Raw genomic sequence first — 62,564 nt, 5'->3', positions numbered from 1 at the left:
TTAATGGTGTTATTTCTAGTACTAGACAGCATTGATCTTGTCTCTTGGTGCATCAGATTTCCTAAAGTGGGAATATATCTCTTTCAACAGCTGCCTGTTACTCTGGAAATTTATAAGATAGAGACATTTGATTAGAAGTACATGGGATACGCTGAACTAATTAAACTGGAGTGGTTTTTACTAGGAAAGGGTACTAGAACAAAGCCTTGAAAACAGTTCCCATGGTAGACAATGAGAGATAAGGCCCAAGAAAGATTAAGATTCAGATTGTTGTGGAGACAGAGATGGCCCCCCATATTCTCTCTTCAAGGTAAGGACCTTCTGTTCAGCTGCAGGGAGTACAAGGTAAGGACCCTCTGTTCAGCTGCAGGAAGTACAAGGTAAGGACCCTCTGTTCAGCTGCAGGGAGTACACGTAGCAGGCAGCCTCTGGCAGATACCCCTTGCTGCGTGATCTAGTAAATCAAGTGGATAAATGACAGGAGTACAAAGATGGGATCATTTCAGCCTAATGTGGGGCATTGACAGGCATTCCTCACTCCAGAGCTCCCCAAGCTTTGTAGAGCCTGCACTGTTGTTAGACTTTACCCTTTGCCTAATCCTGCTTTCCCCCACTTCCTTTCATAAGTGATGATCCCTTGAACCCCAAACTCTTCATCTTCTTCTAGAAGACTCAGTGATCCAGACACACAAAACAGGGCCACGATTTCTGCTTGTCACTCCATGGCTCCTTTTACCTTTGTTGCTTTTGTGTTGCTGAAAGCCATGTTTTAATTCTGTCCACTTTTTCATATTCTGCCTATATTAGTGTTCTAACGGGAAACAGATGAGTGTTCCATCTTGAGGGATGGCACTACTCTATGACTGAGGAAAGTTTCAGGAAGGACCATTTACAACAGTGTGGCCAGGGTTCAAAGAAACCAACAAGGGATGTAACATCCCTGGGCATGAAGGAACAATGACCACTACCTGGAGAGAACAATAAGAGCGACCTGCCCAACAGGAACTTGAAGCCTTCAGTAAAGGAAATCGGTCAGGAAAACCTCATTCTTCTACCTCCTGAACTCCAAATGGTAACTTCCATCGATCAAACCCAGCCAAATGCCAGAGAATAAGAGAACCCTTTGAAGCAGTCTTAAAGGTCTGTGTTCCAGGGACACAGAGCACAGTGGCCAAGAGTGAAGAGTGTATTGGGAGGAGCAAAAAGAGAATATCCCACACACATGGTCATTATTCCTTTACTACGTGTTTTTATATAATAGTATACAACATCCTCGACAAAAGATGATACATGTAAAATATTTGCTGATCAAAGGATTGAATTGATTAGTCTCATCTATGGATAGGAAAGGAATTTAATGTTTCTTGAGCACCAACTTTGTACTAGTGAGCTTAATATTTCATGTACAAATCTCATCCTTCAAGGTAGATATTATTTACTGAATGCCCATAATGTGTCAGACATTCTTCTAGGGATTGGAGATATAGGAGTGAACAGGACAAAGTCCTTGCTTTCATGGACCTTGCATGCTAATGAAGGAAGACAGACAAGAGCAAGTGAACAAATAATGAATAAGATAACTGCAGGTAGTGATAAGTTATTATGAAGAAAAGTGTCTACTTAGATAAAGCTGTCAGGAAAGCCATCTCTGGAGAGTGACATTTGACTTAGGGGAATAGGAAAGCAGAACATTCTGTACAGAGGGAAGAATTAAGGAGGAGGTCATACTTCATTATCTGAAGCTTGATTACCAAAGGTTTAAAGAAAAAAATGAAGGAGCCATATTGGATGCTTTCCAGTATGTAAGAAACAAGGCTTTAAAGTAGAAAATAAGTTGGCATATGCAATCAAGAAACAGAAAGGCAAGTGGGTGGCACAAGGGTTCAGCGTCTGCCTTCAGCTCAGGTCGTGATCCTAGGGTCCTGGGACACTTCAGGGCTCCCCACAGGGAGCCTGTTCTCCCTCTGCCTATGTCTCTGCCTCTCTCTCTCTCTCTCTCTCATGAATAAATAAATAAATCTTTAAAAAAAAAAAGGCAAATGGAGAGTGGTAGGACATGAGGTAGGAGACATAGAGGTGCAGTCATGCAGGGACTTTTGGCTGTGGAAATAAGTGTTTTATTCTAAGTACAATGGGAAGCCACAGAAAGTTTTAAGGAAGAGAATAACATGACTTGTAATTTTATCATCTAACTTCACTTTTTTGCTTTGCTAACTTCTACTTATTCTTCTAGTATCTTAGGTTAAATCACTAATAGGTAACTCAATAAATTTTGTTGAATGAACGAAAGAATACATGCATGAATAAATAAATTAATTGATTTCCTTTTAAGAGCAAGATTCTTTATGCCTCATGACTAAATGAAATTCTACCTTCAGCTCTGCTGCTCAATTGTTCTTTCTCCCATTTCAAAAACAAAGTCAGGTAATCTTTTTGATTAAATTTTCTTTTAAAAACTTGACAAAAAGAATTGGATCTCATATATATCTCTGTTATTACATTGATAATAGTAGCAGCAGTAAAAGTGAAATACCCAGCAAGAGAAGTTTTGGAAAACCTTTGGATTCCCAAACACTGTAGGTAAAGCTTGACTGGCTGCTATATGAATAGGTTAGTAAGCAATAGAACAGATATATTTAGTATTCCTATTAATTTCTAGTCATCAATAGCTTAATGTCTTTTACGAACCAAAATGAGTCAATTTTATATACACTTATGCCATCCCTTCCATAATGTGTCAGACACTCTTCTAGGGAATTGGAGATAGAGGAGGGAACAGAACAAAGTCCTTGCTCTCATGGACCTTGCAGCTAATGAAGGAAGACGGAAGACAGACAAGAACAAGCGAACAAATAAATGAACAAGATAACTGTAGGTACTGATGAGTTATTATGGAGAAAAGTGCCTACTTAGATAAAATAGTCAAGGAAGTCATCCCTGTAGAGATCATCCTCCTCAATCTCTGCTGCCATCTTGTCCCCATTTATATACCTTTCCTTCTTGCCTCTTTTGGTGTCCATGTCCTTAAATACCTCATGCCCCCAACCTTCTTTAAGAAAAAAATTAACTCACAAAAATATCAGTAACTTAACATTTATACCTCCCCAAAATAACTAAATTTTAAAAAGAGTTTACAGAACAAAATTTCTGCATGGAAATTAATAAGTTCTTTTTGATTGTTTATTTTATTCACTTCTTTCAAAAAGATGTATAGGATAATGGATCTATTACTATAATTGTCCTTGGGGTTTTTTGTTTTTTTTTTTTTCTCTCCTCTTCCTTCCAGGTTCTTTGGGATATAGAAAAAAATGCCCCTCTGTCAATGGACTTGTGCTAGGATCTGGCAAATGCTAACCTCTAGGAACTTCAAAGTCTTTGCTCCTAGAATGAGAGACTTGTGCTAAAGGAGCTCCTCCACAAGTCCTTCCAGCTCAGATATTAAATGGTTCTCTAAAATATCACTGACTACTGCAATCAGAACATCAAATTGGACTTAGTGAAACTTCTGTTAATGAGACCACACTTGATTTCTAAAACTTGATTACCACAGATAATAAATGAAGGAAGGAAGGAAGGAAGGAAGGAAGGAAGGAAGGAAGGAAGGAAGGAAGGAAGGAAGGAGGTATATGGATGCATCTCACTGTGTTGGATAGAAGAGACTGGGGTGTGAAAACACCATTAAGTAGGGGTACCTGGGTGCCTCAGTCTGCCTTTGGCTGTGGTCATGATCCCAGAGTCCTGGAATGGAGTCTCACATCTGGCTCTGCTCAGCAGGAAGCCTGGTTTTCTCTCTCCCTCTGCCTGATGCTCCCCGGCTTGTGGTCTCTCTCTTTCGGTCAAATAAATAAAATATTTTAAACAAATATCATTAAATAGTAACATACAATAAAATGTGCATTCTCAGTAGCTTTTGAGTGCCTGCTTGTACCGGATTGTGTGTGAGGCATGTGAAACACATGGGGAAATAAGACAGACAATGTCTTTGCCCCCATGGAGATTATAATCTATAGGAGAAGACAAACAAGACAACTCAATTCTAGAATATAAAGGAGAGGGGGGAGCCTGTGTGGCTCAGTCGGTTAAGCATCTGACTCTTGGTTTCAGCTCAGGTCATGGTCTCAGTATTCTGGAATCAAGTCCCGGATAGGGCTCTGCGCTCAGCACAGAGTTCGCTTTTGGGATTCTTTCCTTCCCTCTCCTCTGCTCCTCTACCCACTCACACTTGCTGTTGCATGCTCTTTCTCTCGCGAATGAATAAATAAAATCTTTTTTAAAAACAGCTATTAAACAACAGAATATGAAGGAGATTTTCAGGACTATGATTAAGGATTGGTGGTTAATTTGTTGTGAAGCAAGGGAGAAGGAAACGTCAAGGATAACTATTTCCTACTTGGGCAATTGAAAGAGAATGTGGTGGAGCCATTTACTGAAACGGGAGCACAAGAAAGGAGCAGGTTTGGAAGAGAGGCAGAGAAGGTCGCGAGTTTGTTTTAGGATATGTTAAGTAGGGATCCCTGGGTGGCGCAGCGGTTTAGCGCCTGCCTTTGGCGCAGGGCGTGATCCTGGAGACCTGAGATTGAATCCCACGTCAGGCTACTGGTGCATGGAGCCTGCTTCTCTCTCTGCCTCTCTCTCTCTGCCTCTCTCTCTCTGTGACTATCATAAATAAAAATTCAAAGAAAAAGAAAGGATATGTTAAGTAAAGCAATGCAAGTTATTTCCTGAGAAAATTAAAATTTGATGGTTTTTGAAAAATTATTCATATAAGCCTATTTTCAAAAGGCTTATTTATTTTGAAATAATTTTATTTATTTTTTAATGATTTTATTTATATATTCATGAGAGAAACAGAGAGAGAGAGGCAGAGACACAGGCAGAGGGAGAAGCAGGCTTCATTTGGGGAGCCTGACGTGGGACTCGATTCCGGGTCTCCAGGATCACGCCCTGGACTGAAGGCGGTGCTAAACCGCTGAGCCACCGGGGCTGCCCTTGAAATAATTTTATTTTTATTTTTTTTTATTTATTTATTTTTTATTTTTGGAAATAATTTTAGATGTTCAGAAAGGTTGTATTTATAGAGTTCCTGTACACCCTTTACCTAGCATCCCCCAATGTTAATACCTCATATAACTTTATATAAGGTTATAAGCATGTACAATGATCAAACATAATAAATTAATATCAGTACAATACATTAACTAAACTATGATTATTATGATTTCCCTAGTTCTCCAACTAATAATGTCCTTTTTCCATTCAAAGATTAAATCCAAGATACTACATTGCATTTAGTTGTTATTTCCCCTCAATCTTCTAGGACAATCTTCTATGACAGTCTCATTCTTTCCTTGCTTTTCATACACTGACACTTTTGAATGTTCCTCAATTTGAATTTATCTGATGCTTTCTCATAATTAGACTGAAGATGTGGAGTTTGTGGGAAGAATATCAGAGTGGTGTACCCTTCTCATCACAGCCTATCAGCAGGTCTACATGATATCAATATGTCTAATTACTGGTACTATTAATCTTGGTTACTTAGTTAAGATTAGCCAGGTGTCTCCAATGTAAAGTAATTGTTTTTCCTCTGCCATAGTCTGTTCATTGGCTGGCAGATACTAAGTACAGTCCACATTCTAGAGAAGAGAATCTAACTCTATCTCCTGGAGGGAATATCAAAGAATTCAACAGTAAGTTGTCCAACAGTAAGAAAACTGGCTCATTATCTGTATTTACTTATTTGTTCAAGCCTAGCACACATGTAAAAGAGTTTTAAAATGATAACCCATACCCTGTGATAAACAAGTTTACCAATCAGACTTAGATGTTTATGTATAACTCTTTTTGCCTTTAACCTTACAGCCCTTACAGTAGCTAATCAAAACACTTTTTTACAAAGTTATTTAGATTAGCTCCTTTCCTCCCCATCCCCTTCAATGTGGTTATTTCATACATTTGTAATACAGCTAGATTTATTTGCCATCGCCTACATTCCATCTTGGGTTCCTCTGCCATTCAAGTTGATTTTTTAAAAAATTTATTTATTTAAGGGCATCTTTGTAGCTCAGTCCGTTAAGATGTCGGCTCAGGTCATGATCCTGGAGTTTCGGGATTGAGCCCCACATTAGGCTCCCTGCTCCTCACCTAGCTTGTGCTCACTCTCTCTCTGTCTTTCTCTCTCTCTCTCTCTCTCAAAAATATTTTATTTATTTGAGAGGGAGAGAGAGTGAGGGAGAACAAATAGGGGGGAGGGGCAGAGACAGACGGAGAAGCACACTCCCCACTGAGCTGGGAGACCAATGTGGGACTCAATCCTAGGCACATGGGATCATGAGCTGAGCAGAAGGCAGGCGCTTAACTGACTGAGCCACCCAGGTGCCCTCAAGTTGATTTTTTAAATTTTGCATACAGTAAAATTATCTCTTTGTAGCATAGAGATCTATGGGTTTTGGCGAATGCATAGTCATGTATTCACTACCACTGTAGCAGAACAGTTCAAAGTCTTTTTAAAGTTAACATTTAGGGATCCCTGGGTGGTGCAGCGGTTTGGCGCCTGCCTTTGGCCCAGGGCATGATCTCGGAGACCCGAGATCGAATCCCACATCAGGCTCCTGGTGCATGGAGCCTGCTTCTCCCTCTGCCTGTGTCTCTGCCTCCCTCTCTTTCTCTCTGTAACTATCATAAATAAATAAAAATTAAAAAAAAATAAAGTTAACATTTAGACCGAAAACTTATTTTATCTGAATTATGTGGAGAATTTTTAATTTTGCCAATTCTTTTCAGAAGGTTTATTCTTTAGCAGAATAGAAAGATACTTAATATATAAGATTACTGAAAGCAAAATAAATATATCTTTTGATTGTTGGAAGACAAAATTCCAATAAAGATTACCTTTGAGCCTTTCTACCAATTCAAAGTTGAAGGTACTTAAACAAACGTATCTTCTGTGACTTTATTCATTAGATAAATCACAAGGATTAAGTAAATCACACAAATATGACACTGTGCAAAAAGAAATACAAAATAAAAAAAACAATTATAACACTCATCGAATTTAATTTAAAAACATTCAGAAACATAATAACTAGTTTTCAAAATGTTGTTTCTCAAATAATAACTTCTATGACCCATTCTGGTCCCCATACACTGCCAGGCAATTTTGTCTGCTTTTACATAACTGTCCTCCAAATAAGCTTGAGTCCTAATGAAGTAGTGGCAGAAGATGGCAGTGAGGAAAGAGAGAAGTAATTGGAAGGTTAGGAAGGGAAAAAATCAGAGACCTCAGTCTCTGCAGCCTTAATAAGGGCTGAATGATGTGAGGGAGGTGCTCTGGACTATGAATACTGGTTTCTCCTCCATAGGTAGCCTCACAGAGTAGAAGGGATTAGAGATAGAATGGATCCAGCAGTCTTGTCCTAGTTCAAGCACATATATATTCTCCTAAGCTTGTATCTACAGGATAACACTCAATGACACACCACACTCAACCCCAGTATTTAGTTTAAAAAACAACAAAAGTGTACAGTCTGACTAACCTCAGGAATAAGCATATGGTACCATTTTAATTCAGCAAACTATTAACAATGCACTGTTAATGATGAAGACATTAAGAAATCATTTGAGAAGATGTTTTCCAAGGCTTTGCCCACGAGCCAGAATTAATCCACTAAATCCACTCTAATTGTACTACTAAATATATCCAAACTCAGGAGTAACTATGACTTGAGCCCATCATAGCTTCATAGAAGGCAATCAAGATCTCATACCTATGCCATCTTAAATATCTCATTCCCAAAGGCTTCACTGCAGAAATTTTGCATCTTTCAGCATTAACATCCCTGTGACTAGTCCTCTTGAACTTTAAAGCATGTGCATTATTGAAACACCACTATGGGATACCATGACATTGTCACTAGTATAGCTATGAGGTATATGATTCTATGACTCAGCTGGATAGGACAAAGTACAGAGATGTCCCTTTGAACTCTTGGAAAAGTAATCACTCTACAAATGTCTTCTGTTGATCATTCTTCATGGCCTCTTCTTCCTCCTCTTATCCTCCCATTTCCCCTTTCAAAAAAGTATAATTTTGGCTTTGTCAAGTGCTGCTATCCTTGACACAACCTAGGATTCTAAATCAAATGTCATTTCCCCCTGTAATTGGGTGATAAAAACAAAGAAAAGGGTTTTTGTGGGGCACCTGGGTGACTCAGTCAGTTAAGTATCCCACTCTTGGTTTTGGTTCAGGTCATGATCTCATCGTTCCTAGAATAGAGCTCCAGGTCTGTCTTCCAGCTCAACTGGGAGTCCTCTTGAAGATTCTCTCCTTCTACCCCCTCCCCACTTGTGCATATGTGCTCTCTCTCTCAAATAAATATATCTTAAAAAAAAAAAAGGTTTTGTGTGTTTATAAAGAATTTTTAAAAGAACAGTCTCATTGGTTTATTACAAGTATAAATACTATATAAACTTCAAAAACTTCAGGAGTAAAGTTGGTTTTTATGTAAGGTATGCTGTGGTAACAAACCACAGGTCTCTTTCACTTCAAAAAACAATGCCTTCTTTTTTACAAAGTCAGACATGCAACTTCATTTGGTGGCTTTCTTCCAGGTAGTGCCAGAATCCTTCCATTTTATGATTTTGCCATCTTGAACATGTGGCCTCTGAGGTTAATACAGAAAGGATAGAGAATGTGTGAATGATAATGCATGGGCTATTATTGCCAGGCCTGGAAAAATATCTTCCTTGCCCACTACCACTAGATAGTACCTAATCACATGGTTACAAGGTAACTCCAAGGAAAGCTAAGATACGTAGCTTATACTACATAAGGGGGAAGAAATACTTGATGTCTAGATAGTATCTAACTAGCCAGTTTCTACCATAAAAATCTCTGTCCTCTGGCTTTATGCAAACATTTACTGTTAATCCTGAACTAGGCACATGATCTTGTTAAATAGGTAAGTACTGAACAACCGTGAGGATGAGGTCATGTTCCCTGACAGTATGTAGAATGTGACTATTCTATGTAGCCTATTAATGCTGAATCATTTGCTTTTAACTCAGCAGAGTGAAGATGAGATGATATTATTTTATCAAGCCTCGAGAGGTCTAATGACTAAATAGAAAGTCACCTGCAGCCCCGCCCCACTTTGAAAATGATCCAAAAGAGGGCTGGAGGACAGTCCAAGACTTCTCAAAAATTAATTTTGCATTTGTCTAACACGCAGAATGATCCAGCCATAATGTTCTAGACCAGCATTGTCCTATAGAAATAGTGAGCCACATATGTAATGTTCTAGTGGCAACATTAAAATGAACCAGGTGAGGGATGCCTGCGTGGCTTAGTTTTTGAGCGCCTGCCTAAGGCTCAGGTCCTGATCCTTGGTCTAGGGATCAAGTCCCACATCGGGCTCCTGCAAAGAGCTCATTTCTCCCTCTGCCTATGGCTCTGCCTCTCAGTGTCTCAGATAGATAGATAGATAGATAGATAGATAGATAGATAGATAGATAGAACCAGGTGAAATTTGAATATCTTTTATTTAGGCTAATATATCTGTAATGTCATTATTTAATTATATAACTGTATTAATTTCCTATTTGCTGTTGTATCAGATTACTAGACAACAGCTTTAAAAATAAATTTATTTATTTAGTAATTCATTAATACACCTATTTTTCTATAGGTCAGAAATCCAATACAGGCCTCACTGGGCAAAAGTCAAGGTTTTGGCAGGACTCTATTCTCTCCTGGAGGCTTGAGGATGGAATCAGTTTCCTTGTGTTTTCCACCTTTTTAGAGGCCCCTTCTTCTATCTTCAGAGCCAATTAGTGTTGCCTCTGTGTCTTTTTTCTATAGTCACATTTTCCTTTCTATTTTAAGAACTCTTGTTCTCAAATTTGACTCTATAATTTGGGGATTTTTCATTCCACTATTCATAAGCAAAATAAGCATAATCCTCCTATCCCATGCTATAGAATATTAAAATGTCAAAGAGCAGAAAAATTATATCTGCAATGATGACTTGGAAAAGTTGATACTTTTGTAATATGAGCAAACCCAATGGTGTTAGTGCTCCATTCAAATAAAAGTGAGGAGAATGCAGTACAGCGGAGTGCGCACATTATCCGAATGTCACATTGCTAATGATGATGCACTATAGTAGATAAGTTCCACAGTTGTCCACACAGAGATTTTTGAAAAGGGAGTTAGCCACCTGATGAACCAAGGTTTTTTACTTTTGATTACAAAAGAAATCACTGTTCCCCACAAATCTGATAAACTACTAGTGGTAAGCATGCTGTATATTTTGTTTACTAAATAGCTAACACTGAGGGATGGTGATGTGATCTATGGAATTCCACCGAGAGTTATAGGATATAAAACACATTTATTGGCAAATAATATAGATACTTATGGAGTCTATATAAAGAGAGTTCATACAACATTGTCCCCACAGTGTGTACTTATCACAGTGTAATTCTTTTTTTAATTTTTTAAAATTTTATTTAAATTCAATTTGCCAACTTATAGTAAAACACCCAGTGCTCATTTCATCATGTGCCCTCCTTAATCCCCATCTCCCAGTTACCCCATCCCCCTACCCACCTCCCCTTCTGCAACCCTTTGTTGGTTTCCCAGAGTTAGGAGTCTCTCATGGTTTGTCTTTCTAATTTTTCACCACTCAGTTTCCCCTTTTCCTTATGGTCCCTTTCAGTATTTCTTATATTCCACATATGTCTGAAACCATATAATTGTCTTTCTCTGACTTATTTCATAAGTCATTTCAGGATAATACCCTTCAGTTCCATCCATGGCAATGCAAATAATAGGTATTCATCCTTTTTCATGGCTGAGTAATATTCTAGCGTGTGTGTGTGTGTGTGTGTGTGTGTGTGTGTGTGTGTATAATCTTCCTTATCCATTCATCTGTTGAAGGACAGCATGGCTCCTTCCACAGTTTGGCTATTGTGGATATTCTCACCGCTGAGCCTGAAACGTGCTGTCTGCCTTGGAGTCAAAATAGTGGAAGTGAACTGCCCACCAGCCAGCCTCAGACCTTTTCTGCTATGAACATTGCGGTGCAGGTGCCCCTTTGTTACACTACATCTGTGTCTTTGCAGTAAATACCAGTAGTGCAATTGCTGGGTCATAGGGTAGCTCTATTTTTAACTTCTTGAGGAACCTCCATACTGTTTTCCAGAGTGGCTGTACCAGTTTGCATTTCCACCAACAGTGCAAGAGGGTTCCCCTTCCTCCACATCCTTGTCAACATTTGTTGTTTCCTGTCCTGTTAATTTTAGCCATTCTCACCAGTATAAAGTGGTATCTCATTATGGTTTTGATTTGTATTTCCCTGATGGCAAGTGATGTGGAGCATTTTTTCATGTGCTTTTTGGCAGGTCTTCTTTGAAGAAATGTCTATTGTCATCTGCCCATTTCTTGAATTGTTTGTTTTTGGGTGTTGACTTTGATAAGTTATTTATAGATCTTGGATACTAGCCATTTACCTGATAGGTCATTTGCACGTATCCTCTCCCATTCTGTAGGTTGCCTTTTAGTTTTGATAACTGTTTCCTATCCTTGACACAGCTGGCCCATAGCTACACCATCTGAAATACGACATGTAAAGTGGTTTATATTACTCCTGCCTACATTCTGTTGTCCAGAATGAAGTACATGGCTCCACCTAACTGCAACTGAGAGGAGAGGGGCGGTTATCTTCTTGTATGCCCAGGAATAATGATTATACAGTATCACCTCTGACATAAAGAAGGAGCTTTTCACACACCAAAGTTCCCCAACAGGGACATGGACCTCTGAGTGACATTCTTACAGATGTCAGGTTCATGAAGTTTTCTTTACCATTCTCAAGGGAACATTTTTTTTTTTTAAGATTTTATTTTTAAGTTTATGGGGCTCGAACTCACGATCCCAACACCAAGAGTCACATGCTCTCCCAACTGAGACAGCCAAATGCTTCTCAGGAGAGCATTTCTTACTGTCCTGGCCTCCACTCTCATTTGGCTGTTTGTTAAATGTGTACTAATTTTTAATTTTTATTTTCAATTGAAAATATCCCTCAGAAGTTAAAACTCAAATTTGCAGAAATAAGAAAAGTACTTAGGAAAAAAACCTGAAATCATAAAGAAATTTGTGATGGATATAGTGGTGTTCCCTTAAGCTCCCTGGCCCAGCAAGCAAAGGGAGGTCAAACAGAGTAGTGAATTGTCATTAGTCAGGGTTTTCCAGAGGAATAGAACCAGTTGGATGGATGGAGATACACACACACACACACACACACACACACACAGATGATAAAGAATTGGATGAGAAGTCCCAAGATAGGCAGCCAGCAGGCTGGAGATCCAAGAGAGCCAATGGTATAGTTCCAGTCCAAGTTTGTAGGTCTGAGATCAAGGAGAAACAATAGGGTAAGTTTCAGTCCCCAGACTAGAAACAATGACTCAGTTGAAGTCCAAAGGCTGAAAAAAAAAAAAAAAAAATCCTATGTCCTATTTTATACCCTCAGGCAGAAAGGACAGCCTTTCTGTTCTATTCAGGCCATCAGCTGATTGGATGAGAGCCACTCAACCCTAGGGAGGGCAATCTGCTCTACTCAGTCCACCAATTCAAATGTGAATGTAATCCAAAAACACCCTCACAGACACACCCAGAACAGTGTTTGACCAAGTATTTGGGCACTTGTAGCTCACTCACGTTGACACATAAAATTAACCATCACATAATCCAAAGAGCAGAGGATGAACTTGACTTATTTAATATCCAGATTTTTATTATTATGCAAATGAAAATAATTTCATTCATCACCCCTGTTTTTTGTCATCCAAAAACCCCACAAAAACCAAAAACTTTGACAAATATAAGTAAAAAGCCTATAAAACCATTTGTGCTGCATCACTTAAATTTTCAGAGGAAAAAGAGCATATAAATGAACTCTTGTAAAGCATTCTTCTTTCTTGATAACACATTCAAATGAGTAAAGGAAAATGTTATCTATTTTGATATTTTTTTAAAGATATCTCATATTGGGCAGCCCCCAGTGGCCTGGTGGTTTAGCGCCGCCTTCAGTCCAGGGTGTGATCCTGGAGACCGGCATCGAGTCCCACATCGGGCTCCCTGCATGGAGCCTGCTTCTCCCTCTGCCTGTGTCTCTGCCTCTCTCTCTGTGTCTCTCATGAATAAATAAATAAAATCTTTAAAAAAAAAAAGATATCTCATATTACAAGCTCTAGATAATATTAGACCCATAAAAAATGTTTTACATCAAATTTTTAAAAGACTGTCAGGAGTTAACAGTGGATCCCTATTTTATTGGCACAGTTAACTATTTCAGATAACAAGTGAAAGAGGGGATCCCCGGGTGGCTCAGTGGTTTAGCACCTGCCTTTGGCCCAGGGTATGATCCTGGGGTCCTGGGACCGAGTCCCGCATAGGGCTCCCTGCGTGGAGCCTGATTCTCCCTCTGCCTGTGTCTCTGCCTCTCTCTCTCTTTCTCTCTGTCTCTCAGGAATAAATAAATAAAATCTTAAAAAAAAAAAAAAAACAAGTGAAAGAAATTCAGAAAGACTGTATTAATATCCCTCCAGCTGGAAAGGATGTGTGCTGAAGGCATAAGCAGACTACAGGAAGGGCAAGAAATTCTTTCAGAACATTTTTGACAAGGGCAGCTCTAGAAATTTTATGTAGGAAACAGCACTCTGGTTGGAAGAAGATGGGAGATTTGTCTTGAAATTATGTTTGTAGAGGAAGCACACTTTTTATTGAGATCATATGTTTATTAGGATGCCTAGAGAACTTATGAAGAGAATCAAGTCCCCTGAGACTCCTCTTAGCACCCCTATTGGCATCTGCTCACCTTAAATACTCAAAAAAAAAAAAAAGGCAGTCCAGAAAGACAATCATCTGGCTGAGCAAGGATTTCTTTTTTATTTTTTAAAAATTTTTAAAATTTTTTGGGATCCCTGGGTGGTGCAGCGGTTTGGCGCCTGCCTTTGGCCCAGGGCGCGATCCTGGAGACCCGGGATCGAATCCCACGTCGGGCTCCCGGTGCATGGAGCCTGCTTCTCCCTCTGCCTGTGTCTCTGCCTCTCTCTCTCTCTGTGACTATCATGAATAAATAAATAAAATCTTTAAAAAAAAAAATTTTAAAATTTTTAAAAAATTTATTATGAAAAAATGTGATACACAAAAGTATGTGAACTCATGGATAGAATTGTATAATAGCTTCATGTATTCATCGTTTAGCTTCAACCATGACCAGCTTTTGCAATCTTGTATTACCTCTTTCCCCGACTCACACCGGTTTTTGGGAGGGCTAGACATAGATGTTAAAGTAAATCCTAGGGGGACACCTGGGTGGCTCAGCGGTTGAGCGTCTGCCTTTGGCTCAGGGCCTGATCCCAGGGTTCTGGATCCAGTCCTGTATCAGGCTCCCCAGAGGGAACCTGCCTTTCTCCCTCTGCCTATGTCTCTGCCTCTTTCTCTCTGTATCTCTCACAAATAAATTTTAAAAAAATAGAAATAAAAAAGTAAAGAAAACCCAAATGTTATGTAATCTCACCTATAAATAACTCCAGTAACAGTAACAGATAAAAATGTAACTACAAAAAAAAAAAAAAAATGTAACTACAATAGTATCATCACATTTAACAAATTTAACGCTTTTCCCAGTTGTTGAAAAAAATCCTTTTACAGTTGGTTTAACAAGATTCAAAAAGATCCACACATTCAGTTGATATTTATTTATCTCTTAAGTCCTTTTGAGTGTATAATAGTTCCCTCTCCCTCCTCCTCTCTAGAAAAGGCAGGATAAATAATTCTTTTCCTTAATCCATCAATTCTCAGAAGTGCCTCTTAGCATCCCTGCTTTCTGTTTTGACATGGTGTCTCAAACTCATCTTGTACATTTCCTGCCCCAGACCTGGAATCAGCCATTTCTTCTAGGAGCCCTGCTTCTTTTTGTTGGAAAATAGCATTCAGAGACTGCAATTAGCACCGGGATGCTCACCACTATTGGACTGTAATTATTTTTGTGCCCTCTCAGTAGACAAAGCTAGGAAATATGTGACTTTTAGAAATAAAACTAAATCATGAATTCATATGTTTTTTTCCAATTCAAATGAAATATTACAGTTTTCCCTTAAATTCTTTATTTTAAAAATCTTTGATTTTATATTTTTATTTATATTTTACATTTTTGTATTTCTTTATTACACTGAAAATCTTTAATGGTGTTAACACTATTACTTGTTTATGCAAGTATATAAACATATATATTGCATAAAATAGTTTCAAAGCAACAATACTAATATTACTACCAACAATTAGAACTACCAATTACAACTGAATATTTCATTGTACTTCTTAGGCTATGTGCCACCAGGAAGGTACATCAACTGATTAAGTTTTAAAGTCATTTGAAATATTTTTTCTGCAGTTATACCATCAGTGTGATATATACTTCAAGATTCATTTGTATCTATTTGTTTCAGATTTTTAGGGATTTTTTTCCTTTTTGACTTAAATTTTTTATTATATGAATCATTCACGTGGTTCCAAAGTCAAAACTATAAAACAGGGCAGGCCTGGTGGCGCAGCAGTTTAGTGCCGCCTGCAGCCCGGGGCATGATCCTGGAGACCCTGGATTGAGTCCCACATCAGGCTCTCTGCATGGAGCCTGCTTCTCCCTCTGCCTGTGTCTCTGCCTCTCATTCTCTCTCTATGTCTCTATGAATGAATAAATAAAATATTTTAAAAAAACTATAAAACAAATGCAGAGAAGTCTTTTCAACCCTTTTTTGTACCTCAGTTTCACAACAAAGGCTTTTTATAAGGGTACAGAATTGGACCAAATTGTTAGGAAAGCCTGATACCAGAGGGAAGTTCAACAGAGCATTGTTGGTAACAGGCATGGGGGAAGAATTAGATATTAATGAATTAAGACTTATTATTCAAATCAGTTAAACATGTTATAGGTCCAATATATAATAAAAAGAAATTTTCTTTGGGAACCAGGCTGGCTCAGTCAGAGCAAGAGATTCTTGATCTCAGGGTCATGAGTTAGAGCCTCATGTTGAGTGTAGAGATTATTTAAATAAATAAAACTTTTAAAAGAAAATAAAAATAATAAATAAAAATTAAAAAATAAAAGAAAAAGAAATTTGCTTGTTTTCAGAAGTCTCCACTATAAACATGAGGAAAACAAAGGAGTTTTCTGCAAAACTGCAGAAACATCTTCTGCAAAAACATCTCCAAATTCCCTATATATAAACTACTAATTGAAAATATAAAGCTAGAAAAAAAAATCCTATTCAAAATAGGAAATCACTTATCCACACAGACCCTGTGCCTAAACTTAATAAAAGTGTGCAGAACCTGTATGAAGAAAATTATAGAATTTTACTAACATACATGATAGAATAAATGGAGACACACTAGTTTCTGCTTAGAGTCAATATTCTAAAGATGCTGATTGCTCCTAAATTATAAAGTCAATTTAATCACAATTGAAATTAATTTTTTGGTAACTTGAAAAATGATTCTTCATTAAAATTTCTAATTAAAATAAATACGTGTTATTTTGGGAAATCTGGAAAAGTATAATTGGAGGCCTCCCTATACATGTGCCCGTAATTCCAGCTGGTCTGCCTAAGACCCCGTTAGCAACAGCCCTAGCTCTCTAGACAACCCCATTTGTACCCCAAGAAGACAGGAACTGTCATAGGCCAGGAGAAACTTGCCATACTGCAGGCACAAGTGTGCACTGGTAGAAAGGGAATTGCTTGCAGAAAGAAGGTGGTTAACAGAACAGCTACAGCAGATGACAGAAAACAGACTTTAGGGCACTTGGGTGGCTCAGTGGTTGAGCATCTGCCTTTGGCTCAGGTTGTGATCCCGGGATCCTGGGATCGGAGTTCTGCATCAGGCTCCTCACAGGGAGCCTACTTCTCCCTCTGCCTATGTGTCTGCCCCTCTGTGTCTCTCATGAATAAATAAATAAAATCTTAAAAAAAAGAAACTTTAATTCTCCTTAAGGAATGTAAGGGGTAATGTATCATATTGAAGAGGTGACTATGTTTACAAACCAAGGAACAGTGGTGGAATTTCACAACTCTAAAGTTCAGGCATCTCTGGCAGTCAATACTTTGACCATTATAGGGCATGCTGAGACAAAACTGCTTGACAGAAAGGCTACCTGGCATCTTAACCTAGCTTGGTGCAGACAGTCCGACTGACTTTTTTTTTTTTTAAAGATCTTATTTATTTATTCATGAGAGACACAGAGGGAGAGAGGCAGAGGCAGAGGGAGAAGCAGGCCTCATGCAGGGAGCTGGATGTGGGACTTGATCCCAGGACCCCAGGATCATGACCTGAGCCAAAGGCAGACACTCAACCGCTGAACCACCCAGGTGTCCCCAGTCTGACTAGTTTAAGACTGCAGAAGTTCTGCCTCAACTATCTGTGGGTGGAAAAGCACCACTTGCTACTGAAGAGACTGTTAATGATGAAGTTCCAGATCTTTTGGATAATTTTCAGGAGCTTCCAAGAATGCAACAAAGTGAACTGAATAAGCTTTTGAAGAGGACAAAAGTTGAAGAAGTTATTGAGAGTTGCTATTTTATATTATAAAGGTTTTTTAAACTTTTGCTCATGGATCTGTTAAAATCTACATCTGATATTAAGCCCAAGTCTCCTGGACACTGCAGCTCTTTTCAGTTTTTGCTTATATACAATTTATTCTTTGCAGCTAACTAAGCTGAAGAAGCCTGGGAATGAATTTTTAAACAAAGGCTAATGAAGCCTTTGTTAACTAATGTTTGCCTCGTTAAAAAATAAGACCGCATAGTTGAGGGAGCATTTAGCACACTACATATTAAAACCTACTATAGTTCAACATCATTCATCATCAGGGAAATACACACTGAAACCACGAGATACCACCTCACACCTGTCAGAATGGCCAAAATTAACATAGGATACGGCAGATGTTGGCAAGGATGCAGGGGAAAGGAGAGCCCTCTTACATCATTGGTGGGAATGAATTCCCACTGAATTCTACTCCTGAAGCCAGTATTGCATGCACGGTATGTTATGTGTTAACTAGAAGTTAAAGAAAAATTCGAAAAAGAAAATCCTACTATAACACAACCTTAACTAATACAATACGGCACTCAATTGAAGAGTCCATAAATAGACCCAAGAAAATATGTGAATTTTCTATATGATTACATTTAAATAGAGAAAAACAAAAGTTATTCAATAATTATATTGCAATTACTACTAGCAACTTTTTATTTTATTTTTTAAATTTCAGGGGTACAATTTAGTGATTCATCAGTTGCATGTAACACCCAATGCTCATTACATCAAGTGCCCTCCTTAATGTCCTTCACCCAATTTTCCCTCCTCCCATCCACCTTTTCTCCAGCAACCCTGTTTGTTTCCTAGAGCTCAGCATCTCTTATGGTTTGCCTCCCTATTTTCATCTTATTTTCCTTCCCTTCCCTTCCCTTCTATTCATCTGTTTCTTAAATTCCACTTATGAGTGAAATTATATGTTTATCTTTCTCTGACTTATCTCATCTAGCATAATATCCTCTAGTTCCAACCACATTGTTGCAAATGGCAAGATTTCATTCTTTTTTGATAGCTGAGTAATATTCCATTGTGTATATATACCACCTCTTCTTTATCCTTTCATCTATCGATGGAGACACCTGGACTTTTTCCATTATTTTGGCTGTTGTGGACATTGCTGCTATAAACATTGGGGTGCATATGCCTCTTTGAATCACTGTGTCCTTTGGATAAATACCTAGTAGTGCAATTGCTGGATCAGAGGGTAGCTATATTTTTAACTTTTTGAGGAACGTCCCGGTTTTCCAGAGTGGCTGCACCAAGCTTGCATTCCCAGTGTAAGAGGGTTCCCTTTTTTCCATATTCTCACCAGCATCTGTTGTTTCCTGTGTTGTTAATTTAGCCATACTGACTGGTGTGAGGTGGTATCTCATTGTGGTCTTGATCTGTATTTTCCTGATGCCAAGTGATGTTGAACATTTTTTCGTCTGTTGGCCATTTGTACATCTTCTTTGGAGAAATGTCTGTTCATGTCTTCTGCCCACCCATCTCTTGCCTGGATTTTTTTCGTGAGAGTTGAATTTGATAAGCTCTTTATAGGTTTTGGATACTAGCCCTTTATCTGATATGTCATTTACAAGTTTCTTCCATTCCATAGGGTGCCTTTTAGCTTTGCTGTTTCCTTTGCTGTGCAAAAGCTTTTTATCTTGGTGAAGATAAAAAGCTTTTGTGACTTGGTGAAGTCACAATAATTCATTTTTAATAGACTCTTTAAAAAAAAAGTTGATTCCTACCTCTTTTAACTCAAGATAAAATGAATGTAAAAAAATGCTCTGAATTATGAATACTAGAATGTATGTTTCTTTATTAAAGAAATATATTTCAAAATTTTAGTTTAAGATAAAAAAATGCAATCCACAAAACTCAGCGTTGGTAAGGATGTGGAGAGAAAAGCAATCTTAACTATAGTTGGTATAAGTGTAAAGTTGTATAATTTTCCAAGATGCTTCAAATGTCTCATTGACCCATCAATTTTATGTAAATGAAATTAATAAAGAACAGTTTCAAAAGTGCCTCAGAATAAACGTGAATCTCACATTAACTTTGGAGAAAATTTGGTTAAGCTTTAAGATGAATTTTTATCAAAAATGATAGGTAAGCTGAGAAAAGTATCCTTGTTAAAAGATATTATAAAATGATGGAACTTATGCTTCAAAGACACGAGAAAACTTAAAAGTTGATGTAGAGGGAAAGGGAATGAGGAACATACAGGGCTTTCATTGTATTTTTCACATTTTATTTCTTTTTTTTTAATATTTTATTTATTTATTCATGACAGAGAGAGAGAGAGAGAGAGAGAGAGAAGCAGAGACACAGGCAGACGGAGAAGCAGGCTCCATGATAGGAGCCCGATGTGGGACTCGATCCTGGGACTCCAGGATCACACCCTGGACCAAAGGCAGGCGCCAAACCGCTGAGCCACCCAGGGATCCCTACATTTTATTTCTTAAATTGTGTGATAAGGTCACAGGCATTTGCTATAATTTTGCCTATTTTTATTTTTTATTTATTTATTTATTTATTTTAAATTTTTATTTATTTATGATAGTCACACACAGAGAGAGGCAGAGACACAGGCAGAGGGAGAAGCAGGCTCCATGCACCGGGAGCCCGACGTGGGATTCAATCCTGGGTCTCCAGGATCGCGCCCTGGGCCAAAGGCAGGCGCTAAACCGCTACGCCACGCAGGGATCCCCAATTTTGCCTATTTTTAAAAAAATATTTAAAAAGGTTTATATATATATATATATTTTAAAGATTTTATTTATTTATTCACGAAAGACAGAGAGAAGCAGAGACACAGGCAGAGGGAGAAGCAAGCTCCTCGCAGGGAGCCTGCCGGGGGACTCAATCCTGGGTCTCCAGGATCACGCCCTGGGCTGAAGACAGCACTAAACTGCTAAGCCACCCAGGCTGCCCCCAAAATTATTTATTTTTTAAGGTAAACTCTATCCCCAACATCGGGCTCCATCTCATGACCTCAAGGTCAAGAGTTGTATCTAAGCCAGCCAGATGCCCTTTGGCTATTTTTTTAAATATCAGCAACATCATTATAAAGTAAAAAATATTTTAACTGGATGAGAGACAGTGATTAAGTGAATTGTTTGGATAAAATTACACACTGTACTGATTTATTCAATCACTTATTCATTTGCCATGTTTATATAGATAATATGAGAAGACACATTATTTTTAAATTGAAGACATTTTTACAATATATATGAAATGTTTGTGACTTCGAGGTCAAACAGAAAAAAATGTATAGTTGTAGCCAAACCTACTACAATCAAAATTTCAGTAGTAGCTATAAATGAGGGTGTTGTGCATTTTGTTACACAAGTATATCCAGCTTGTATGAAATTCTCCAGGAATACCTCTCACCATAAGTATACACATATATTATTTAAGTATTTTTATTTGGACTTAACTTTTTAGTTTTTACAAAAGTATTTTTGAGATTTGAGAGTGTGCACTTGCACATGAACAGGGGAGGGGCAGAGGGAGAGGAAGAATCTTTAGTAGACTTCCTGCTCAACGAGGAGCCCAACATGGGCTCAATCCTATGACCTTAAGATCATAATCTGAGCCAAAACCAAGCTCGGGCACTCAGACTGAGCAACCCAGGTGCCTCTAATTGGATTTTTAAATGACAGATTATGTGTGTTTGCACATGTGTACCCATATATATGCGTCTGTATATGTATATACACAAAATAAAATAACAGTAATTTCAACACCTGCCTTGAAGACCTGCAACACTAAGTTGTTTCACTGAGGAGGAGGACATGATTCCATGACATGAGTTAATAAAATATTATATTTATCTGAAGAAATTATCCAGAATTGAGATACAAAAGTTAGATTCAAAGATACTGAGGAAAGATTGATATATCTGACATATGTTTAAGCTGAAAACAAGGAGAAAAGACAGAATCAGATAAATGTATTTTAAGAGATATTGGTAGAGAATGTAACTCCATCAGGGCAGAGATTTCCTTTTTTTAAAATATTGCATCTCTAAACCTAGGAGATAGCCTGGTACATAGTAAATGGTTATTAAATATTTGTTGAATTATATTGGTTTTTATTGCCAGTAATATAGAAAGATAGTCACCTAGGCTAACCATCCCACTGAAAACATTCAAAATATGCCTGAGTGAAATGTAAAAAGAAAATATTTAAAGTATTTATGAGAGCACAAGGAAACTATTGTCAAATGAGAGGCAGGAGATGAAGTAATTTTTCCAGGGACAAATACTAAAGAACTCAGATATATCTGAGAAATGAACAAAAGAAGAATAAATGAGATCCAGAAAATAATCCCACAGGAGAAGTAAGCATTTTGTGCATGATAAAGTTGAGAGTGTGAATTGTTGGATCAGAAGAGGAAGAAGCCCAGGTACAGCACTTTACATTTTAACTTAAAATCAGGTAGATTATATATACCGCAAGAAATGTATAGATATGTTCATCAAAACATGTGAACAAGTATATTGATAGTAGCTCTGTTCATATGGGCTTCCAACTGCGTGGAAACCACACAAATGTCCATCAACAACAGAATGTATACATAGATTGTGGAATATGCACACGTGGGAGTAATACATAGCAAAAAAAGTAGTTACAAACCGCGAAATTAACCCTCACAAACCCAATATTGAACAAATATAAAAGAACTCATTTAAAAAAAAATAACTCATTTATATAAAACACAAAATGGGCAGTAACAATTATCCTGATTGCTAACAAAATGCCATGTTCATAGATTGGAAGACTCAGTGGGGTCAATTCCCAAATTAATCTGTAGATTCAAAGCAATTCAAATAAAAATACCAACAATTTTTTTTGTGGATATTCAAAGGCTGACTTTGAAATTTATATGAAAAAATGAAGTTAGGTAAGAATAGCCAGGAGAATCAAGTAAAGCAAGGTGGGAGAATCTGTTCTACTCCATATTAAGACTTAATATGAAGCCAAGGTATTAAGGCAGTGGTATCAACTTAAGATTAGGACAGACCAGTGGAACAGAATAGAGAGCCTAGAAAGAGAACCACGAATATATGGATACTAGATATAAGAGAAAGCTGGTACTGCAGAAAAATGTGGAAGGCACAAACTTGTCAATAATTGAAGTTGGGCACTCTGACATTCACTTAGAAAAAAAAAATGAGACTGAACCCCCAAATCACACTATAACACAAGAGCCAATTCTAGGAAAATAATCAAGTTCCTTGTGAAAAGTAAAATAATAAATCTCAAAGATAAAATAGGAGGCTACCCTCTTGACTTTGAAATGGAGAGAGGCATTTTAAATAAAATGCATAATGTCTTAACCATAAAATATGTATAAACTGAACACTATAACCAAGAAATCTTCTTAATCAAAAAATACCGTTTAAAAAGTGAGAAACCAAACTATAAAGTAAAAGATATTCGCAGTGCATATATTCAACAGACTCATTTCCAGAATACAGAACACTTAAAATCCAGAAGAGACAGTCTCAAGGACATCTAAAGTTTTTTTTTAATGGAAAACATAACCCCATTAGTCATCTAGAAAATGCACATACAAAAATATATCTCATGACCTACTGATTACTCTTAAATATACTGTATATCCATGCATATGCTCACCAAAAGACATGAATGTTCTATAACAGAATTATTTGTATGACCCTAAAATTGAAAACAATCTCAATACCCATATACTGGTGATAGGTATCTACAGTGACATACAAAAACAGGTTATAGAAACGTGTAAACGTGTAGGAACTCATAAAATACATTTCACTTATGTAAAGAGTTAAAAATAGGAGATGAAAAAATAAACCATGGCATTTAGGATGCATGAATCAGTTTCAAAACCATGAAGGAAATCAAGTAAGTGACTACCATAAAGTCAGGATAGTGTTGTTTAAAAGATAAATATACTAAAATTTTGAAATTTGAGCAAATATTGATTTGGATCTGGGCAGCACTAAACTCCTGACAGGAGCTAGGGGAAAGGCTCTTACAGAGCAGACAGGAAGCAAAGCAAGGAAATTATTTTGCTTGGCTATAGGTGAAGCAATTGCTTTATCTGTGAAAGCCAAGTTGGCAGTGTATGATTGGTTGTCCACGGGTTTTTCAACTTCCTAAACGGTTTTGGTTTGCTCAAGTAGGCTGCCACCAATTAGACCTTCCTTGTTTTATTTAAAAATAGTTACCTTACCTCTGAGGGCAGAAAAGAGACAAAGAAATGATTGGAAGGGGTTCTTGGATCCTGGCAATGTTCTAGTTCTTCACCTGGATGATTACATTAGGTATTAGCAAATTGCCAGTTCATGGAGTTGTATATGGTGTTTTGTGTACTTGTGTGTTATTCACAATGAATGAGCAATCTATCCATGTATGAGTCAGTTACCTAGGAATCCACTTAAGTATAAGATTTTATGGGAAAGGCATTAAATTTGAAAAATGGAGATATTCATGTTCATAGTGTGGGGTCACTCCTCCACTATCCACAAATCTGTTCCTTTTCATCTCAGCTAATGGCAATTCATTTCTAGTTGTTCAGGTGAAATCTTTACTCATTCTGACTTCTCACACCACAGAATCCATTAGCATTTCCCCTGGGAGCCATCTTCAAACTATATCCAAAACCTGATCACCACTTCTACTACTTAACCATCTTGGCTTTAAGTCACTGTACTTTGCCTTATTGCAGATAGCTTCTCATTTATGCTCCTGCTGTTGGCCCCATTTCTTTTCTCAGCACAGTAGCCAGAGTAATTCTGTTAATATCACAAAAGCCATGCTAAGAACCTGTCATCGTTTACTCATAACACTGCTTATAATGCATAAGGCCCTATCCTAGGTATTTGAAATAAAGCAATGGGTTAAAAATAATCTTAAAAATCTTGCTCTCAAGGAGCTTGCATTCAAGAGCAAAGTAGTAAGTCAAAGTATAGTAACTATACAGTATCATGTATGTCATGAAAATAAAGTGGACAGTGAGGGCAAGTGGTGGTTATTACAAAATCAAATACAGTACTCAAATGACCATAGGAAGCAGTTGTAGGCATTTGAGTCTCACTTTTGGGAAAAGATCATGCTAAGGGACATAAAAGTATAAGAAATTTTCAGATTTCTCAGGCTAATTTTTATCACATTGCAATCTTCCCAATTGACTTAGTAGCAGGAAGATCCAACCATGTAAATAGCGAATATGTTTTCTGGGCTAAGTGCTTTAATGGCATTACCTCAAGAAGGGAAACTGGGTGAAAATTTTACTCAAGAATTTCAAGTTTTGTTGTTAATGTGTTAAATAATTGAACCCTGAAACATTTAATGACTTGTTCGGACAGCATCGGCTCATATTAAACTCAAATTTATTACTTTGGTGCGTTTTGCTTAGCCTAATTACTAGAGTATACATGTGTAGTCACCAGAGTTCTAGACGGTGCACAAATAAGCCCTAGATTGGAGGTACAGCTCACTGAAGATCAAACTAACTTCCAACTTCTGTGGTTGTGCCAACCTTGAGATTTTAGAAAAAGCAAGGTTTCCTAAATAGCTCCTTAGCTGTCTCCGAACTAATTTCAGTCTCTAGCCCTATGCATCTTCAGCTTCTACATTTTCCATAAACACTACCTGTAACACCTAATAGGAAAACCCTGTACCTCCCCCCCCCAGGAAACTGTCATTACTTCTACATTGTAACATTGCTTGTATCTTTATAAGGAACCAATACATGGTTCTCTGAAAACAAATTCCATATAATTTCACATCTGAGGACAAAGCACTAGTTGGAAACAAAAAAAACAAGCCAACCTTGCTTTAAAGATGAAGCCTTCCTTAAAGTGCATACTAGTTAGAAAATTTGAAATAGAACTCTATATAGAATTTAAAATTCCTCTTCATATTCCAAACACCTTTTTTCCTCCCATGCTTTTATAGCCCCATCATTACCACTCTTAACAACTGAGCTGAAAGCCAAATTAATTCCTTTTCCATATGTACCAGGCCAATCTTTCAACTTTTTCAGGTAAAAATGAGTGAACTTAATTTGTCCAAAGGATCTTAATATAATTATTTTAGATTTAATAAAGATTCTAGGAACCAGGTTACACTTATGGTCATCCCTTTTAAGTTTTTACCAATTTTTCCATGTTACACAGTATAAAATTTATATTACATGTTGGAGATTATTAAACCCCTGAAAGAAGTGACTCTTGGTGGAAATGGGACCAGAAGTGCAGGTAGCTAGCTCTGTAGTTTGAAAAGTTCTACTCATTTACTGTTAAAAGATTTTTAAAAGAGTACTTTAACATGTTCTCTTATATTTCTACAGTGCTGGAAATGCTTACTGACGCTTTCACCATCACCATGTTATTTGTCAAGGGAGGAAACAGTAAACATTCAGTCAAGCCTAAAGCTAGTCAATGTCAAGTTATGAACTCAAAGGCCATTTGCAATTAAAGTGCTCTCTTGTATAAAAGCATCAGAAAGTTAATACAAGTACTAGTCTTAAGCAGTCACACAAGTCTAAGCCACATTTATTTGCACATATATAGTAATGGCAACAGATACTCCAAATTCATACAAATTTATAAAACAACAAAGTTAATAATCACTTGGTACACTTGTGTGTTATCTTGCTTACAGATTCAAGTGTAGATGAACTTCCTTCATTCTGTAAACTTTCATACAATACTTAACAAAAACTCTTGAGAACACATATTGGCATGTTTCAGTTAGAGCCAACACAAAAGTTAAGACAAGACCACAAACTCAAAAACCCAAGTTTAGAATATACTTTTCTACCTCCCTCCCCTAGAGAGTGATTATTTTCTTCAATAGATGTATATGCTATATCACACAAGTAGCCCTGGAGACAAATGAATGATGCTCCTATAATCATGAAGAAAATGCCAACCAAATCATACTGTTTTATCTACCAAATATGACTTATATATGAGAAACAGGGGGAAATGCTTAGATTAAAACAAGGGAGATTAGAAAAAAATAGTAAATGATTCTGAGAACAAACTATGTTCCCCAAAAGCTGCAAAGATCTGACTATGACAACTCCAAATAATTGCCTAAGGCAAATAAAAGTGAGGAAACCTTCAAAGACATTCTAATCACGTTCAGTATCTAGTGATAAAAGCTGAAAATGATATCAAGAGGGTAATTTATTATACAAGTGTCAACGAGGACATTCCAAAACTAATGAAAGAAATGCACATTTATTTCTACAAAAGCAATGTATGATACAGAATTTGAAGGGAACAGACTTAAAGATTTACCTATTAAAATATACAGATTCTTACTGAAGTGTATAGGATATTTAAAAAAGATGACAAGGGATGTTAATCTTTTTTTATTATTATAATTTTTACATATTTTGGAACCTCACATAATTTTGATAAATAACTCTTACAAAATTATGCAAAAAGTACAAGAATGTCTGGTAAACAAACAGTCTGTATTTTCCAAAAAAGATTTTTTACAACATGCAATTCTTAAGGCAGCATCCTCCTTACAAGGAAAGGTAATCCTTTTACTCATCAAGAAATCTTCTGCTGCAAAGAATAGGCTAAGAAAGCCTGGCTTCTTCCATTAACGCCTTTTGTCTTTCCTGTCTGATTTTCGGTCTCTTTCACTTCTTGAAGATCTTTTGCCTGATCGACTACTCTCTGATATAGACCTCTTTCTGTCGGACCGGGAATTCTTATCCTTTGATCCTTTTGTATCTCTACTACTACCACCTTTTGAAGATTTGTGACTTCTTTCTAATCCTGATGTATCCCTTCGTTTCCGATCCACGCTCCTTCTGTGCTTTCTATCTCTGTTATGTCCCCGGCCCCTACTCCGACTTCTACTCTCGCTGCTACTAGTAGTGCTGCTGCTACTATCTCTGCTGCTGCTGCCACTTGTGCTGGAGCTGCTACTGGAACTACTTCGACTACTACTGCTGCCACTGCTGGAACTGCTTCCACTGCTGCTACTGGTTGAGCTGCTACTAGAACTACTACTGCTACTGCTGCGACTTCTACTCTTGCTGGTTTTATTTCTAGCTCGACCTCTACTTCTGCTCCTGGTTTTGGTTTTGGTTTTGCTATCTGAATGTACTATCAAGACTGGCTCTACTGTCACCTCAGTGAGTTTTACAGATTCCACAGGAAATTCCTTCCTCTCAGGTAGTAAATGCCCTTGCTCTTGAATAACCTGAACTGGTGCCTGTAGAACAGCTAATGGCAAAGTCTCAGGTTGAGAGACAGGCTGGGGTTGGAGTACTGCTTGGGGCTGGGACTGGGCCTGCACCTGGGGCTGGGGCTGAAGCGGAAGCGGAAGCGGAAGCTGAAGCTGAGGTTGTGGCTGGGACTGGGATTGGGGCTGGGGCTGGAGCTGGAGCTGGGGCTGTAACTGTGGCTCAGGTTGTAGCTGAGGCTGTGGCTCAGGCTGTAGCTCAGGCTCAGGCTCAGGCTGAGGCAAGGGCTGGAGGTGAGCCACAGGCTCAGGCTGGGGCTCAGATTCTCTCTCTTCTTTTTCCTCAGGCTCATTTTCCATTTCTAGAGCACTGGCATTCTCTCTCACAGGAGAAAGAGATTTACATTCTTTATCTGGCTCAACTTCAAATTCCATCTCTGGCTCCAGTTCTTTGCTAGTTTCATTTTCTGAAGGTTCTACACTTTCAACTTGATTGGTTTCCATTACCTCCTGCTCAGCAATTACATTTTTGACACTCTCAACCATCTCTAGCACATCCATAACTTCTTCCGGTTGACTATCCTGCTGCTTCTCACTTTCCCTTACCTCAGTTTCCTCCTCCATCTTGACCTCCATTTCCTGTTTTTGTTCCTCCTCCTCCTGCTCTTTCTCTGCATCACTATGAACTATACCTATTTCCTTTTCCTCTTCCTCTCCTGCTTCCTCTATTTCTACATCATTGTGCTGATTACCTGTCTCCTCCAACTCTTCCTCTCGCTGAGCCACCTTACCCTCTTCTTGTTCCGCCTTCTGTTCTTCATTACGCACCACCTGATGCTCTTTTTCCTTCATTGATTGTCTTCTAGGCCTAGCCTCCATTTTATTTATTTGTTCTGCAAATTCGATGCGTCTACCTTCAAATAAAGCTAAAGAATAAAAAGTTACATACGTAAGTAACACTTAAACTCAGGATTTGACAGTCACAAATTGTCATCAAACTTTATCTAAATGTATTTTTGCAAACAGATGATGACACAATACTGATTATGGCAAATAATTACAAATTGAAATAAAATGACAGAAACAAAGATCCGCCCCCCCCCCCCCAACCTATATTCTAAGATATTAGTAGCAGGCAACTGTACCACATTAACTGATGGAAAAACAGGACTTTTTTTTGCCATTTTACTTCATACTGGATGAGAAAGAATAAAACTTTTGAAATAAAATCATTCTTATGTTATCATGCCATGCATTAATTTTTCTGATCTAAGACTAATCATCTAATCACCATCTCAGCAGTGTCTACTCTTTCAAGTGTACTCATTCTATCAATTTATATCAATGTTCACTTTTTTTTGCTTCATTAGCATTTATGTCTGGCTAAAAAGAAGTCATCTTATTTAAACAGGAAATACATATGCATTAAGCACTACCAACATCATGGTTAAATTTCAAGTTAAATTCTACCATCAACCAAATGCCCTTATACTCCTAACTCATTAGCACCTTAGAATATCTTTTTAAAAAATCAACTGCTGAAACACAATTACAGTAAACAAACATGTATGTGTATTTTACCTTACCCAATTTCACTGGATCTCTTCATGTCCACTTACCATTCATTTTTCTCTGTGACTCTTCTATTAATTTTTGGGTAGCTGGACACATTCTTCCGGGAATATAGAACAAATGGGGCTTTGTCTTAGTTCTTATGTATTTAATTATCTTGGCATTATGTTCATTCCATTCTTCTTGCTAAAGAAGAGATAAAAGGTCAGGATTTTGTAAACATGAAGGATTACCAATCTTAGAATTCCAATTCCAAACTACTACTCACCAGCTGCGCAAGCTCAACCTTCTGTTCTAAAAGCCGCAGTTCTGTCTGTTTAGCACGCCTCTCTTCAAACAGTTCTCTCCTCTCATTTTCAACCTGCTTTCTTTCTTCTTCCGCCTGCACTTCAAGTTTTTGTTCAATTTCCTGGCGCCTCTTTTGCTGAAGATAAACAATTATCTTTAAAAACTTATTATAATCCTGATTGCATGTGAAACATTACAATTTTACTATGTTACCTTTATAGATTGCATATTTGCAATTCAGGATACCAGCTAATTCAAACTAAGTACTAATTCAAACTTAGTACTTAGCATTTGAGGCTAATTGCAACTTTTCTTTTAAGAAACAGGGAAAACACTTTTCCATGTAAAAATCTAAATAGCAAGGACATTACCCATATTAATATAAGTTTTAGGCAAGTTTCTTTCATAAAACCTAAAAAAAGAAGAGCACTGTCTTTGTTATCTTCACAGTTATTGTTTCTTTTAAATCAAAGATTCTGACAATTAACATCTAATCTTCAAACACTATGCTTTGAAGCCTTTTACATTCCCTAGGAAAGTTAACATAAAAGATGTAATAAAACTTTATTAATCTGTAACTCCCTTTCCACCACAGTTCTCCTTTGAGAAGCAGTAACTTGATGTTCAACACAAAGGACACAATTTTGTGGCTTTAATAAAAAACCTTTAGAAAGATTGCAGTTAAATAAACTGTGGAAAGCAGGGAAATGTTTAGGTTTTTGCTTCCAGAGTGACAATTATTATCTGCGTGTATAAATATCTTAAAAGGTATAATCACTGAACTAGTTACAATTCTGAGTTCAACTCCTTTGTTTGAAAGAAAGCACTCTAAAGCCTAAAGAAATGAAGAGTCTTGCCCAAAACCACAAAATTAGATTGTTGTAGAGCTCAAATAGGAACCCAGGGTCCCCTGACCAGGCTTTTTGCACTGAAAGAGAAGTTCATCCAGTTACTTCACAGGACCTCAAAAACACACCAGCTAAAAATTGAACAAGTTCAGGAAATTTTCTTAAGTTTTTTCTTGGCTTCATTATTTAGGCCTGCAACTCATTTTGTTTCTGTTTTTCAAGATTTTTAATATATTTATTTGAGAGAGACACAGGCAGAGGGAGAAGCAGGCTCCCTGCGGAGAGCCTGATGTGGGACTTGACCCCGGGATCATGACCTGAGCTGAAGGCAGACACTTAACCACTGAGCCAGCCAGGCATCCCACAACTCAGTTTTGAGAGCTTTTCTTTTTTTTTTTTAATAAGTATTTTTTTTTTTAATTTATTTATTCAGAGAGAGAGAGAGAGAGAGACTGAGAGGCAGAAACACAGGCAGAGGGAGAAGCGGAGCCCAACGCGGAACTCGATCCTGGGTCTCCTGAATCAGACCCCAGGCTGCAGGCGGCGCTAAACCTGCTGCGCCACCAGGGGTGCCCTTGAGAGCTTTTCAATTCTTTTCAAAGACACGTAATAAACTACTTTGAATACTTAAAGGAAGCAAAGGAAACTATAAAATACCCTTTCAGTAGCAACAGTGGATTCTTGTTTAAATTTCTGAAGAGTGCCCATCAATAAGCCAAATATTCGTCGGTTCCTAAAGAACAGAAAGAGAAAATTACTGGAGTAGGTTCCACTTCCTCTAAGCTCACCACTTCCTAAAAGAAACATACTACAAAATTTAAAAAATGAAAAAAAAAAAAAAAAAAAAAAAGGAACATACTAATGGCACTTGGACAAGTCTTACATATAAATTTTCCTAAAATTGCATTATTTGACAGAAAATTTTTTCCCCCAATAAAAAACTAAAGATACCTTTGCTTTCCCTTTTCATCCATATTTTGATCCTGGATAAGGTCTCTACGTGTGCGCTCTTTGGAGGTAGCTACAACTGAAGACTGCAAAGCTGGCTGCAAGAGAAAACAGATCTTAGTAATTTAACAGGCATATGAAAGGTAGCACTCCTAAATGTAGGAAGATGGAAATACTGGATTCATCCTGTAAGTAGTTATTTTCATCTCAATTACCTTTTTAACATCATCATCCTCTGGGTCGCTTTCTTGGCGTGATTCTCTCCTTGTCCGACGCTCCCCGCCCAGCCTGACATAGAAAAAGAATTTAAAAGACCACGTAAAATCTGACTTAAGTGCCTACCAATGACAAATGTTTACTCTTACTAGGACTTATTTCCAGAAGTCTCACTTTATCACTCTCTATCCCATATTTCTCTTTCCTCTGGTAGGAAAAGGATAAAATCTGTCACCAATGAACAAATCCCGATCTATTTTCCTCAAGAGGTTAAGTTTCTACCGTACAACACAGAGAAGTAGTACAAACCATTGTTTCAATCTTATTCTTCTCATGATATTTTAGTAAAATTTGTTACTGTTCGTGAAGAACTGAGTTCTGAAGGATTACAGGCTTATTTCAGTCAAGTACCAAGGAAATAGACAAGTGAAGTAGTATACTACTCAATTCTAACTCAGTTCAATTCTGAACTCAACAATATTTATTTAATACTTGTATTTGTGGCAACCTTAGAAAACAGAGCTTAGAAGTCTATCTTCAGAAGCTTTTCCTCCAACATACCTACTGACTGCCCCTTCAAGGTCTCTCTGTTTGGCTGGGGGTCCTCCTCCACTATCTGAGAATCCACGCCTGCAATTAAAATGTGCAATATAAAGCAACTGGCATTTAAATAATACATGACATTTACCTTTAACAAGATAATTTAGCTGAATTTTTAGAAAACCCTTCTAATTATAACAACCTTAAATGGGCATCCACTCCAAGATGCTTTTTTTTTTTTAGCACTTTTTTAAAAACTACAAAAATAAAGAGTAGACCAAACAAGTACTTAATACATTCTTCAGTCTCTAGTTCTGCATATAAATGAAGTTCCGAGATAACTATACAGAAAACTATGGTTGTTCAGTTTTAAACAAAACAAACACAAACACATGGACTCTACTGCAAATTTTGTTTAAGACAATACTTACTTTGTAAAAATTTCTAGGGTCTTAGCATATAAATTACGTTCTAAGAAAATCTTACCTCAGCAATAAACTACCACGTCCTCTACCTCCACCAGGACCAGAAAGGGCCAGCAATCTGGCTTGGATGGGCCTAAAAGATATTTACAAGTCAGTATGAAAATCATGTGTGGACTCAATGTCCCCAAATACTTTCACGGATGCGGTACATCACAGAGAGAAAAAATAACCAGAAAAGTTCTAAAAATACGAATCCAAATCCACGTGCTTGAAACACGACAGGAAGTACTATTTTGACTTCCTCGTTTTTTCAAGACCAAGATCACTGAAATCACGTTTACTTCGTTGCCACTACACACTAGCAGGCTCGGACCAGGCTCTCATTTCGCCCACTCCGAGGAAGCTGCACGTGGGCAAGGGGGCCGAAGCCTGGGGGAGAGGCGGCGGACCGCGTCCCGGGAGGGTCTCTGGGCCAGCACCGGGCCGGGTACCGGGCGGATGGGGAAGGGGGCTTTGTGCTGCGGCTCCGGGCCTGCAGGGCCGAGGGCGGGAACGTGCAGCCCGGGCCTTCCCGCAGGCCAGGAGGACACTCCGGCACCGCCAGGAGCCACGCTCCTCCCTCGCGCGCCTGAGCTGCGAGACCTACGCCGAGGGCGTGGGAGCCTCCCCACCTCATCCAGGACGGGGTTCCACCGCCGCCCGGGGCGCAGGCCCCGATGTTCTAGCCTTCGCAGGGCTTGCCGCCCTTCCCGCCCCCAATCCACCCCGGCATCAGAGCTGTCTCTGGGAGCCGGCCTTTCTCACCCGCCTCTCTCTCACCTTACGTCATTCGGATCCCGTCCGGTGAGCTTGCGAATATTCTCATCCACGTTCTTTAGGCTCTCTTTGGCCTTTTCTAGCTGCTCCTGCAAAGTTCTCACCGCGACCGCCATCTTCTCTCTGCAGCAGGCTTCGAGACTGCTCTACAGGCCGCGCCTGGCTCCGTCGCGCCGCGAGACGCGAGAAGACTGACAGCAGGGCCCAGCCAATGGCAGTAGGCGTTGTTTGGCGGCCTCAACCACTCGGCGTCCGGAAGGGGGAGAAGCGGCGGCCCCTGTGACTCTGGGCCAATGGAAAGTCTTCTGGGCGGTTGCCTCCCTCCCCCAGCCAGCTGCGGTGCCCGGGCTCCGCTTCTAGCGCAGAGCCTCGGCGCCTTTGCGAGTCGCTGGTGCTCCGGCGCCGGCTGCCGGGCCTGCCCTCGTGGCGCGGAGCGCGCAGCTTTCCAGCCCTTTTAACTTGGGGTGTGACGTGCCTTGTGTCTTTTTAACCACCTAATCCCATCAGAGTGGGATCATTTACCCGATCACTCCCCGGGAAATGATTAGATTAGCAAAGGGTGCGGCCGTGCTGTTGGTGCGCATGCCCAGAGAGGGGGTGGGGGGGCGCAGGCGTCCCTCCATTGGGTTAAACCATAATGAACAGAGGGACTTAAAAAATGAACAACGTGAAAAGGCATTAGTCGTAATAGCCAACACTTATTTTTTTTCGGTTCTGTATGAAACGTTTTATATGCCTTGTCTCTCAAGTCAAAGCTTGAATAGAATACTTATTACTGGTAAGGAAATTGAATCTGGAGATAAACTGTGACTCCCTAGGTCACCCGAGCTGAGAATCACTGATCTGACGTTGTGCAAGTGTGTACTAGGTGAAAAAAGCGACGACGAGACCAGTGAGACAGGCATTTTCGTCTACACTGGCCTATACAGCTGGTTAGTTTAAGGGGGGGATCTAGAGTAGCGGCCCTATTGTGACTTGTGTGTATAAGAGAGTGTCCTCTAGCTTGTTACTCTGCTCTGTGTACACAGCCAACATGTGAACAGTTTTGTTCCGGAAATACATTAGCAGATTACAGCTCACAAAGCATTTCCCCACAGAAAACGATGTTAGGAATAATCTTGGTTATCATCTGTTAGCTGGGGGTCAACTAACCCGACTTACCATCTTAATTTCTCTATCTTTTTTATTTTATTTTTTAATTTTTATTTATTTATGATAGTCGCAGAGAGAGAGAGAGGCAGAGACACAAGCAGGCTCCATGCACCGGGAGCCCGACGTGGGATTCGATCCCGGGTCTCCAGGTTCGACGCCCTGGGCCAAAGGCAGGCGCCAAACCGCTGCGCCACCCAGGGATCCCAATTTCTCTATCTTTAAAAGTTCCTTTGTTTATCCGCAGTAATCTAGGCTCTGAGGATAAAAACTAGAACAAGAGCGCTGTGGTTCCTGCTTTTGTGGGGTTTGTAGGCTCCTGGGGAGCAAAAATCATTCATGTACTCATTCACTCACTCACTCAGTAGTATTTGCTGAGCGCTTACTACGTGCCAGGCACTTTTCTAGGTACTTGGATGGTCAGTGTGCAATAAAGATCTCTGCCTTCAAGGAGTTTGGGGGCAGGAAAAGTATGGAGACAGATGATAAATAAAAGTAAATTACAGGGCATGTTAGAAATGGAGAAGTGCTATGGGGGGAAAAAAGTAAAACTGTGTAAAAGGAATAAGGGTTGATAAATAATAAATTATTACTGATTATAAGCATTCCTAGTCTCACTGATCTTTAGTATAACACTATGTAATAGACTCAACAGATGCGTGAGAATGTGGTAATAGTAGATCCTAACCACCAAATGTATAACAGTTTCCAAGGAAAAATGCTTTTAGAGGCAACCAAAAATAGAGGATCTTTTTCTACTTCCATTGAACCTATTACTAGGATCCTAGGCAATTTAACATAGCTTTATGAGGGATGATTAGTGTGGGCTGTTGTGTTCAACATTTTGTAGATGCTCAATAAATATTATTTTCCCATAAATCCCAAAATATTCTAAGGACGCCATGTTATTGTTTGAGAAATCAACCTCAGTAAGTTGGTCATTTGGTTATTCTTTAACCTCAATGGCAGGCTTGGACTCCTTTTCCTTGATGGTGATGATGAAGGGAAAATGCAGTCAGGACAAAAGGGACATGATTTCACAGATGGGGAATTTTGGGTGCTTGAAAAATTAAGATTATAGTTACAAAATAATCTTTGAAGTTACACTAGTGTTGTTAAATAACAAAAATTCAAAAAAAAATAAAACAAATTCAACAGTAAAATTTAAAGATATAATTAGCTTTATTAATTGATTCATGAATTAGGCAGCATCTCATCTAGCAAGCAGAGGGGAGCTCCAAAAGGCTACAGAAATGGAAAGATTTTCATAGGTAGGACGAGGAAGTCATAAATAGAAAAAGAAATTATTTTAGGACACCTGGGTGGTTCAGTGATTGAGCATCTGCCTTTGGCTCAGGTTGTGATGCCAGGTCCAGGGATCAAGTACCACATTGGGCTTCCTGAGAGGAGCCTGCTTGTCCCTCTGCCTATGTCTCTGCCTCTCTCTGTGTGTTTCTCATGAAAAAAATAAATAAAATCTTAAAAAAAAAAAAGGATTATTTCAGGTGAGGTCACTTTCCTTTGGGGATAAAAGGATCTTATTAAGTGTATTACTACCTCATCTACCTTTAGGGGTTGGAGAAGGCCTCTGGGACAGATTACCTTATTTGTACTGATCAGAAAAATTTGTGACTTATCAGCTAAGACTACATTTCTAGTGGAGGTTGGAACTGCGATTAAGTATTAAGCTCCAGGGATCCCTGGGTGGCGCAGCAGTTTGGTGCCTGCCTTTGGCCCAGGGCATGATCCTGGAGACCCGGGATCGAATCCCACGTCAGGCTCCCGGTGCATGGAGCCTGCTTCTGTCTCTGCCTCTCTTTCTCTCTGTGACTATCATAAAAAAAAAAAAAAAAAAAAGTATCAAGCTCCAGTTCGGTGACATGGCCTAGCAAACATGACTCCACTTTTGGCTTGTGGTTTTCTTTTTTAACAGCGTTTTCAAAGGCTTAGGTGGAACATCTGTGTGATGATCCAAAACACTGATGTAAACATCAGAAGGGACATGTAAAAGAGAAAAGAAAAAAAGCTGCCATAATTCTAATTGTGGAAGATGATTTTAAATTTCTGTGAAAGAATATGGAGAGTTGAAAGGTTATTGTGAACAAAAGAGAAAAAATCAATATGTTAACTTGGGGGAAGCATCAAATTAATTGGGAAAAAAACCTTCCTTGTAAATTACTAAGAAAAGAATTAATCACAGGCTAAGCAACATGTTTAAGCTAGAATTTGCCAAATTTAAGAGGTACATACATATGTGTTTGCATCCTTGTAGGAGTTAAATCCCAACCTGCCATACATTCCTATGAGCTACTTACCACGGTGAAGCTGCTTTTCTGATCTTTGGCACTTTTTCACGGACCTGATCATCTGGTTCTGTATTTTGTTTCAAGTGTACCTTGTTCTTTGCTTACTTCATCCCCCTTAACCCTTATGTCCCCACTCACTGCAAACTTCTTGGTGGCCAAAATAATTAAATCTTTTTGCATACATACCCAGGTTTAATCCACGATGCATTGGGATGATTTCTCAACATATCTAAACTTTATAGCCTGAAAAAAATGATTTATTCACTGTCTTTACTCTTCATATTGAAGAACATATGGCAGAAATGCAAGCTTTTGACGAAGCTAACCTCGCCAGTCCTAACACAGGTAGTGAACACCCAGAGGGCAGCGGGCGCTCCTTTGTCTTATTTTACCCGGCTCACACTTCCCGCCCCCCGCCCCGCCCCGCCCCGCCCCGCCCCGCCTGTGACGTCACTCGTAAGAGGACGCTTCTCCCGATCTGGGCGGGAGCGGTTCACCCCTAGCGGGAAGTAACTCTGTGATCCTGGAGCTGGCGGAATGCCGGAGTAGACGGAAGCGGAAGTTGTTTTTTTCGCCCCTCACGCCCAGGGTCCGGATAGGATCTCCGCTGGCTCTGTTTGGTTCCGGCTGCTGTCAAGACTGTGTCGTGTGGCCTGAGGGCTTGGTAGCCCTGGGGTGGGCTCGCCCCGGTACCGGGCTCCGTCTTTTCCCAGCTTTGTTCCCGGGTCTCCTAGCAACCAGGAACGGGCTGTGGACTGAAGGAGTCGCGGCGCTGCCGTCTAAGAATCGCTCAAGCAAGCGCCAGCCGGAACCTTTGAGCCCGGCCCAAACGGGAGCCGAAACCCGGCGTTTGGAAGAATAAGCAGGAAATGGCGGACGAGGCGTTGTTTTTGCTTCTCCATAACGAGATGGTGTCTGGAGTGTACAAGTCCGCGGAGCAGGGGGAGGTGGTGAGTGCTGCCACTAGCCCTTAAGGTCCTTTTGCGGTGACACTGTTTCCTCCGCTCTTTCCTTCAACTCCTGTGTCGCCACCCAAGCCCTTGTGAAGTGTAGACAAACTGGTCCACGTCCAAGCATCCCGAGCCTAGAGCCTGCAGCTGTCTGCAGTCAGTCAGCCTTTTCTCTTTCGCATCTTCTGTCTGATACTTTGTTTAAGCGTTGTCGCTCCCATGATTTATGGCGGTGTTAGCTGCACAGCTGATTTTGGCGCCCCTACTTAATCCTGTCACTTCCAGCGCTGGGAGCCATCCGCCGGACAGGCCTGCGAGTCCCCCCCTCCCCCACCGTAACCCTCAGGATTACTGCACGCGCCTGAGTATAGAAGGCTCTTGCGGTGTGGGCTTAAAGGGAAGAAAGATCGTAGGCGTTATTATAATTAGGAAACCAATCTAATTCAAAAAATAGTTATTTAGTGCCTATGACGGAGGTAGTTTTGTGTTGCTGGGGGGATAGTAATGAAACAGTGACTCCATTCTCCCGGGAGTTACTTCTAATACGTGGGAATTTTCACTCATTCGTTGATTCATTCAGAAAATATGTATTAATTGTGTGTCGTGAGCCTGACATAAGTCAACCCCCCACTTCACCAGTCATTGGGGAATAGGGGTTCGGCGAATAATGTATTGGGTAGTAATTTGGCACAGAATTACGGAGGCGTAACGAATATTATAAACGAGGTATTCCAAAGTCATGCTCAGGTCAGAAGCTCTTTTAAATGCTGTTGAGAAAGAGGGGTGGAAAGTGGGGGTAGGGAAAGCATCTTAGGCAAAGGTAAAGGCATAGGGGTATGAAAGAGTGTAATGCATTTAAATAGGCTTAAGCGTTTCACTGTCACTCGATTGAATGGGCGGAGAGTGAGAGGTGTTGGGAACTGAAGCTGGAAAGAGCCCTGTATGCTGTATGATTAAAGAATTTGACATTCGCAGTGGAGTTTTTTGTTTTGTTTTAGAGAGAGAGAGCGAGAGCTGGAGAGAGAAGGGCAGACGGAGAGAGAGAGAATTTTTTTTTTTTTTTTAAGGATTTTATTTGTGAGAGGCACACAGAGAGAGAGAGAGGCAGAGACACCGGCAGAGGGAGAAGCAGGCTCCATGCAGGGAGCCCGATGTGGGACTCGATACCGGTTTCCGGGATCACGCCCCAGGCTGAAGGCAGATGCTCAACCGCTGGGCCACCCAGGTGTCCCAGGAAGAGAGAGAATCTAAGCGGGCTCCAGACTCAGCGCAGAGCCCTAGGGGCGGCTCAATCTCACGACCCTGAGATCTTTTTTTTTTTTTTTTTTTTATTCATGAGAAACACACAGAGAGACAATGGCAGAGACAGAGGCGGAGAGAGAAGCAGGCTCCATGCAGGCAGCCGGACGTGGGACTCGTTCCCGGGACTCCAGGACCACGTCCTGGGCCGAAGGCAGGCGCTCAACCCCTGAGCCACCCAGGGATCCCCGACCCTGAGATCTTGACCCGAACTTACTCTTAATCATCTGAGCCACCCAGGCACCCCCGTGGATAATTTTTAAAGAGGAGAATGATGTGGTCCATTTGCATTTTAGAAAGATAATCCAGTATTTAGGTTAGAGAGAGAAGACCCTTGTAGTGAGAAGATTCATTATTTCAGAAGTCGGCAGAAGATGATGAAGACCTGAATTGTGACAGAAAAGTAGAGAATTTTTTTAAAGTTAGGTGGAAACTCTGGGACCCAGGTATAGTTGTGAGAGTTGAAAATTCTCAGGTGTTTACCTTGAGCAGTTGTGTTGGACGGAGAGGAAAAAGGGGGAGAAAAAGATAAAGCATGAATTTATTTTGAACATGTTGAATTTTTGAGGTGTCTGTAGGAATCTGGGAATGGTGTAAACCACAAGAAAGATAGTGTATTAGCCTATGCAGGCTCCTATAACCAAACATCATAAAGTGGGTAACTTATAAATGATAGAAATTTATTTCTAACAATTGTGAAGGGTGAAGAGTCCAAGATCAAGGCACCAGAAAATTCCATGTCTAATGAGGGCCTACTTCTGGCTCATAGATGGATGTCTTTTGGCTATGTGTTCACATAGTGGAAGGAGGCTAGCTAGCTCTCTGGGGTCTCTTTTATAGTGGCATTAATCCTTTTTTTATTTTATTATTATTATTTTTAATCCTTTTTTTTTAAATAAAGATTTTATTTATTTGAAAGAATGAGTGAGAGAGAGAACATGAGCAGGGGCAGAGGCAGAAGGGAGAGGCAGGCTCTCTGCTGAGCAGGGAGACTGATGTGGAGCTTGATCCCAGAATCCTGGGATCATGACCTGAGCCAAAGGCAGGTGCTTAACCAACTGAGCCACCCAAGTGCCCCCATTAATCTTACTCTTTTTTTTTTTAAATAAAGATTTTTTTTTTTTTATGAGAGACAGAAAGAGAGAGGCAGAGACATAGGCAGAGGGAGAAGCAGGCTCCATGCAGGAAGCCCAATGCAGGACTTGATCCCAGGACTCCAGAATCATGCCCTGAGCCAAAGGCAGACACTCAACTACTGAGCCACCCAGCAGTCCCCCTTCATTAATCTTTTTCTTAAGGGCTCCATCATCATGACAGAAACACCTACCAAGGTCCCTATTTCATAATACTATCACATTGGGGGTTAGGATTTCAAAATAATTTTTGAGTTGAGTGGGCACATTCAGTATGGCAGAAAGGCATAATGCATTTGGAGATATTAGAAAGATACTAGGAAGAGTATTGGAAATGAAGCAAATATATTCTTATTCATCTGTAATAGAGATTTTTTCCAAGTTCCACACTTTTGACTTCATTATCATCAATAACCAATAGTTTTTAGTGTTTAGTATCTATGCTAAGTGATGAGTAGCAGGCATTTGCTCTTCATGCAAAGTTAGCCTGCCTTTTACTCTTTCCCCAGGGAATAATGACCAACACACCTCTTTTACTCTTTTATCATTAAACCCCTGCTCCCCCACTATGATGTGTACAATCAGTCCTCTTTGTTCCCGTCTCTCTACTTTGCCTCTTTCAACTTTTAGCCTGGAAAATCTTTTTTTTTAATCCTTCTCTTTTCCAGTGGATTAACCAAAATACCTATCATAATCATAACTGACAATATTAAGAGATGTGCTAGTCATATTAAGGAAAAGGAAATCTGTAAGTTTTGAATCATTTTATCTAAATATAACTTTTGGGAAGCCTGGCTGGCTCAGTTGGTAGAGTGTGCAACTCTCTTTTTTAAATTTCTTTAAAGATTTATGTAAAGACTATAAGAGCATGCATAAGAGTGGGGGTAGGAGGGATGCAAAGGGAGAAGGAGAGAGACACTCAAGCAGATTCCATGCTGAGCGTGATCCCACAACCCTAAGATCATGACATGAGCTGAAACCAAGAGTCAGACACTTAACTCACTGCACCGCCCAAGCGCCCCGACTGAGCATGCCACTCTTGATCTTGGGGTTTAAGTTTGAGCTCCACACTGGGTGGCATTTAAAAATAAATCTTTAAAACTATTTAAATAAACTAAAAATGTAGTTTTTCCTATTGTACTTTGTTTACAATGGGGAATTGAAAGTGTATATAAGCAAAAAGGATTTTAAAAGGTTAATATGGGGGCACCTGGGTAGCTCAACTGGTTAAGCATCTGCCTTTGGCTCAGGTCATGATCCCAGGGTCCTGGGATCAAGCCCCACATCTGGCTCCCTGATCAGCGGGGAACCTGCTTCTCCCTCTCTCCCCCCTGCTTGTGCACTTACTTTCTCTCTCTCTCTGTCAAATAAATAAATAAAATCTTTAAAAAAATTAATATGGGAGTGTTGATTAGAATCCATTTTGGAATCTAGGTGTACAAGAGTTCATTGTATTAATGTCTCTACTTAGGTGTACTTCAGGTTTTTTGTAATAAAAAGATGTAAAAGAAAGACATAATCCTGAAATTAAGCAATGGTTTTTATTTTATTTTTTTAAGATTTTATTTATCTATTAATGAGAGGTACAGAGAGAGAGCAAGAGCGGCAGACGGAGAGGGCTGGCTCCATGCAGGGAGCCTGACGTGGGATTCGATCCCAGGTCTCCAGAATCAGGCCCTGGGCTGAAGGCGGTGCTAAACCGCTGAGCCACCCAGGCTGCCCAAGCAGTGGTTTTTATATGGTTTTTATATTTCTTTCCAGAGATGAAGTCATAAGTTTTATTATTTATTTATTTATTTATTTATTTATTTATTTATTTATTTATTTAAAGGTTTTATTTATTTATTCATGAGAGACACAGAGGGAGAGAGGCCAAGGGAGAAGCAGGCTCCATGCAGGGAGCCCAATGTGGGACTCGATCCTGCCACCCTGGGATCACGCCCTGAGCTGAAGGCAGAAGCCCAATCTCTGAGCCACCCAGGTGTCCTTGAAGTCATGAGTTTTAAAGTGAAGTAAAGAACCAGTATTCTCACTCTGCAAATCAATGATTTTTAAACTATGCTTGAAGAGGAATTAAATCTTTAAAAACTGAATAACTGGGCATTTACCAATTTATGGAGAATAGATTCCTTAAAAAGGTGAAAAGATAAAATATTCTCAAGTTTAATTTTTCTTAAAAAAATGGTAGCCACTAGTGAGTATTCACAGATACTAAAGTGAATGAACAAGTAGCAACATTGGGCTGGTGTGATCAATAGTTAGGATATCAGAATGTTTATATATAATCATATTTCCTGCTGGTCAACATACTCCTGGGTGATTGTACAAAGACCGGATTGTTCCACAAAGGCTGACAGGTTACTTATTCCACCTGAGCATTTTTTTCCCCACCTAAGTATGTTTTTTTTTTTTTTTTCTAAGTATGTTTTGAAGTGAGCTGGAGAATAACAGAAAAATGAATTATTGTGATAAGTACAATAATAGATTTATGTGCAGAGTGTTATGACAGCATAGGGCCCAAAGGAGTGTCAAGGAAGGCTTTTGGGGGGATATGATACTTTTTGCTGAATTTAAAGGATGTACGGTCTATGGGGCGCCTGGATGGCACCATTGGTTGGGTATCCTACTGTTAGTTTCAGCTCAGGTCAGGATCTCAGGGTCCTGAGATAGAGTCCCACGTCAGGCTCCCAGCTTAGTGGGGAGTCAGCTTGAGATTCTTTCTGTTCCTCTCCCTTTCCCTGCTGCTCTCTTTCTCAAATAAATCTTTTTAAAAAATGTATAAAGTGGCACCTGGGTGGGTCAGGTCATGATCCTGGAATCACACCCTGCATCAGACTTCCTGCTCAGTGGGGAGTCTGCTTCTCCCTCTGTCCCTCCCCCTGCTTGTTCACTCTCTCTCTCTCTCTCTCAAATAAATAAAAAAAAATCTTTTTTTTTTTTTTAAAAAGGGGATATATGGCCTATGGAACAGCATGTGCTAAGGCATAGGGGCTGTAGAAAGCATGGAACTCTAGAGTTTTTGCAGAAATTTCAGAGTGGTAGAAGGAGAGATGTTTATGGATATGTGGCCATTAGTGATTCTGGTTAACTAGCCAGGATCATTTAAGGAAAGGCACATGCCATACTAAGGGGTTTGAACTTTATTTTGAAGAAAGGGGAGAGGATGCTGAAAGGTTCAGTAGAGAAATAACATGATTTGGTTTTTAGAAAGTCTCTACCAGAAATACAGAAGATAGAAATCAAGGGAAGAAGAAACTAGAGACAAGGAGATCATTTGGAAGGCTCTAACTGAAAACCAGGAGAGAGATGAGAAGGGATGAAGAGAGAAGACAGATTTTGAAAGCATATAGATGGTAGGCTCCACAGGACTGCAGTGTGTGTGGAAGGTTGGGAAGAAAGGGGGAAAGAAAATGGAAGTTTTCTGGTTGGGATTGCCATTAAAGTTAGGGAATTTTAGAGGCCTCACAGGTGAAGGAAATTAAGATAATATCATTTTTTAAAAAGATTTCATTTATTAATTTATTTATTTGAGAGAGAGAGAGATTGTGGAAGTGGGGGGAGGGTAGAGGGAGAGAATCTCAAGTAGACTCCCTGCTAAGCAGTGAGCCCAATGCAAGGATTGATCCCACAACCCTAAGACCACAATCTGAGCTGAAACGAAGAGTTGGTCGCTTAATTGACTAAGCCATTCAGGTTCTCATCTAATTTTTTTTAAAGATTTTAATATTTTAAAAATTTTATTCATGAGAGACACAGGGAGACAGAGGGAGAAGTGGGCTCCCCGTGGGGAACCTGATGTGGAACTCGATCCCAGGACCCCAGGATCACGATCTGAGCCAAAGGCAGATGCTCAACCACTGAGCCACCCAGGTGCCTCTAAAAGATTCTATTGTTAAGTAATCTCTATACCCAGTGTGGGGCTTGGATTTACAACCCTGAAATCGAGTTGCATGCTCTACTGACTGAGCCAGCCAGGTACCCCGAATATCATTTTGATTATGCCTAATTTGAGGGGGCAATGGGACCTCTTTATAGCTATGTCCAATAAAGTTTCTACTATAAAAGCACAGATTTAGTAGTCACAACCTCATTAGAATACATGGTTCCTTAGAAGAAAGTTCAGCAAATAATGAGGCCTATGGTGTATTTAGTGGAGACTAACAAACTTTAGAATATATAAATATCCTTCCTATCTTGGAGCTGTAGTCTAGCAGAGGGTCAGGATGGAGAGACATGGATCATGTGAAATTAGTAAAATGTATATAGTATGCTAAATGGTGAAAGAAATTCTTTGGAGACTAATTAAGCAGGGAAATGGGATGGGGCATCAGAATGACTGTTAGGGGGCTTTTTTTTTTTTTTTAACTTTATTTTTAAGTAATCTCTATACTCAACATGGGGCTTTAGCCTAGAACCCAGAGATTGAGTTGCATGCTCTACCCACTGAGCCAGCCAGACCTGCTATTTTTAGAGAGCTTCTAAAACATAGATTACTGACCCACACCTACAGTTCTGATTCAGTAAATTGGGTTTCGGAATTGGTGATGCTAATGTTACTGGTCTTGGAGCACACTTTGAAAATGACCAGAATAGAGAATTTCTGAAGGGGAATAATGTTGCAGTTTTAAAGATGATAGTTAAAATGAGACCCACTGATATGGGGGGGTGGGGTGATGGGTGAAATAGATTAAGGTGATTAAGAATATACTTACTATGATGAGCACTGAATAATCTATAGAATTGTTGAATGATTTTATTGTACACCTGAAAAAAAAAAAAAAAGAAAGAAAAAAGATGGGCTTCACTGAGATAGTGACATGTGAGTGAAGACTTGAAGTGAGGGAGTTGGTCATGTGGATATCTGGAGGAAGAGCTGCCTGTACAGGAGCCCTGAGATTGGAACATGCCTGGCATGTTTAACGACAGCAAGACCAGTGTTGCTAGAGCCGATGTGAGTGAAGAACAGTAGGAGATTGAGGCCTGAGAGAAGAACTCTGAATTTTATATAGCTTGATCCAGAGGAGTTTTTTTTTTTTTTTTTTTTTTTTTTTTTTATGATAGTCACAGAGAGAGAGAGAGAGAGGCAGAGACACAGGCAGAGGGAGAAGCAGGCTCCATGCACCGGGAGCCCGATGTGGGGATTTGATCCCGGGTCTCCAGGATCGCGCCCTGGGCCAAAGGCAGGCGCCAAACCGCTGCGCCACCCAGGGATCCCTGATCCAGAGGAGTTTGAGAGTCTTCATCATATGGGTAGTATTTAAAGTCTAAAGACTGGATGAGATTGTCAAAGAAAGAGCAAACCAACTGCATAATTCCTGGCATAGGAAGATAGGGTCATCAACTAAGACACAGAACTGGAAAGCTTACATGACTCTGAAGCAAGCAACAACAGAGTTTAATAACCTCCCAAAGGGAATGACTGATGGAAAGGTGAAACTTTGACATCGTTTTTTATAACTGAGAAGAAAAGTGCTTTATGAAATGATTAGTACTAAGAAAACTCAAATATAACTTGTAATTCACTATTTCTTAGAATGTTTTAGTGAGGGTGCCTGGGTGGCTCAGTCTGTTAAGTTTATGCCTTCGGGTCACATCATTATCCCAGGTTTCTGGGGTCTAGCCCTCCATTAGGCTTCTTGCTCGGCAGGGGAGTCCACTTCTGCCTCTCCCTCTGCCCCTCCCTCTGCTCCTGCTCTCTCTCTCTCAAATAAGTAAAATTAAAAAAAGAAAATAAAAAAGAATATTTTAGTGAAAAAAGTGCAACCACTTACATTAATATTTTTAGTCAGCATCTTAAAACAATTTTTAAATATTGTCTGGCATTCTAAAAATATTCAAAACTATTATTTTTTAAAATAGGAAAATGGACGCTGTATTACTAAGCTGGAAAACATGGGGTTTCGAGTGGGACAAGGATTGATAGAAAGGTGAGCAGTATGGATTTGAAAATTTTCTTCCAGGTAGGTTATAAACAAAGGTGATCCATTTCAAAAGATTATATAAAATTTGAAATACTTTAATTTTAATTCCTAAATTTTATTTATTCTCTATTCTTTAATTCACATTAAAATTTCTTTTTAGGTCTGATGCTATTTTAACTCAGTTACCTAACTTTCATGTTTTAATATTTGAAGAAAATGTATATGTATATTTTATATTTTAGACTTTTTTCCTAAAAACTTTGGTGTACTGAGGCAACATCCAAAATTTAGTTACATTTTCTATTTGAGGTCTAGTAGGTTCTTTAACCTAAATGGATTTTTGTTTAAATGCAAGGGATGGAAATGCTTTAGAGTCTAGATTTATGCATGTAGTAATCTTCTAATTTATAGACGAATTCATAAAGTATTCATTTCTCAATATTTGAATAGCTGAATCTGGTTATGTTTTATATAACAATACCATGATTATGCTCAGCCTTTTTTTTTTTTTTGACATGCTAGAATGACTTGTATGGTACCTAAAATTGCAGCTTATTGTTAGACTAATTTTAGCACCATAATTACATAACAATGTGAATTGAAATGGGATCTTTTTGCTTTGTTCTGATTACTTTATGACTATCAGTTAATGTTCAGTGCTGTAATGGCATTTCAAAATTAGTGAATAATGTGACCCTCCTGCTTTCTTTGGAGGAAGAATACTGATTACTTTTAGTTGGTCTTTGTAGGTTTACAAAAGATACTGCAAGGTTCAAGGATGAGTTAGATATCATGAAGTTCATTTGCAAAGATTTTTGGACTACAGTATTCAAGAAACAGATCGACAATCTAAGGACAAATCATCAGGTACTTAAACAAATTAAGGCTTATTTTTTAGGTCCTTTAACTTAATATAAATGTTCTATTTTAGTCATTTATTATATTTAACTAAAAATTTTTAGTCACCTTTGAAATGTTTCTTTTATGTGTTAATACATCATTACCTTTTTTCTGTAATAGGATATAGTGAATAAGAACTAAGAGACATTTATCAGTAATGATAGCTGTTTCTTTCTCCCAATTAAATAACTATCTTAAGTTTTAAAAAGTTGGGTAGCCTGGGTGGCTCAGTGGTTTAGCACTGCCATCAGCCCAGGGCATGATCCTGGAGATCTGGGATTGAGTCCCACGTCAGGCTCCCTGCATAGAGCCTGCTTCTCTCTCTGCCTGTGTCTCTGCCTCTCTCTGTCTCTCTCTGGGTGTGTCTCATGAATAAATAAATAAAATCTTAAAAAAAAAAGTAGCAAATGTAGAATGATAAACGTCTAGGATTTGGTTCCTTAGTTATTAATGGTTCTTTTCGCAGAAATACAAGTATGTCACATTTGTTTTTAGAGTAATTTCTAAAGTTTATAAAGTATATTTAACTTTTAAGCAACTTTTGCATTATTTAGTTGCTGTCATTTTTCTCTTAAAATAATTTGTTGATACAAGATTTAATAGATTACATGGAAAATTGTGCATTTAAATAAATTTAATTTGTTTTATAAAACTCAAGGAAATATTTAGAATGGATTTGGCATTTTGATTAAGTATTAGAAAATGAAAAAGATGTATTAGTAGCTACCAGTAGTTTCATCTTTTAACATAACAATATCAGTCTTTGTAAGTATTGAAATGCTAATGGAAGTGACTGATTATTAGCTTTGTAGATATGAGCTAATAATATATAACTGCTAATTCCACCTGGACGTGTATTTCTGATTCCTTTGCCACTAGTCTGTGGGTTCTCTAAGGGTAGGAACTATCTTAGGCATCTTTATATCTTTAGTATCTTGAAGCATTCAATAAATATTAGTGTTATAAAGTTCTGAACAATTTTTCAGCTTGAAAATTGTAAAATTCCTTCATTTAAAGAAATTTGACCATCAGAGAGTTTTAATAACTTAAAAAAAAAAACTTGAATTGTTTTGAAGGGAAGAGATCATTTTTAAAGACTACAGACTACACTGACTTTGGATATGTTTTCTATTTTTCAAATAGGGCATCTATGTACTTCAGGACAACAAATTTCGTCTGCTTACTCAGATGTCTGCAGGAAAACAGTATTTAGAACATGCATCTAAGGTATTTAATGGAATAGAAGATTGGAGTTTTCTTAGGGAAAGTACAATGCCAACAACAACAGACTTTTGAATTTGGAATAGGTTTTAAAGTTGTTCTCTTTTGTTTAAGTACTTTTTTATGAAATAGGAGACGGGTGTTCATGTGTTCATCATATTAAAATAAACTGTATTAACCTATAGCTGAGTAGGTTTATGATATTACAACCAAATGCCACTGAAATGTAAATTAATGTTAGATTCTTGAATATACAGCATAGATATATCAGAAAAGATAGTTAAGCTTACAAAACTGGCGTTGTGTGAAAATATTCACCTCACAGTATATTTACAATCTCCTTTAGTTAATTAAAAAACAATTTTTTAATATCATCAACATTTTTTTTCTAATACATGTTTTAAGTATAACACATGTTTTGTGCTTCTGGATATTGTGTGGTTTTTGTTTTTATTTTCAGGTAGGAATCCATAAGTAGATCAGATGTATTAAAGAAAGCTGAGGTTTTAATGCAAGGGTTTCTTTGAGGTGATTAAAATATCTGGGTCAGTATAACCTATTAGTTATCTGTAAAAATTTATCCATACCTAAATTATCTAACAAAAGCATTATAAGTATAGTGGGAAGAGCATGGGCTTCAAACCAAATAAATCTATATTTTAAACTACACAATTTACAGGTTTGTTTGACATTGGATAAGTTACATAATCCCCTCTAGACCTTAATAAGATTGGTTATCATAGCACCTATATTATAAGTAATCTCTAAAGTCTCTTCCAGGTCAAAATTTCATGACTCCAGATCTACTTACTGATCAGTACTCATTTATGTAAATTAATTATAAACGGATAATTTGTTTTTCATAGATTTATCATATTGAATATCATCTAATACAAAAATGTACATAATCAAAAATTCCTTGGATTACTTAATTTTTGATTCCTGTTCTTGGCTGGCTTTCTCTGCTGTAGTTTAGTCCCATTCTCTTTCCTGGTTTCCATTTGATAGGGTTTCTCAACACTTGGACTGTTGATATTCTGAACTGGATGATTCTTTGTTGTAGCAGATTGGCTATCAGTCTGAAGAAATCATTATTCTTGATTGTAGAAAACAGAAACCAACTCTGTTTAGGGAGATAAACTTACAGAATTGATGGGAAGCCTCAGAAAGCAGGCAAGAACTATAGAAGTAGACCCTTAGGGAGGGAGGGTTAGAATTCTTTGCATAGCACTGATGACAGCCACCTTTGCTGCCTCTACAACTAATTCTAATCTGTTTCTAGTTTGTTTTTTCACTCTTTCTAGATTCAGAGTCCAGGGCTGGAGCACCTTAAGTCATGTGTCCATGTTTTAGTTGTCATTAAGCTGGGAAATTGTTTTAACAATCAGAATTTTCAGTACTTTGAGAAATTCTTCCACAGTCCCTTTTTAAGCAGCAATGACTTATTAATACCAAGGTTTAACTAAATGTCATATTTTTCAATAGCATTGCTATCTTAGTAGATCCTTAATATTCTTTACATTTTTGTTCCTTTCAGTATTTAGCATTTACATGTGGCTTAATCAGAGGTGGCTTATCAAACTTGGGAATAAAAAGTATTGTCACAGCTGAAGTATCTTCAATGCCTGCTTGTAAGTTGAATTCACATTTCTTAAAAATGTTTTTAACGGGGGATCCCTGGGTGGCTCAGCAGTTTAGTGCCTGCCTTAAGCCCAGGGTGTGATCCTAGAGTCCCGGGATCGAGTCCCACATCAGACTCCTTGCATGGAGCCTGCTTCTCCCTCTGTCTGTGCCTCTGCCTCTCTTTCTCTCTGTGTCTCTCATGAATAAATGGGTAAAATCTTAAAAAAAAAATGTTTTTAGTGATTATTTTTCAAGTCTGGTGTTTGTTTTTATTAACATAGAGAAAATTTAGAAAGCTAAAGCCATTTTGTTTTAACTTTTATCAATTTTAACATTTAATATAATATGTAGTATGCTTATATTCATATTCAGACTTTTAAATTCATAATGGACAATGATTTAAGAAAGTGTGCTAACGTAATCCAAATGTATAAGACAATTTAGTGATTCTTTTATGTAGGTATTTAGTTTTAAAGATTTATTTCTAAGAGGTGGGGGAAGGGCAGAGAGAGAGAGAGAGTCCCAGGTTGACTCTGTGCTCAGTGGTGCTCAGTGCAGAGCCCAAAATAGGGCTCATCCCACAACCCTGAGATCACGACCTGAACCAAAACCAAGACTCAGATACTCAACTGACTGCCCCACCCAGGCACCCTGGTGATTCTTAACTTTTAAAGGAAATATTTCTGCATTACTCTTTAAGATAGCAAATTTTCCTATACCATTGAAATGTCTTTTTAAAAACAATTTTCTAGAATAAAGCTAGATAAAACCAACTAATCTTTTATCGCTAAAGTCCTTTCCAAAGATCTTTTTACCAAAGCTACCAACCAAAAATAAAATTGACTTGAGCATCGCTATATTACCTTTCTGTTTACACTGATAGTCAGCGGTTAACTACACAGGTAGGAATCACAAAGAGAAGCAAAGACACCTATTCACAAAACAGATAATCATCTCAAAAATGAAATGGACTTTGTTGAGCATTGTGAAAAGTGTGAAAAGTTGTTTGACATAGCAAGTTTCTTCATTGAAATCACTTTCTAATAGGACAGAAAAATTGATGTTTAGGCTTGTTTTCCTTGCACCTAAAATCAAGGAATGATTTTCATTTTTCTTTTTTTAGGTAAATTTCAGGTGATGATCCAGAAGCTATAAAACATACTGAAATGCAAGGCAAAGCTTCAACAGTGTAAAGAGATAAATTATTCATGTATAAAGTATATCAAGTAGCAATGATTTAATTACAATATTGGACATTTGTATTGATATAAGCTATTTGCTAACTTATGTAATGAAAGATGCACTCTTAAGCAGGAGTAAGGTTGTATTTTATTAATTTAACACAAACCTACTTAAAGCAGATACACATTCTAAATAACAGATTTTACTGAAACTATTCAGAATGAAAAACCTGATTTCAAATATCTAAACCCTAAGATGTAGGACCCTTATTTTAAACATTCTTATTTGCTTATAGTGGTGTGTATATAACCACAGACAGAGAAGCAAAACTCAGGGTTTGATAAATTAGCATTAAGAAAAGTATGCACCAATCAGAATCATTTTTGTATGATTCATTTGTAAGAATGAACAAATTTTGGTTTTGCTTTATGAATTTTAGTTATTTAAGAAAAGCAAACAATACACTAAAACAATTTTTATTTTATTATAATTTATTTCTATTAAGAATTTTTATGCCTATAAGGATTTTATTATATACATTGTATATTATGTGTGTGTGATATATACATCCTATCTGCCTAAATTGCTTAAAAAGTTCATTGTACTTTAACAGAACTTAGTCCTTAATTTTATTAGAATTCAGTCCTTGAGAGCTCCATCGATGTAATAAAAGTGAAATATAGATTAATTTAAATGTGAATTCAGTGACTCCAAGGCCAAAGAATATTAGGTATTTGAGGAAGGAATTTTATACTTCTGTTACAGTCTTGACTTTCAGCTTCTCTCCCCATGTGTAGAAGAGCTGGTTGAAGGTTCCTTATCTTTTTTCCCTAATTACTATTTCCCAAGAGCAGAGGGGTGGGTAATTGGATTAGGCACACCAACTTTCATTAGACCATATCTTCTCAGTGGGTTGGGGTCAGTGCTCATATAGTACATTTGTCATCTCCTCTTCCATCTGATGATAACTGAGAGAGAACAAGCATAAAGATGAAAGCCATCATACTGAGGATAGCAGGGTGCACAGATAGAAAGCACCTTAATTGTGATTCCGAATTAACCAATCCTGGAACTGCTTTTCCTTTGGACTTTTTGTTACATGAGATAATAAATTCCTTAACTTGTTCAATATACTTTTGGTTCTGTATTTTGTTACTTATAGCCAAAAAGAAATCTCTTGTAGTTGAGACAAGGGGAGAGTTAGGTTATATAAGAAATAATATGGGAGAATTGAACTTTTTTTCTCAGGAAGAGGAAGAGGAGGGAAGAGAAGAACTTAAAGGTTTGCATGTGAAATGATAAAACTATAGAGTACTAAAGAATATAGATAAGTTTTATGATCTTATGATAGTATGACAATGTACATATAGTTAACAATACTGTATACAAATGTAAGAAAGTAGATTTCATGTTACATGTTTTTTTTTTGCCATATATACACAAAACTTGACAAAAAATTTTAAAACCATTTGCATGGTAGAGAATACTATGAAAATGTTAAAATAGAGAAAAATATTTGTAATGCATACCATATTCTCCATAAGTGAATATCTGCACTTTAAAAGAGCACTTATCAATTTGAAGCACACATATCCTTTAATTCAGCAACTCCATTTCTATAAATTTAACCTAAGAAAATAAATGAGGGTGAAGGTGGTCAAAGGGTACAACCTTCTTATAAGATGAGTAAGTTCCAGGCATGTAATGTACAACATAGTGACTTATAGTTGACAGTATTGTATATTTGAAAGTTGCTAAGAGAGTGGATCTTAAAAGTTCTCAGCACACAAAATATAACTGAGGTGATGGATGCATTCACTGCTGTAATCATTTTAACAATAGAAATGTGTATCAGTTCATGGTGTACACCTTAGAAAACTGTGTTATATATCAAGTATATCTCAAACTGGGAAAAATGAGTATACAAACTTGTATGTATAAGGATTTTCACTAGTTAAGTGTTCATTGATAGTGCTTGATTAAATTATGGTACTGGCATAAGGAAATACTGTACAGCTGGTGAAAAGGATGAAATCTACATGTTTTTCCATGTTTTTATGTACATGGAATGATATTAATTGGTGTTAAGAGAAAAAATTTGTTATAGGATACTTACTGCACATACAGTGTATAAATATACATGATTGTGAATCTCAAGACTGAAAAGTTGCAAGTAAATTGTACAGTAGTAGATGGACATTTTTTACTTTTAGCTTTATATCATTTGGGTTTTTAAATAATCATCCCCACAATAAGGATATTTCTTTTTCTATTTGAGGTGAGAAATCATGATAAACCAGTGATTTTTAAGCTTTTTTTTTTTGTTGTTTTGTTTTTTTTTTTGAGTCCTAGGGTTCACAGAGTGACCTTGACTGAGAGTTGGGTCGGGGCAGGGCATAGGCCTAAAGCTAGCAGAAGTTAGGAGGGTCACCTAGCAGAGGCCTTGGGTTAGGAAGAAAGGCATTATAGAGAGTGCCATCTGGAGAGAGGATTTAGTGTACATCAAGATGCGCAGTGCACAGAGAAGAGATTGTTTAATATGTGAAAGACAAGCCAGTGATGCAGATCATCAAGTATTTAAGCCACTTGTGCTGAGGAACCGTGTGAGCCATTGTTTTCTCGTCCAAAAGGGGAAATCTGTGGGTCATCAGCTATAGATCTCCTAGCAGAAGGAATGCTTCTCCCTTATCACACAAAGTTGTATCGAGCCTCACCGAACTACACCCTTTGGATAATAACCCCTTCTTTGAAGCAGGAGTTCTTGGGAGGAATGTTGGAGAAAATGCTCAGGACTCATACCTGGGATGCAACAGGACAGTGATGAAGGCTCATTTCCTCATGGTATAGGGTTTGTGTGTTTGTTTTAATCTTTTGGGGGCCATGGACTACTATTGGCAGTGTATTGATGTTATGAACTCCGCACAATGTGCCCGGGCTGTCCAGATTTTATTTATTTATTCATGAGAGACACACAGAGACAGGTGGAGACACAGGCAGAGGGAGAAGCAGGCTCCCTGCAGGGAGCCTCATGCAGGACTTGATCCTGGAACTCCGGGATCACGACCTGAGCCAAAGGCAGATGCTCAACCACTGGGCCACCCAGGTGCCCCTGTTGCCTATATTTATAACTGAAGGAAATGCTAAGTAACAGAAGATAGTAAAAATAGAGATGTAATTTTTTTTCCCAAACAAGTTCATGGACTCCAGGTTAAAAACCTATTAAAAGGGATAAAATTATAAAATTGATGTAAATATTGAGATAATCTATAAACACAGTGTCTGTTGTGTGTATATATGGAAATAAAGGAGAAAAATACCACACAGGATATTCTGGCTTATAAGCCTTTTGCAATTGGAAGGTAGTTTAGAGTTCAGTATCCTTTTGCATTATTTCATTAATTATAGTCATAAAGGGCCCTTACTGAATAGCACACCTGTTTTATTTATTTATTTATTATTTCAAAAGATTTTATTTATTCATGAGACAGAGAGGCAGGCTCTGGCCAGGAGCCCCTTGTGGGACTCTATCCCAGGACCCCAGAATCACGACCTGCACCACAGGCACTCAACCCAGGTGCCCTGCATACCTGTTTTAAAAGCATATATATGTTTCAAAAGTAGAGAACTACCATATAGGGGTGCCTGAGTAGCTCAGTCGGTTAGGCGTCCGACTTGATTTCGGTTCAGGTCGTGATTTCAGAGTTGTGAGAGTGAGCCATGCTGGGTGTGGGACCTGCTTAAGATTCTCTCTCTTCCTCTGCCCTGCACCCCCCCAAAAAAAATAACCCCCAAAAACCTATATGAATGACAAACTATGAGAAGATTCAGTCTGGTGAGTGCTTGCTTTCTGGTTCAGTTTTTGATTGTGTCCTCACTTGGCAGAAGGGGACTAGCTAACTGGGGTCTCCTTTATAAGGGCACTAATTCATGAGGACCGAGCTCTTATGATCTAATAATCATTTCCCAAAGACCCTGCCTCCTAATACTATCACCTTGGGGGTTATGACTTGAATATATGCATTTTGTGGGGACATAAATAGTCCACAGCAGGATCCAACTGCAATGATGAAAGGAAACAAAATCCTAGATCCAAGTTTCCCTGGTGAATTGTTTCAAAGTCCCACAAGAATATGGCTGTAGAATGGGAGTTCACTCAGGCCCTCAAACTAATTGCAGAAACTGGGATTGGCACAATTTTGGGGGTCATCAGAGTTAAAGAAACCAAGCAGAATCTATAAAAGCTTTTCTAATCAGAGGGAAGAGAGAGTGAGCATGCTCAGGCACACCTGCGTTGGGTGGGGGGTGGCATGAGGGAGAGGGGGACAGAGAGAGAGAGAGAGAATCTTAAGTAGGATCCAAGGCTCAGTGTGGAGCCCAACTCGGGGCTCGATCTCAGGTCCCAGAGATCATGATCCGAGCTACAACCAAGAGTCGGATGCTTAACCAACTGAGCCACCCAGGTGCCCTTCAAAGTACTCTTTGAAAAATGAATATTGTGATCAAATATATTTTGGAAATCCATCCTTTTTTGTAGATTTGTTTTTAAAGATTTATTTTAGAGGGGGAAAAGAAAGAGTGCATGCACAAGTGAGAAGGGGAAAGAGAAGGGCTTGATCTTAGGACCCTAAGATCATGACCTGAGCCAAAGGCAGACACTTAACCTGACTGAGCCACACAGGTCCCCCACTTTTATAGATTTTTAATGCACATTAAGGGCATGTTACAGGTTCTGAAAAAAAAAAAACAATGATCAGATCAGCCTAATTTTGTTTAACCTAGTATTTTTTTAAAGATTTATTTATTAATGAGACACATACGGGGGGGGGCAGGGGCAGAGACACAGGCAGAGGGAGAAGCAGGCTCCACGCAGGGAGCCTGACATGGGACTCTATCCTGGGTCTGCTGAGCCACCTGGGCTGCCCTTAACCTAGTATTTGATCACAAGATTCTTTTTCCCCAGAAATACAGCACACATAATCAATAATCTAGGGTACCTCTGGGAAACTTTTTTTTTTTTTTTGAAATTTGGTAATATGTATAGCAAAAAATAATCTTGGCATAAACACAGGTCAACTTGAACTTTCTCCATAATTTCTAAAACATTTTTTCTCTTTGTTCTCAGATGCTAGAACTGATAAACTGAACCACTTTTAATCTAATTCAGCCTGTAACTAGGCTTATTTTGCTAAGATACCTGATGAAATAATCTTATTTTTAAAAATTCATAGAAATATAAACTTAAAAACATCCCAACTTTGTAAATATATAATGTCCCCCTAAACAAAAGAATTGATTTTTTATGTTGAAAAAAATACAGGTGCACATCTATTTTCTCACTGCTCCCACTGACATGATTACACTACCATTTGGTAGCAGTTATTTTCAAAATAATTACCTCCAGGGACGCCTGGGTGGCTCAGCAGGTGAGCATCTGCCTTTGGCTCAGGGCGTGATCCCGGAGTCCCAGGATGGAGCCTGCTTCTCCCTCTGCCCATGTCTCTCTCTCTCTGTATCTCTCATGAATAAATAAAAAATAAAATCTTAAAAAGAACAAAAATAACTACCTCCAAATTTTACATTTAAAATGTGTAGTTTTGGGCAGCCCTGGTGGCGCAGCGGTTTAGCGCCGCCTGCAGCCTGGGGTGTGATCCTGGAGACCTAGGATCGAGTCCCGCATCGGGCTCCCTGCATGGAGCCTGCTTCTCCCTCTGCCTGTGTCTCTGCCTCTCTCTCTCTCTGTGTCTCTCATGAATAAATAAATAAAATCTTTTAAAAAAATAAAAATACAATGTGTAGTTTCTTGGGGCAGCTGGGTGGCTCAGTGGTTGAGTTGGCTCAGGGCCTGATCCTAGGGTCCTGGGATCTATTCCCACATTGGGCTCCCTGCAGGGAGCCTGCTTCTCTCTCTGCCTGTGTCTCTACCTCTTTGTGTAGCTCTCATGAATCAATAAAATCTTTAAAGCAAAATATGTAATTTCTCAATGAACTTAAGGCTTTCTACCTGTTAAGAATTGGAGAAATTTTCCCTTCAGTTGCTCATTAAAATCAGAAGATACTTTTGTGAAAGGCTTGATAAACCCTAAATATTGGTAGTCTGCATACTATATCCTCAGTGGCTTAAAATGTCTTTCATTTGTCTCTACAATCCTGAAAAATAGCCTATGCCAGATGAGTCATTATAAACATGAATTTCTCAATTAACTATTAGAGATCCTATGGCTTGCTGGAAAAGAGGAGTAACTATCTTATAGTAATTTATACCACTTGTCTTCTGCACATGCAAAATTGCCTTCTTTTTTTTTATGTTATTTCGTCCATAGGAATTCTTTTCTTGTGTGAGTAGTGTGCGTAACTACATGTTCAGCCACTGGTTACAAAAGAAATGTAAATTAAAACAATAAATGACATTTCAACTTTATTAAATCAGCCCCCAACTTCTTAACCCCCAAGCATCAAATCAGCAAAAAATGTGAGGTTTTGACACAGCTAGTTGGGGTACAGGCTGGAAATCTAAGACAATGCTGGCTGCTTAGTCAATATCCACTTTCCCCTTTTCTAACAGAACCCCATTTTTGGCAGCAGTGGCAAGGTACTCAGCTAAAAAAATTATACTTTCTAGCTCTCTTTACAATTAGTGTTATATAACACTGGCAAATGATATATACATTGGGGATTTCTTGTAATATTTTGCTCCCCTGATATAGACAACAAAAAGGAGTTATCCCTTCTGGAATGAGGCAAGAGATAGAACAACCATATCATGACTAAAAAGATGAAAGCTACATACTAAAATTGAAAATCTGGATGTAGCCCAGGGCATTTAAGATATTGTAGAGCTGCTGCACCAAGTCCTGAACTACTTAAATCACAATTTTTATGAGAAACAAAAATAAATCCCTAATTTTTAAAACTTCAGTTAGGGGGTGCTGGGGTGGCTCAGTTGGTTTAACATCTGCCTTTGGCCTGGCTCATGATTCCAGAGTCTAGGGATAGAGTTCCATCCACATAGGGCTTCCTGCTCAGTGGGGAGTCTGCTTCTCCCTCTGCCCCTTACCCCACTCATGTTCTCTCTCTCAAATAAATAAATAAAATCTTAAAAAAAAAAAAGAAAATGATTTAAGAAAAAGTTTTGTGTAATAAAGCATTTAAAAAGAAACGTACTGAGCTTAAGTGGAAAACACTGGATTGGATGCCTGGGTGGCTCAGCAGTTGCGCGCCTGCCTTCGGATGGGATCCTGGGATCCAGGATCGAGTCCCGCATCAGGCTCCCCGTGAGGAGCCTGCTTCTCCCCCTGCCTATGTCTCTGCCTCTCTCTCAACCTGTGTCTCTCGTGAATAAATAAATAAATCTTAAAAAAAAAAACACTGGATTAATTTTGTTGCTATGAAAACATCTGTTGTTTAATCAAGATTATCGTCTAATACTAAGGACATTTATGCACTGTCTTTTGTTTTGTTCAAGAGTCAAACAAGATTTTAATAACCAAAACACATTCTCAATAAGAGTTTATTATTAACAATGAAACAGCACCAAGGATCTAAGTAAAATTTCATCATACAGTTTCTGTACAGGATGTTTCACCAATAAATGGCACTCAATTTGTCTTAAAAGCATGTGATTACAGAAAACGGTTTAAACTGTTCATCAAAAACTGGCTGGTTGGGATTTTCCAAAGATACTTCAGATACTCAAATCATTACAATTTATCTTCTGAATGTCAACTTGAGATGCACAGGTTAAGATGAAGAACCTTCAAATAAGTTGAAGATGTGATGCAATTCTCACTTTGTTGTCACTGTGCATCTTCAGACTCTGGCTGATACTTCATCACAAGTATCTTCTACCCCTGAGAGACCAGCTACTTCAAGATGGTTCATCGGCTAAATCACGTTGGTCAAAATACCTAGCAAAAAAAGAATTTAGTATATGCTTAAAAATATTAATAGCAATTCTACTTATCATAGCAAAACACCACAAATAACCCAAACACCCATCAATAAGAACACTGGTTGAATAAACTATGGTACATCTATACAGTGGAAGACTGAAGCTTTTTATAAAAGCATTTTTTTTAATAAAAAGGAATGAGGAAAATACACTGCTATAGTGTGACTTCTGGATTTATTAAGTGAAAAAAAAAAGGTACAGAACCGTATTTTAGTATGCTACCTTTTGTAAAGATGTGTGGAAATGCAGATATACTTATATATACTTGCTTATCCTTTTAGAAAGAAACAGTGACTAGAAGGATAAACCAAAAATTAATAATAAAATGGAAAACTACAGAAGGGAAAAAGGCTAGAGAGGATAAAGATAGGTTCTAAAATATTTTAAATGTACCCTGAATTAAAATTTTAACTTTGGAACAATGTATTTTACATAATTACAAAAGAAGATTAAAAAAAAAAAAAAGAAAATCACCAAACCTGACCAAATGAATCTTCTCATATGTCAAGTTGCTGGCATAACCATTTAAGTGATCTTAAATGTGATGTTCTGGTATATGTTCCTAGTGAGATATACGAGAGACAAAAAGAACTGCAAAGAATTCTTAAACTGATGTTTTACTATAAGAAATACTGTTAGTGTATTTATTCTGAAATAATTATGTACATACTGTAGGATAAAGCCAGTAATTGTTAATGTTAGAAACCAAAATTTTCAGCAGAGGAGGAAAGAAACATAACATTAAAGAAAAATGGTGTAATCTTAAATTAGGACTGAAATATCGATTTGAACTCATGATTTCATTTTTCTCATTCTAAAAAAAATACATAATTCCTAGTTCTGGTTATTGAAAAGGCCTAAAGGCAATAACCAACTTAATAATAGCTAGCTTCCTCAATGTCCAAACTGTGGGCTCTAAATACCATTTCCTACTTTATTTTTTTTTAATTTTTATTTATTTATGATAGTCACACAGAGAGAGAGAGAGAGAGAGAGGCAGAGACACAGGCAGAGGGAGAAGCAGGCTCCATGCACCGGGAGCCCGATGTGGGATTCGATCCCGGGTCTCCAGGATCGCGCCCTGGGCCAAAGACAGGCGCTAAACCACTGCGCCACCCATGGATCCCCATTTCCTACTTTATTATTATTTTTTTTTAATTTTTATTTATTCATGATAGGCACACAGTGAGAGAGAGAGAGGCAGAGACACAGGCAGAGGGAGAAGCAGGCTCCATGCACCGGGAGCCTGACGTGGGATTTGATCCCGGATCTCCAGGATCGCGCCCTGGGCCAAAGGCAGGCGCCAAACCGCTGCGCCACCCAAGGATCCCTCCCATTTCCTACTTTAAAAGAGGAATCAGCACTCCTGGAAAAAAGACTGATGCCAGATCTGGGGCCAGAAATGTCTACGATACCAACATATCTGAAAGTAAGAAAGCTATAAAAGACCACCAGGGTTATATAAAACAAAAAGCATAGGAACTAACCTGATGGGTTCCTACTAGCCAAAGATGAACAATCTAAGCATCAAAAGGAATAATGACTGCAATATCCTTTTATATGAATGCAGTGATCAACATCACAATAAAAGTGGGACACCTAGCATTACGTGCCTCCTGATGTGCGTAACAGCACCCATAGTCTTGTCAAACAAAAAGACACTATATATAATAATCAAGCCTTCAGACCAACCTACCAGCTTACAGAAAATATGGGGGATAGATGAACACATCAAACACCAGCATGAAGATAAGATATAGCTGTCAAAACCAAAATGTGGGAAATTTCACAAGTCAAAGGACTGTTTCAACAAATAAATGGCAAAGAGATAAACCCAGGAAATTGAAGGGGACATTCAGGAGACATATCAAACTAAAGTAATGAATGTATTTTACTTGGATCTCAATTTCATTTTTTTTTGTTTTGTTTTTGGGTTTTTTTTGGTTTTTGTTTTTTTTTTCAGCAACTTTATTTTCCGTCAACTTTACTTCCACTTTGCCTTTGTGAAAGAGCAGCTTAAGAATGCTCAGTGGTTGTTCTTATGCATTCAGTGGCCTGAGCAGTGGGAGCCGCAGACCAGTCTTCAGGGACAGGCTGAGCACTGTCCTGTGACCAGTCTGTGACTTCAGGTTGAGTAGCAGTGAACTCAGGAGCTAGAGCAGTCCATTCACCCTGCAAGTTCTTCTTGGTCACAGCCTTTTTAGCAGTAGCCTGCTGTTCCTTTTCAATGTTTCAGGTTCTCTGTAGAAGTAGATATCAGGCATGACTTCGCATGGGTGTTCCCGGGAAATGGTGCCACACATGCACAGAACTTCCCAGGCCAGTATCCACCACATCAGACCAAGTGAGTGAGCTCCCTTGCTGTTGCAAGGGATGGCACTGTCCATATTAGTGCAGAGGTGAGTGTGTTACACAGAGGTTAACATAAGACAGTTCTGTGAGAGGCTGTGTTCAGCCCTAGGATCAGTAACCACCAGAAGTCTTGGCTCCAGGAAGGCTGTCTGGATCTGGTCAGTGAAGGTTCCAGGGGTGAAAGGGCCAGCAGTAAGGAGTGGCTCCAGTAGCAGCAGCAAACTTCAGCACAACTCACTTGCTAGTATTTCTGTCTGATTTGACACTGACATCAGTTGAGTTTTCACTGGCAACAATGACATGAGCTGCCAGCCGAAGCTTCTCCCAGCTTCTCTTCCAATTTTTTTTTTTTTTTTAAAGTAGGCTCCACACCCAGTGTGGAGCCCAACATGGGGTGTGAACTTCCGACCCTGAGACCAAGAGCTAAGCTGAGATCAAGAGTTGGACACTTAACCGACTAAGCTACCTAGGTGCCCTGCTTCCGGTTTATGATGTAGATCCTATCACTTTTCTCTTTGTAGATGTACTGTTCCATTTGGAGGTCACAGTTGGTGACACCTTAGTGGGTTCCTGCTGTAAGGAATTTGAGGACATCCTCCTCCTCCATTTGCAGGACATCAAGGGCTCTGGACATTGTGAAAGTTTCTCTAAGTTACTATGGAAATGCAGAACCACAGCATATGGATGGACCCCTTCCTTGGGTAGTGTGGAAAGGGAAAGGGTTGGACCCCAATTTGAACAATTCAAATGTAAAAAGACATGTTGGGGACAATAGAGGAATATGAAACATGAACTGGGTATCAGATAATATTGTGGAGTTGTTATTAAATTTATTAGGTGTGATACCACTATCAGAGTCACGTTTTTAAAAGGTCCTTGTCATTTAGATATACTCAAACAGGAGAAATGACATGTCTGAGATTTGTTTAAAATACATAAAAAAGATGAGACAAATGAAACATTCTGGTAAAGTTAATAAATGTCAAACTTGGGTAATGGATTGCTTGGGGCAGGAGAAGGGGAAATGTTATTCTACTACATTCATAAGTACTTGAAAATCTCCATAAGAAG

General features: G+C 38.6%; 3 protein-coding genes across 11 annotated transcripts in view; 1 reads left to right on the top strand and 2 right to left on the bottom strand.

Moving 5' to 3' along the window:
* Positions 1–26,170: 26,170 nt before the first annotated feature.
* On the bottom strand, positions 26,171–33,701 carry PNN (pinin, desmosome associated protein). The gene is made up of 9 exons (XM_077909108.1): positions 33,513–33,701; positions 32,755–32,826; positions 32,290–32,358; positions 31,728–31,800; positions 31,516–31,610; positions 31,222–31,297; positions 29,697–29,852; positions 29,476–29,614; positions 26,171–28,782 (listed from the first exon to the last, which is right to left on the bottom strand). Exons 1-9 carry the CDS (start codon positions 33,623–33,625, stop codon positions 27,266–27,268), a joined length of 2,310 nt encoding a protein of 769 aa, XP_077765234.1. The 5' UTR covers positions 33,626–33,701; the 3' UTR covers positions 26,171–27,265.
* A 3,759-nt stretch (positions 33,702–37,460) lies between these two features.
* TRAPPC6B (trafficking protein particle complex subunit 6B) lies at positions 37,461–52,326 on the top strand. Of its 2 annotated transcripts, none has more exons than XM_077909117.1 (6): positions 37,461–37,914; positions 46,206–46,273; positions 47,017–47,134; positions 48,311–48,394; positions 49,926–50,019; positions 51,135–52,326. In XM_077909117.1, exons 1-6 carry the CDS (start codon positions 37,834–37,836, stop codon positions 51,164–51,166), a joined length of 477 nt encoding a protein of 158 aa, XP_077765243.1. In that variant the 5' UTR covers positions 37,461–37,833; the 3' UTR covers positions 51,167–52,326. The 2 variants fall into 2 exon arrangements, with proteins under 2 accessions (XP_077765243.1, XP_077765244.1); XM_077909118.1 differs by lacking the exon at positions 37,461–37,914 and adding an exon at positions 43,679–43,699.
* A 6,356-nt stretch (positions 52,327–58,682) lies between these two features.
* The window catches only part of GEMIN2 (gem nuclear organelle associated protein 2), a 23,627-nt gene continuing 19,745 nt past the window's right edge, over positions 58,683–62,564 (bottom strand). For 4 of the 8 annotated variants that reach the window (XM_077909112.1, XM_077909114.1, XM_077909116.1 and 1 more), the window contains one exon: positions 61,015–61,382. In XM_077909112.1, coding sequence (XP_077765238.1) covers positions 61,331–61,382 — 52 coding nt within the window. In that variant the 3' untranslated portion in view covers positions 61,015–61,330. Of the gene's footprint in view, positions 59,098–59,620; positions 59,704–61,014; positions 61,383–62,564 lie in introns of those variants that run through there. The other 4 variants (XR_013386058.1, XM_077909113.1, XM_077909110.1 and 1 more) reach the window with 2 other exon arrangements.

This window comes from Canis aureus, chromosome 9, assembly GCF_053574225.1.
Source record: "Canis aureus isolate CA01 chromosome 9, VMU_Caureus_v.1.0, whole genome shotgun sequence".
In the NCBI taxonomy this organism is placed as follows: Eukaryota; Metazoa; Chordata; class Mammalia; order Carnivora; family Canidae; genus Canis; species Canis aureus.
This window is presented reverse-complemented; position numbering and strand designations above follow the sequence as displayed.

Bases quoted from the DNA above. Each gene is read 5' to 3' on its own strand.
- PNN (XM_077909108.1), bottom strand. From the start codon at position 33,625: ATGGCGGTCGCGGTGAGAACTTTGCAGGAGCAGCTAGAAAAGGCCAAA. The intron at 32,827-33,512 runs GTGAGAGAGAGG...AATATCTTTTAG, and splicing joins CGGGATCCGAATGACGTAAG to GCCCATCCAAGCCAGATTGC. The intron at 31,298-31,515 runs GTATCTTTAGTT...TCTGTTCTTTAG, and splicing joins GATGAAAAGGGAAAGCAAAG to GAACCGACGAATATTTGGCT.
- TRAPPC6B (XM_077909117.1), top strand. From the start codon at position 37,834: ATGGCGGACGAGGCGTTGTTTTTGCTTCTCCATAACGAGATGGTGTCT. The intron at 46,274-47,016 runs GTGAGCAGTATG...TGGTCTTTGTAG, and splicing joins GGACAAGGATTGATAGAAAG to GTTTACAAAAGATACTGCAA. The intron at 50,020-51,134 runs GTAAGTTGAATT...TTCTTTTTTTAG, and splicing joins AGTATCTTCAATGCCTGCTT to GTAAATTTCAGGTGATGATC.